This window comes from Telopea speciosissima, chromosome 3 (assembly GCF_018873765.1).
Source record: "Telopea speciosissima isolate NSW1024214 ecotype Mountain lineage chromosome 3, Tspe_v1, whole genome shotgun sequence".
NCBI classification, from domain to species: Eukaryota; Viridiplantae; Streptophyta; class Magnoliopsida; order Proteales; family Proteaceae; genus Telopea; species Telopea speciosissima.
This window is the reverse complement of record NC_057918.1, coordinates 37,888,187-37,960,275: the sequence shown is the minus strand read 5'-3', so window position 1 is coordinate 37,960,275 and position 72,089 is coordinate 37,888,187. Positions and strand designations below refer to the sequence as shown.

Sequence of the window (72,089 nt, the reverse complement as noted above, 5' to 3'; positions counted from 1 at the left end):
TGTATCAGTTACTGGTATGATTTGACGGGCGAAAGGTGGAGTCCTACGAATGTTTAATTGCACACAGTGTTAGGAAGCGTCAAAACTAGTATGGAGTCCTAGGATTACCTAGTGGTAAGGTCTAGGACGTGTTTACAAGGGAAACAACATCTCAGGTTGATGAGGCAGTCAACCAGGACATCAACCTGAGATGGTAGCAGCTAAAAACTGAAACAGTTATTCTCTGGTTGATGAACCAGTCAACTGGGACACCATCCTGAGATTATAACAGGTGTAAAAACTAAGGCAGTATTCTCTGGTTGATGGTCCAATCAACTGGGACATCGACCAGAGTTATCAATAGGTGTAAAACTGAAGTATCATTCTTTGGTTGATGACCCAGTCGACTAGGACATCGACCAGAGATGCACAGCAGACCAAAAATCGTAAAAAAATAGAATTTTAATTGGGTTTTGGGCTTGATTTTCGTCCAATTGATCAGGGGATATTGTTCACTTGATCATTACCATGAATTGAAACCATGATATGATCAATTTGCATGGAAAATTGGGGTTTTGAAGGTGGGTACAACTATAAATGGAATTTCATGAATTACCTTTGGATAAAATAGTTTTGTATGGCTGGAACATGGATCAATTACTTTAATTCAAACATCAGAGATGTGAATAGGTTAGTAATAAGGCTAACATAGGGTTGGGGTTTAGGATTTGAACATGTATGTGGGTTTTAGGTTCCAATTCTATAAATTAAAAACCCAATTTCATAAGAAGCATGAACTGAAATAGAGCGTGGTTTATTCCAAGATTTTGAAAATCAGCATGGGTTCAATAGGGTTTACTATGGGCAAAATCGATTAGGTTGAAGAGAAGATGAGGAGGTGAATTAAGATTCACACCTTAGGTTAGCAAACCAAATTAGTCCAGCCCCTTCTTCTCCTTCTTTTCTCTTTTCCTCTGTTTTAGTTCAAACGGTTGGAATAGTGTAGGTGAGTAAATTTGTTATTGGAATAGTGTAGAGTATTAGTTTGGATAGGTTTTATTTTTTTATTAATTCTAATCATGGGTCGGTTTGGGTTTAGATAAGATTTGTTTGTTATAATATTCTAATATCTCACATAAACCGACTTTATCACTAATTGCTAAAATTGTCATTTAGTGGAGGTTTTGTTTGTTTATATGTTAAGCCGACCCCTGCACACGTATTTGGACTTTATGGGTCCCATGGGTCCTAGAATGTTGGGGAAAACCTTCCAATCCATTATTTGGGACGCGGCGGCAAGATCCCCGACCCAAAACACTGGGCCCCACACCTCTAGGGACAAAATTCATGGTGGCAGAATTCTCTGGTCGATGCAGCAATCGACCAATACATCAACTTGAGATTTCTGTCTTCGTTATCTTCGTGTCAGAACACCCAATAGTCGATGCGTTTCGTATGCGAACCCACATGGACATTTTATAATACTAAAAACACCTAATATGTAGTTAGGATCTCTTACCATGATTTGTACATCTGTGTGTGGATCCCGCAACCGCACGGGGGAGGTATCTGTCATTTTGCCGATAAACGGTGGGTTACCACCGGGATTCCTTCTTTATCTTCTACCCGTTCAAACATCAAATCAATACTCCATATCGTACACGGTGCTATGACCTTGGGTTTCGGACCTACATTCAGATTCGAGTTAGGGTTCGGATCAAAATATGCCAAGCCGTAACATTCTCCCCACCTTACAAAATTTCATCCTCAAAATTTGACGTCTCCGGGGATCCGTTTAGGTGAGGATACCTTGACCTCCTTTTATCTTTTCGTCAACCAAACTTTCCTTGATTCGATGCGACTACATCATGGTATCTTTTGTCTCGTGTTGTTATGACTCTTTTTATTTTGATTGAACCACCAAGGTTCAATTCTCAAGTGACCTAAATCATGCCCGGGGGGTTTGGTTGAGCTAAAGCTCTACTTAATATAAGAGCCTAAAGGGAAATGAATCCCAAACGTATATTCCAAGAAATCAACTGATCAACCTATCCTCGCGTATTTCACCCACTAATTCATGTTTCTTACGGCTTGGGATTATATGGTAAAAGTCTATACTGTCTTGTCTACACGGCTTTTCTTATGAAGGCCTTTGCTTATGTTTCTTCAATACCTAACTCAACTTTAGAATGAATTGAAATATTGATGGAATCCCTACTGTTCACTCCCAATAACGGAGGGGACGTTCGAGGACCCATTACTCCACTCAGGCCTATTGTTGAGCAAGGTCTCATCAAAAGTACTTCGATTTTGGTCTCTTTCCGTTCTCGGTTGTTCTTGGCTATACTTGACACCCGTTATTTAATTTTTAGATTTTGTTATTTACCACCCACTACTTGGTACACTTTAAACTTACTTGAATTCAGCCTGAAATGTTCTATTTATTTGGTTCGCGATTATATAACCTTATCGAGACTTAATTACGTGTCTTGGTCTCTCACCGACCCTCTAGAGTCTAGATACGAGTTGACGATTTCCTAATAGTTAAGACTCATACACTTCGTTTAGATTCACAACATAACCAGTAAGAGTGTTAACCACTAATTTGTGTTTCAAGTTCTTTTAGGGCCCATTCATCTTATTGCAGAACAGTGAAAACAAAAAATGTGATGTACCGGAATTAATTAATACTCGATCAGGTGAGGATGATATGGATAAAGTACCTGTCATCACATTGGGGTTTTCCTCGGCTTCTTCATTGGTCAAGGCGTACACCCTCCCTTGAGTTCTATTGCCTTGGGGTTGGAAGTGCCAGGTAGTAGATTGAGATTGGGAAGGCGCTCCATATCCATGTCGAGTACAGTTCCTGGCTATGTGTCCAGGTAGATTGCATATGAAACACCAAACCGGTCCATTGGGTTGCCGAGGAGGAGTAGAATTAACTGGCAGGGAAGGGATTTGGCTTGTCTAATTTGCAATTGGTCGAGGAGGTTGGGCTGCTATTGTAGCTTGGCTTACGGTAAGGTGGTTGTATCGAGTGGATTGACTGGTTAAGGGCTGAGTAGATTGAGAAGCTTGATTCACTTCCGGCCTACGATACTGTGTCGGGTTAGAGTTGTAACCAGATCCCTTGAATGTCTTGTTGGGCCAATTGTAGTTTTGGAAGGTATTAGCCCTTTTTCCCGATCCCTGTGATATCAGAGTCTTCTCCTTCAGTCGATCTTCCGTAGTCTTGGCTTTCCCAACCATTTGTGCATATGATTGGATGTCATGAACAACCAATATTGCACCAATATCAGGCTTGAGTCCCTTCTCGAACTTCTTTGATTTGCATGCTTCAGTCCTTATGTGTTCTGGGGCAAAGTGGAACAAGTCCTCGAATTGTTGTTGATAATCAAGTACTAACTTTGACTCTTGGGTGAGGGCCACAAACTCTGCTTCCTTTCCATCTCTGAAACTTGTTGGGAAGAAATTCCCGAAGAAAACTTCTTTAAATTGATCCCAAGTCGGATTGGGATGAGTCATCATCAAATTGGGCTTGGTCGACTTCCACCAAGCTTCGGCTTCATTTTGGAGTTGATACCTGGCACAGATTAATTTTTGTGCATCCGAACATTCTAACACTTCGAAAGCTTTTTCCAATGCGCTAATCCATCTCTTGGGTTGTAGTGGATCTGTACCAATCCTTGAAAAAGAGGGAGGCTGGAGCTTCTTGAATCTTTCCATCATCCTCGCGGTAGAGTTATCATGTGCAATCGGAGGCATGGGAGGAGGAAAATTCGGAGGATAGTTAACTCGCGGTGCTCCCCTTTATGTACATTCTGGGGTTAGGGTTTTCTTAGTAGATCAACTTCTCTCAAGTGTGCACTAGTGCTTCGCATATGCACCACTTTTTTAGTAATGATATAATTTTTTTGTTTTTCAAGAAGTGTGGTCTCTATGGACCCTTGTTGGTCCCCTTTTTGGGCCTTTGTATTGGCCTTATAGTGGGTCGTCCTGTATAGCCTTCGGACTCTTGAACTTACACAAAAAAAAATCTAGATTAGTAAGTATTGACTATTGTTGGAGTAGGGCAGTTAATCTCGATAGTGGAAAGTGATCGCACATTGAGATATTGAACTTTATTTGACACCTTAATTGATATAAATATTTTTTTATATGTGTGGGCTTGATTTTTACATCTTTTAATTGGAAAGGAGATTTTGTTTCCTTTTACAGGGTTGGTCCCTACCGTCAATCTATATATTATCGACATTGGCCCATTAAATATACGATGAAGAAAGCCTAACACCTTGTTTGTTTGATCGAGAAAATTGGAAAAGGTAAAAAGGGGTGGGAAACTTGTACTTTTCCATAAACTACCACAAATATAAGGGCCCGTTTGTTTGTCAGAGAAAACTGATGTGGGAATAAAGGGCTGGAAAAAGAGTTTTATTTTCCCATAGAATCCAAAAAATTGGTCTGTTTGGTTATATGGGGTAGGACAATTGTCAAATCACCTCTGCCAATCCGGGATTCTTATCAGTGGATTATTTTTGCCCACCCCTTCATCTCAAGAGTCTTAACTCTTTTAGGGGGAACTATATGGGAAATAGAAGGAAAATTGTTCTGGTTGGTATCTTCTTTAACTAGAAGGTTGTCTTCGGTGAGAGTTAACTAGGCCATTTGTGTCCTTTGTTTTTTGTTTCCTTGTTCTTTCTCTTAATCACTGCACTCTATTTTCTCCTTCTCTCCTCCCTCTCTTCTTTCGATTTCCTTTTCCATTGTTATTTTTTTTTCTTTTTATTTGTTTGCTTTTGCAAAGGAGTTGTTTTTCCTTGGATCAAAATCGACCTTTGGTTTTTATGTTATTTTTTTTTCCGTTCATTCATGGGGTTAGGGTTTGGGTGTTGCCTTCTCTTTACGTTTTCTTCTTGCAATCTGAAAATTTTGTTCTGCTTTTTGTTTTATATAGTTATATTGAAGTTCTCTACCTCTTGTGAGCAACTTCTCTATTTCAAAGCAGTAGTCGAAGATCTGAGTATCTTCCAACTCGTTTTAGGTAGGCCTTTTGATCTTCTCAAGAAAATAGTTGAAAGCTAACTTTATTTTACACTAGTTTCATGGTATTTTTGAAAATAACTTTAGCTTTATCTCATTTGATACTTCTTCGGATGAACCCACGAGTGCTAATCTCTTTTGCAAATGTTTATTCAAATAAGAACAAATATAAAAAAATTGATGCAGTATGGCATATCACAACTGAAACTATCAATCAAGTACAACTAGGGCTAGGTGATACATGTTTCGAGAGAAAATCTAAGTGCATAGACTATTGAATAAGTAAATAGCAAAGGATGAGTTGCCAAAAGAGGGAATGACATACCCCCTTAAATAATCAGATTAACTCCTACTACAAGAACATTGCGTACAAGCTAATATTCCCCCCCCCTCTTTAGAAGAATATATTCTAATGCATTTTCTCAAAATAAAAAGAATACTTGTTTGCATGTACGCTTGACTTTAATTATGTGAGATGTTATTAATGCATCTTTTTTTGTTACGTGAGATATTATTAATGCATCTTTTTTTTTTTTTTTTTTTTGTAAATTTATAGTTCATCCATATATAATATTTGCAAATAACCTAAGAATTATTACTTATAAGAAGTCACAAAATGGTCAAAAGGAGAAATGAACATTTCTGATTCCCTTCTTTATCCAACTCTCAAATATCTCCAAACAGAAAAAAACATAAAGAGTCACGAGTGTTTATGCACTAACAATGAGTGTTCCATTTATTTTGTGAAGAGATCTAGACACTTTTATGTTCACCTTTGGAAGGTGTATGCATCAATGACTCATTGGGATTGGGGTTTGCTTCATCACTGATATTTGCTTGGTAAAACAAAAAAATTATGCATATTTCACTATGTGGAGCCAATCGATGTAACATTTTTTTTTTATCTAAATGGATGGTTGCACTCGACACCTTTCTTAATCTCTATTTAATGTAATTAAACACTAGTTACATGAGCTTGTAGTTTATCTCCCCCAAAATTTCACTAGCTTTGTAATAAGAATACAACTTGATCGAACTATTATAATTATACAGTTGAGGCAAACACTAGGGTTTTTGTTTTTTAATATCATCTCGGATAGTAAGAACTACTACAAAATTGTTGTTTGATAATGGGTTGTACTTTAACGGGATTTACCTCTCCTATTTATTATCGGGTTCTTAATGCTTACTTGATGTAACCAAGGAACTGTCTAACTAGTTTTAAAGGTTTTTTTTTTTAAACTAGAAATCAGCAAAAAGAGCTTTTCTCTCTTACATTTAATAATTTAAGAGTTTTTCTCTATATTTTTTATAGTCTTTTTTTGCTTCAATGCTTGTATCTCTTCTCTTTATTCTATTTCCATAACTTACAGATAGGTTCTCGTAATTGGAGAGGCTTTTATAATATCATTCACTTGGTAATATTCTATTTTTATTACTAATAGATAGTGGCCTAATCATTGTTCTTATAGACGGATCCCATATACAGCTCGTTACCCTCTACTGACGCCAATAGGAGAGGGAAACATCAAATATGAGTCTCTAACATGGACAAAATTTTATTTGAGTTTTTGGATAGCCAAGTTGCTGAAGGCAAGAAGTCCCAAAATGGCTTCAAAGATTTGACATATGTTCAAGAAACCTATGTTATTAATGCTCCTCACGGGTTAAATATCAATAAAAAGCATGTAAGGAATCAAGTAAAAAGTGTACAGAATGTCGCAGCCCACCCAACAAAGGTCCATGGGCCTAGCTTGCAAGCCCATGGACTTGGACATGGGGCTAAGACCAAGTCCATGACCTAGAACTCTCTACACTTGAAGAGAGTCTAGATATATTCTAGAACCTCTAGAAGCCAGGAAGATTAAGGAAAGTTCTAGATAAGCTTGTAGAGAATCCTTGTAATAGTTAAGAAAGAAGGAGACTTCTAGAGTTCTCCAAGTAGCTAGAATCCTCCACAAAGGAGGTGGGAAAGTTCTAGGTTTCATTGCTAGAAAGTTCTCCATCATTGGATGGAGGACACTTGTAAAGATCTTAGGCATGCTTTGGGTTTTTGGTTGCCTATAAATAGAGGTGGTCTCATTTGGCCAAGGCACCAAGCAAGTTAGCTACCAAGCATTGTACTCAAAGCTTTAGAGCAATACAAGTTCATTTTCTCAAACTCTCTCTTGTGTTCTCTAAGTTCTCTTCCCAAATCCCTCAAGGAGTGAAGTAAAGCTGACTTAGTGCTAGTGTGAGTGCTAAGTGCAGACGCGGTTGCTTAGAAAGATAACATACCAAGAAGATAGTATCTAGAACTCTTATGTATCAGTAAGTTCTGACCCTAAACGGTTTCTGTTGTATTGATATAATATTTATGCATAGTATGTATTAAGAAACAATTATGCTCTTTATGTTATAGGAGTATTCTGAAGCCAAACAATAAAATAACAAAAAATTGAGTTCTTCAAGATTTGGGAGAATCTTTTTGATGAGGACACTGCAATTGGTCAGTGGGCAAGAACTCAAAGGCATCTCAACCTAATTAATCAGAAGAGGTGGGGTACGTGGGGGATCAAATGATCTTTGATGACTTTTCTATGGGGTCAGAAGCGAGTGAGTAACAAGAGAATTTTTCTCCCTTCCAAGTTTTAGTGGCATCACCTTTTAGAGAAGGGACTAGTCATTAAAACCGATCTACTCCTGCCCCGAGGCAGAGGCAAACACATGGTGTTTACTCTCAACAAATGGCTACCATTGTTCAAAGCATGAATGTGTTGTCAAGTGTATTTTGAGAGCAACACCTTTATCAAATGGATTTGACACCTATGTTTACCACCATATGAGAGGTCCCTAGTCTTCCTGATGATGCGGTTGAAAAATTATTTAAATATTTAAGTGAAGAGCCAATGAAAAAAAATGTATTTATGACATATGATGTCTCACATAAGGCATCTTTTCTTCGAAGGCTATGGCAATCCTGAGACAACAGTGGGTTGAGGGCCATCACATTTATGGATATTTTATTTTTTGAGAGAAGCATATGAATATTTATAAACTTACTCAAGTTTATGGGTGATAATTAATATGCACAGATTTATATTTCAGTCATGCCTTGTGTATTTGGGTGATTTGCATTTGAATATGTTGTGTTCAAAATTTAGTATATATAAACTTGGTAAGTTCTAAGTTTGTCTTTTTTTTTTTGTGGAGGGGGGGGGGGGGGGTGGTTGGGATGATTTTGTGAAGATCTGGTATTTTATTTAAGAAATAGAGTTATTCTAAGACAATAGCACATGTTTCTCTCTGTTTTTTTTTTTTTTTATCACGATTTGAAGCAAATTCTGTAACATTCGGTGGGGGTGGCCACCATTGTGGATCAGGCCTAACTCACACGTGTTTGCAATTTGTATTTTTGAATACAATTTGGTGATTTAGCTTGTAAGTTGAATGATATCGAAATTTGATATGTAGTTTGCTTCAAATCAACATTGTAAAGGAAGTATAATAGAATATAAATGTTGAGGGTAATAGAAAATGATACTCAACTTACCAAAATTAAGAATCATGATTTGTGTATTGACTTAGATGCTTATATCTTTGTTGAATATGAGGTCACTTTCCTTTTTCAGAATTGAAAAAAGTTAACTCCAATAAATTTTTTGTCTTTTGATATTTCGCCTGTATCATATTTTGTGGGATATTTAGACTAATATTTGACTTATTCAAATTAAACAAGATTAGTAGATTCACAGTATTAGTATTAAAATTATGGACCCACATTGCTTACAATGGAGTTCAAGAAAGTCCCCTAAAAATAAATTTTCAGGGCCTATGGGTGTAATGGGATTCTTATAACTATATCATGGTTTTAGCAACTGTACCATCCCATTGCCAAGCAAACAAGCAATGGGGTGATAAAATGTAACTTTCTTATACCAACCAAACAAGCATAGGGTGGGAAAAATATAATTTTTTCACAACTTACTATCTTTTCCTTTTCTTGTCTCTCACCCCCACAAACATGTGGTTCACAATCCCCAACTTTTCACCCCTTTTTATCTAACAAACAAATGGTGTCACACCCCCATCCCTCAACTCAGGAAAATGTGACGGAAATACCCCTGTATTCCACACCAAACTACAGGATCGACGCTTTGCTGTGTCATGTACACTGCCCGGGTTCTTATTTAAAATATAAGAACAGAAATCAGAGTTGTAGCGGAATAAATATGTAATAGTCAATCCGAATATAATAGGAATTCTAAATGATAATTTCTTTATATAGATAATGGTTTCAGTTTTCTACTCATCAGTTTAATACCACATATAGCAAATAATAATATCCAACGAAGGAAACGAAAAAAAAAATCCCAAGATTATTGGTTACAGTAATCCAAAATGTTAACCAAACCAGAAAAAAATAAAGTTTCAAATCACAGGGCCCCTAGCCCGAGCTACGGTGCTTCATGAGCACACTTAACACACAAGTAGTCAGATACATGCTCCATCTCTGGCTGACCACCCCAAGCCTCATAATCCTCACCGCCAAGATAGGCCGGATCAATCTCCGCTGGATCCGTCGCCCCTGTATTCACATCTAAAAACAAGGGTTCCCGAGGGATGAGCTTCCAAAGCCCAACGAGCGATAAAATCATTCACAATATACAATAATAGATACACCATCAATGCATGCAAAAGTATGCACATCACATATGATGCATGAATGCTTTTGTTACATTTTCCAAACAACAAGATTCTAAGTTAGGTTAAGTACTACAATAACACAGGTGGCATCGTTGGCAAATGGTACCATAAGCGGATGGCAATAAACAGTATCATAAACGGATGAGAATAACGGTACCATAAACGGATGGTATTCTGACCATGTCAACCCCATGTTACCAAGGAAACCCGCAAGACTAGACCCACTCACCGAGTTGTCCGCGAGCCCCCAATACAAACCCTTCCTGGCGTCATCGAAATACCGCGATGACTTCACGATGGGCTACCCTGAAATATGGTCGGGACCCATGGGTTTGCCCGGCACCTACAACCCTATCAGAAGGGTCGTAGTACTGGGTACATCACTTCCTAGCCAGCAAACAATTATTGAATGCAATATTTATATTTACAATCCCACACTGTGCAAGTGTAGCCTAGAGATCGAGTCCATATTGCCTAATCCGGAGGTCACTATCCTCTCATCTCTCCAGCTTACACCTACACCAAATAACAATACAGCGGGTGTGATGCTGAAATAGCGGTCGACCGGTCACCACCCGAATCAATTCCATAAATCAATCAATATGAAAAATTATATATATAAAGCATCCTAAAATATACATATCTCCTTCTCAATATCATCAATATGCATAGCTGATCATGCTCCCTTACATGTAAAGTCCAATTCTATTAATTAAACATGTTAAATATGAAGCAATCATGCATATCATGCTCACAACCAATCAGCATGCACACCTAGCTTGATGCCTAATGAAAAATACACCGTAAAATAGTTCAAGTGTTCGATCCACTCACTATCGTTGAAGCGTAAGTAATCTTATCTTTCGTGTAGTGTATGGTCCCCCTGTAGGCGTACGCTAGCCTAGCATGTCATCATACAAGTATACAGTAGGTGAGAGAGTGTCAGTGTCTAAGGTCCGGAGTCAAGACTCCAATTCAGTACCAATTTGGCCTAGGCGGATCATGCACCTGTGCCATCACCCGCCAGTCTGGCAGACTATGCAGGCAGTGTGGCCTTTAAATAAAACAGGTGGGTTATGTTCAATTTTACCCTCGTCCGCCAGCTGTATTGTCCGTTAGAGCCCGAAAGTGCAGGAAATGGTTTGGATTGATTCCAAACCCTGGTTAACGGCTATGGGATTGGTTGGGACCTATGAGTTAATGTATTAGGCCTCCAAATGAGCCATTAAACATGTACATTGGATCCTAATTAGGTCCCAGGGCATGGATTGTGTGTTCAGTGCTCAAAACCTCAAAATGAAGGTCTATAAAAGGGGGTTTCATGGCATCTCAGCCAAAGGCAAGGCAATGGGGTGTTCAAGGGTTTTAATTGGTGCTCTAAGCATCCAATTAGGTGCATAAACTAATTAGAAATAGAAGCCCTATGGTTTGGTAGGAGATTGGATGGATTCCAACATCAAGAATCCTTAAATTGGAGGTTCTTCAAGATGGTTTCATGGCAATTAAGCCATGGGGCTGAGGATGGGTTATTCTAGGTCAATAGTTGATGTCTTTAACATCAAATAGAAGGAATAAAGTATTTAGAGCAAGAAGCCCCATACTCTGAACTAATATTGATCATTAACTCATCTAAACCTAAGAGAAAGCAATAAAAACAGAGAGGGAAAGGGTTGCTTACAATGGGGAATCAATGGAACAGTAGAGGGGAGGTGTTCTTGAGCTTGGAGTAGGGGTGTCAATGGGTCGGGTTGGGCCGGGCCTGCCCTAAACCCTAACCCAACCCCAAAGACCTTAACCTAAACCTTGACCCAACCCAACCCGACCCTACCAGGGCTAAGAAACCCTTAACCCAGTCCCGACCCTGCCAGGGTTTTTCCTGACCCAACCCGGCTCTGATTGACCCTGATAGGGTCGGGTAGGGTTGGGTTGGCCTTGGTTGACCCTGTCTTGACCCTGACCCTGACCCTAATTTTGTTTGTAATCCCATGTGCCTTTAGGGCTTTTTTTGTCTTTTGCTTTTTTTTTTTTTATTAGGCTATATATATAAATAAATATTAGAGCAAAAAAAATAATAATAAAAATAATATATATATATATATAAATAAATAAATAAATAAATAAGTCGGGCTAAGCCCGGGATCTAAACTGACCCGACCCGACCCTGCCAGGGCCAGACTATAACTAAACCCAAACCTGCCCTCAGGGTTGAAAAATCAAGGTCGGGTCCGGGTCGGGCTCAGGGCGGGTTCGGGCCAGCCGGGCTTTATTGACACCCCTAGCTTGGAGTGGCTCAATCTTTTTCTCCTCCACAAGCTCCAAGATTGGAATGGGTTCTAATAGTGTTGAAAAGAAGGTGGAGTTCACAAATGGTGCAAATATGGATTTGGGACAGCAAGGGAGTGATCTTCTTCCTTCATCCTCCTTCTCTCCTTCCTTCTTGCTTCCCACGTTCTCTCTCTTCTCTCAGGTGTTGGAGATGGGAGAAATGAGAGGGGACAATGGTTTCCACCTATTTTGATAAGGATTCAAAGGTGTGTTTGGTTGGGGGTTGATTTGGGGCTTGAAATGAGTTTTAAAACACAATAGAATTCAAATAGGTCTTAGGTCTATGGTCTTAGGGTTTAGTTAGGTCATATGGACAAAAAATAGTCTAAAATAACCAAGGGTTAAGCCTTGGGTCAAGGCAAGATGAAACTAAACCAAAATAACATCATTTTTGTACTTGACGAATGATGCAGTGCGGACTGTATGCATCGTCCGCCGGTTTCCCAGGTATGAGCCGTTCGGTCAAAATACAGCAGACCTCTGCCCACTGTTTTAACCATAACTCAGTCGATACATAACAAAATGATGCGATTCAAAATGCGTTGTAAACTAGGCTTAAAGGGCTACATTTTTCATGAAGAAACCATTGATCAAATCATAAGGAAAGGTCCTCGAAATTAGGTTCAAAGATGGTTGTACTGCATTGACAGCACACCAGAATTTGAATTGACTCTGATGATCTCGCCTACTTCAAGGGCATTTAGGTAGGGGTTAAGAGAGGTTTTAATAGGGGTTGTTTAAAATTATTAGAATCTTCCAAACATACTAAATTAGGCAAACATCACCGCTCAGATTTGGGCACGGGTGTAACATTCCCCACACCTTATAAAAATTTCGTCCTTGAAATTGATCTATCAAATGGGTTGAAGATTTGTGGGTATGTCGCCCGCAATTCGACCTCAAGCTCCCAAGATGCGTCCTTGTAGGAAAGACTATTCTAGAGCACCTTCACCTTAGTAAAGGGGTGGTTGCATAGGTGGGGTTTCTTTTGGTTCAAGATCTTGGCTGGTTGCTACACCTGAGTTAAGTCGGTAGTAAGTTCGGACTGTTCCTAAGTTATGACACGAGTCAGGTCTGGGAGGTACTTCCGCAACATCGATACATGAAAGATACCACAGACACTTGCCAATGATGGGGCAGTGTCAAACTACATGCCTCCTACTCGCTGTGCGCTAAAACCTCATATGACCAAAAGAATCTTGGGAGTACCTCACCACTCGTTTGGCACTAAAAACTTTCCTATCTTCCCAAACCTCACCACTTGTTAGGTGGGTGATACCCAAAGAAAATTTCGTCTCCAACAGTGAACTCTAAATCCCTATGCTAGACATCGGTGTAACTCTTCCGTCTCGACTGAGCCGCCTTGATACGTCCCCTTATCAAATCTACATTCACCACAGTGCCTTGGGTCATCTCAGGCCCCAATAAATGCCGATCACCAGTCTCATCCCAATTTACTTCTTTAAGAGGTTGGACGACTGGTTGGCCCATCTACGACACACCCGAGGAAGTTCCTCAAGTATCCCAGGGTATGATACTAAAGTACTCAATCAATTCCAATTGACCCAGGATTTCTCCAGTACACTTCACATGTATCCCAGGTGAAGTTACCTATCATCACTTACCCGAAAGGGCTTCGGGTACTCCCTATGGTCTTCTTCCCATCACCACACGTACATAAGGAGTTGTCATTATTTCTAATTGACCTCTTGACTATAACATCTCACAAATCACTCGTGTCAACAGTCACTGGGGCAACACCCGCTGTGAAAGTTCAAATTAGCCTCGGATTTTGGGTGCGGGTGTAACATTCCCCACACCTTATAAGAAATTTCGCCCCCAAAATTTGGCGTTTGCAAAGCTTCAAATAAGTGGGGATTCTTACACCCAAAAAAAAAAACCAGCTTGGCTACCTGGTTTGGGCAGGACAGTTTTGATCCCATTACACATGTGGCCCACATCAAATTCAAGCTTAATTCGGTTTGGTATGTTAGAAAATCTCATGATCAAGCTTAATTCGGTTTGGTATGATAGAAAATCTCATGATCCTTGAACTCCAAACTTGTACTTCTAAAATTTAAAGGTCCAAACCCAGCATACCTCTCCTAATACGATAAACCTTAGTCTAGGGCCGCACAACATAAATTCACATTACATTTAGTCTACGTAGCACTTCTATAATAACTTCCACATCCGGTTTCGCACTACTTAACTCAACCTTAGAATGGATTGGAATATTGATGGAATCTCTGTAGATCTCACTCCTCTCACCTTACAAGTAGTGGCGCCAAATCGTTAATGCAAAAACAACTGCTGCCAACTCAAGGTCGTGAGTGGGGTAGTTTTTTTTTTCTCGTAGTCTTTCAACTGTCTCGAGGCGTAAGCCATAACCTTTCCATTTTGCATCAACACGCATTCCAATCCCAGTCTTGAAGCATCATTGTAGACAGTCATCCCTCCTGTGCCATCAGGTAGTATCAAGACTGAAAACTCTTCTCACATTCCTCAGACCAAACAAATTTCACTCCTTTTCGAGTCAATTTGGTCATGGGGCTGATATGTGTGAGAAGTTCTCGATAAAGCATCGATAATAACCAGCCAATCCCAGAAAACTATACATCTCTCCCGTATTCTTTGGTGCTTCCCATTCCATTACAGCCTTTACCTTGCCTGGATCGACTTTGAATCCTTCAATTGAAACCACATGGCCTAGGAAGGTCACTTGTGAGAGCTAAAACTCACACTTGCTATTCTCTCTCAACCACTGTAATACCATCCTAAGATGTACCGCATGCCCCTCCTCAGATTTTGAGTAAATCAGGATGTCATCAATAAACACAATTACACACTTATCTAGCACATCTTGGAATACCCGGTTCATCAACTCCATGAACACAGCTGGGGCGTTAGTCAAACCAAAAGACATCACCAAAAACTCATAGTGATAGTAGCATGATTGGAATGCTGTCTTGCTAATGCCACTCTCTTTAATCTTCAATTGGTGATACCCAAACCTCAGGTCTATCTTGGAGAATACTCTAGCTCCTTAAAGCTGATCAAACAAATCTTCGATTCTAGGTAGTGGATACTTATTCTTGATTATGAGCTTGTTAAGCTCCCTATAATCGACACACATCCTCATGCTCTCACCCTTCTTCTTGACAAGAGGACCGGTGCTCCCCATGAAGACACACTAGGACGGATGAAACCCTTCTTCAACAAATCTTGCAACTATTCTTGCAACTCCTTAGGAAAGTCTTTCATGAAACTCAACTCTTCTAATGGCTTCACCTTAGCCTCTGTGTCAATTATCGATGCTAGGTAGCATTCACATCCTTGATCCATAAGTCTCTTGGGTTGAAGAGCCAAAATTACAAGCCTCTTGGATTTCTTCTTCCTATCACCTTTGAATACAAACTCTTCTCCATCGGTGGATTTGAAAACAATTTGTTGTTTCACACACGCTAGATTTACCTTATAGGCACCCAACCAATCAATACCCAAAATTGCATCGAAGTCCTTCATGTCAAACTCCAAAAGGTGTGCAATCATATCTCGACCACTAATTCGTATGGGACATGGTTCATAAACTGTGTCTAAGCCAACCATACCTCCTGTAAGTGTGCTAACTACTAATCCTTGCACTAGACTCTTCGGGCTAATACTCAACTTCTTTGCAAAAGAAGAGAATACAAAAGAATGCAACGTTCCCGAGTTAAAGAGAACGTACGCAGGGATAAAAGCAATAGAAATGGTACCTGTTACAATTATATTATACTACCATATATGCATGACATGACATGATGCAAAATGTTAACTCAAGTAGTTCAAAGTCAGGGTGTTACCTGTCAGCACTCCAGGTGTTGCCTCTACCTCGGCATCAGTCATAATGTATGCTTGGGCTGGGATTCTATTACCTTGTGTCAGCATAGGGGGTTTGCCAACTGATTTGGAATAAGAGGCCTGCAAGGCTGAAGGCTAAGCTGTAGTCCGTGACACCCAAGACTTAAACTGAGGGCATGCCCTGGAGATATGCCCATGCTTGTTACAATTGTAACACCGTACAGTACCACTAGTAGGTAGGGAAGAGGCTGCAGATTGAGCAAGCTTATACGGACTGAGTTGAATCCGCACGATCGTAATAGTTAGGAGCATAGCTCGAGTACTATGCTTGAGGAAACTTGTCTGATTCACGGCTAAATGATGTCGTGTCCGTCCTCTTGCCATGACTAGATCGAGCAAGGTAAGAGTTCCTCTATCTGTCCTTAATGGACTTAGCTACTTGAACCATCTTAGCATAGGTTTGGGGCCCATGAGACACTAAGATCGAGTTTATTCCCGGCCTTAAACCTTTCTCAAACCTCTTGCCCTTTTCGACATCGTCCTTCAAATGAATAGGAGCAAAATGGAGCAGCTCCTCAAACTTTTGCTGGTACTCAAGGACTGATTTGGATCCTTAAGAGACATCCATGAACCCCGCCGCTTTCCTTTCTTGGTAACTCTCCGAAAAGTAATTTTCGAAGGAGGCCTCGAACTGTTCCCATGTAAAGTTAGGATGGGTAACAATAAGGTTAGGCTCCGTAGATCTCCACCAGTCATCCGTTTCACCTTTCAACATATAAGCGGCACACTGAATCTTGCAATCTTTGGTACAATCAATCATTGTGAAGGTCTTCTCCATTTGCCGGACCCATACTGCCGGGTGTAATGGATCTTTGTTTAGCTCGGTAAATTCCATGGGTCCCATCTTTTGAAAACCCTCAGTAATCTTTGTAGCATCCACTTGTACTTTTTTCATGTTTATTCCATACGATGTTATTCAGGTTATGTCGGCCTTGGATGGCCTAACTATATAAAATTAATTTCTACCTAATGTAATTTTAATTTCAATCATCAACATGTCTCTACCTTAATTTCCTTATTTGTGTTTGTTAAAATTTTTATATTTTGAATCCTAATGCGGAATGGATTAAGATATATTAGATCTGGTAGTGTACAAGGCAGGGCAAAAGTGGCTCTGATACCATATTGTCACACCCCCATCCCTCAACTCAGGGAAATATGACGGGAATACCCCTGTAATCCACACCAAACTACAGGATCGACACTTTGTTGTGTCATGTACACTGCCCGGGTTCTTATTCAAAATATAAGAACAAAAATTAGAGTTGTAGCAGAATAAATATGTAATAGTCAATCAGAATATAATAGGAATTCTAAATGATATTTTCATTCTATAGATAACGGTTTCAGTTTCTTACTCATCAGTTTAATACCACATATAGTAGATAATAATATCCAAGGAAGGAAACAAAAAAAAAATCCCAAAATTATTGGTTATAGTAATCCAAAATGTTAACCAAACTAGAAAAAAATAAAGTTCCAAATCACAGGGCCCTTAGCCTGAGCTACGGTGCTTCATGAGCACACTCAACACACAAGTAGTCAGATACATGCTCCATCTCTGGCTGACCACCCCAAGCCTCATAATCCTCACTGCCAAGATAGGCCGGATCAATCTTCGCTGGATCCATCACCCCTGTATCCACATCTAAAAATAAGGGTTCCCGAGGGTTGAGCTTATAAAGCCCAGCGAGCGATAAAATCATTCACAATATATAATAACAGATACACCATCAATGCATGCAAAAGTATGCACATCACATATGATGCATGAATGCTTTTGTTAAATTTTCCACCTAACAACAAGATTCTAAGTCAGGTTAAGTACTACAATAACACAGGTAGCATCGTCGGCAAACGGTACCATAAGCGGATGGCAATAAACAGTGCCATAAACGGATGACAATAACGGTGCCATAAACGAATGGTATTCCGACCATGTCAACCCCATGTTACCAAGGAAACCCGTGAGACTGGACCCACTCACCGAGTTGTTCTCGAGCCCCAATACAAACCCCGTCCTGGCGTCATCGAAATATGACGATGACTTCGCGGTGGGCTACCCCGAAATAAGATCGGGACCCATGGGTTTGCCCGACACCTACACCCCTGTTGGAAGGGTCATAGTACTGGGTACAACGTTTCCTAGCCAGCAAACAACTATTGAATGTAATATTTATATTTACAATCCCACACTATGCAAGTGTAGCCTGGAGATCGAGTCCATAGTGCCTAATCCAGAGGTCACTATCCTCTCATCTCTCCAGCTTACACCCACACCAAATAACAATACGGCGGGTGTGATGCCGAAATAGTGGTCGATCGATCACCACCCGAATCAATTCCATAAATCAATCAATATGAAAAATTAAATATGTAAAGCATCCTATAATATACATATCTCCTTCTCAATATCATCAATATGCATAGCTGATCATGCTCCCTTACATATAAAGTCCAATTCTATTAATTAAACATGTTAAATATGAAGCAATCATGCATATCATACTCACAGCCAATCAGCATGCACACCTAGCTTGATGCCTAATGAAAAATACACCGTAAAATAGTTCAAGTGTTCGATCCACTCACTATCATTGAAGCGTAGGTAATCTTATCTTTCGTGTAGTGTATGGTCCCCCTGTACGCGTACGCTTGCCTAGCATGTCATTATACAAGTATACAGTAGGTGAGAGAGTGTCAGTGTCTAAGGTCCGGAGTCAAGACTCCAATTCAGTATCAATTTGGCCTAGGCGGATCATGCACCTGGTAGGTGATGGCATCATCTGCCAGTCTGGCGGACTATACAGGCAGTGTGGCCTTTAAATAAAACAGGCGGGCTATGTTCAATTTTACCCTGGCGGACGATGGCATCGTCCACCAGCTGTATTGTCCGCTAGGGCCCGAAAGTGCAGGAAATGGCTATGGGATCGGTTGGGACCTATGAGTAAATGTGTTAGGCCTCCAAATTAGCCATTAAACATGTACATTGGATCCTAATTAGGTCCCAAGGCATGGATTGTGTGTTTAGTGCTCAAAACCTCAAAATGAAGGTCTATAAAAGGGGGATTTATGGCATCTCAGCCAAAGGCAAGGGAATGGGGTGTTCAAGGGTTCCAAATGGTGCTCTAGGCATCCAATTAGGTGAATAAACTAATTAGAAATAGAAGCCCTATGGTTTGGTAGGAGATTGAATGGATTCCAACATCATGAATCCTCAAATTGGAGATTCTTCAAGATGATTTCATGGCAACTAAGCCATGGGGCTGAGGATGGGTGTTTCTAGGTCAATAGTTGATGTCTTTAACATCAAATAGAAGGAATAAAGCATTTAGAGCAAGAAGCACCATAATCTGAACTACTATTGATCATTAACTCATCTAAACCTAAGAGAAAGCAATAGAAGTAGAGAGGGAAAGGGTTGCGTACAATAGGGAATCAATGGAACAGTAGAGGGGAGGTGCTCTTGAGCTTGGAGTGGCTCAATCTTCTTCTCCTCCACGAGCTCCAAGATTAGAATGGGTTCCAATGGTGCTGAAAAGAAGGTGGAGTTCATAAATGGTGCAACTATGGATTTGGGACAGCAAGGGAGTGATCTTCTTCCTTCTTCTTTCTTCCTTCTCCTTCTCCTTCTTCCTTCCCTCCCTCCTTCTTGCTTCCCACGTTCTCTCTCTTCTCTCAGGTGTTGGAGATGGGAGAAATGAGAGGAGACTGTGGTTTTCACCTATTTTGATAAGGATTCAAAAGTGTGTTTGGTTGGGGGTTGATTTGAGGCTTGAAGTGGGTTTTAAAACACAATAGAATCCAAATAGGTCTTAGTTCTATGGTCTTAGGGTTTAGTTAGGTCATATGGACCACAAATAGTCTAAAATAACCAAGGGTTAAGCCCTGGGTCAAGGCAAGATGAAACTAGACCGAAATAACATCATTTTCGTACTTGGCGGATGCTGCAGTGGCGGACTGTGTGCATTGTCCGCCTGTTTCCTAGGTATGAGCCGCTGGGTCAAAATTCAGCAGACCTCTGCCCACTGTTTTGGCCATAACTTGGTTGATACATAGTGAAATGATGCGATTCAAAATTCTTTATAAACTAGACTTAAAGGGCTACATTTTTTATGAAGAAACCATTGATCAAATCGTAAGGGAAGATCCTCGTAATTGGGTTCAAAGATGGTTGTAGTGTATTGACAGCAGATCAGAATTTGAGTTAACTTTGATGATCTCGCCTACTTCAAGGGTATTTAGGTAGGAGTTGAGAGGGATTTTAATAGGGGTTGTTTAAAATTATTAGAATCTTCCAAATGTACTAAATTAGGCAAATATCACTGCTCGGATTTGGGCACGGGCGTAACTAATGGGGCCATGTGTTTGATTAGATAGGGTGGGAAACTTTCAGACAACTTCATTAAATGCATTTTTTCTTTTTTGGTGATGTGATACTCCACTATTCAACAAAAATGTGTTCTCTCTCTCTTTCATTGAATCCCACCCCATCTCCATTTCCTCTCTATCCCACCAAGTCCCACCCCACTACAAAGTACATATTCCATTATTTTCTTTCATTTCTTTGTCAATCCAACCCAAAACATGTAAGATCCATCTTCACAAGTTTTCTATTCCTTTTTATTCATCAAACAAATAAAACCTAAAATTTGAGAAATAAGAAGAGGGTAGACCAGACCAACAACTGGTACAAATAGGAGAGTACTCGTGTATATAGTATACTCCTACCATGGATTCAGGTATACTTAATACTCATCTCTGTATAAATTTGTATATCCATATGATCTCTATGTTGTTATATTGGATGTATGTTTTCTATCAATGGTATCAAAACCTATTATGGAGGTTTTATGGGTTGTACGAGTAAACTCTTTTTTTTTTTTAGATGACAAAAACACTCCTCCTTAATCACTTCTATTTTCTCTTAAAAGTCACAGTTCACACACTCCCCAACGTTATTTTCTCTAATTCTTCATATTTTATCTCAAGAGTTACGATTCACACACTTTCTAACATTAATTGTATTGCTTAAACATACACGTCCCTACCCCCTATTTTCTCTCAAAAGCTACCATTGCTCAAAGCATGAATGTGATGGCAAATGTATTTTGAGAGCAACACCTTTATCAAATGGATTTGACACCTATATTTGCCGCCTTATGAGAGGTTTCTGGTATTCCTGATGATGTGGTTGAAAAGTTATTTAAATATTTAAGTGAAGAGCCAATAAACAAGTATATTTATGACATATGATGCCTCACGTAGAACATTTTTTCTTTGAAGACTATGACAATCTTGAGACAACAGTAGGTAGAGGGCCATCACATTTATGAATATTTTATTTTTTGAGAGAAGCATTTGGATGTTTATAAACTTACTCAAGTTTATGGGTGATAATTATGTATGGATTTATATTTTAGCCATGCCTTGTGTATTTGGGTGATTTACATGTTAATATGTTGTGTTGGAAATTTAGTATAACTTGATAAACTCCAAGTCTGTTTTTTTTTTTTTTGGGGGGGGGGGGGAGGGGGTTGGGATGGTTTTGTGGAGATCTGACATTTTATTTAAGAAATAGAGCTGTTCTAAAACAATAGCACATGTTTCTCTCTCTTTTTTTTTTTTTTTAATTACGATTTGAAGCAAATTCTACAACATTCGGTAGGGGTGGTCACCACTGTAGGTCAAACCTAACTGACTAGTGTTTACAATGTGCATTTTTTAACACAATTTGGTGATTCAACTTGTTTGTTGAATGATATCGAAGTTTGATATGTAGTTTGCTTTGAATCAATATTGTAAAGGAAGTATGATAGAATATAAATGTTGTGGGTATTAGAAAATGATACTCGGTTTACTAAAATTAAGAAACATGATTTATATATTGACTTAAATATTTATATCTCTATTGGATATGGAGTCACTTTCCTTTTTAAGAATTGAAATAAGTTAATTCCAATAAATTTTTTGTCTTTTGATATTTCACTCATATCATATTTTGTGGGATATTTAGATTAATATTTGATTTATTCAAATTAAACTAATTAAATAATACTAGTGGGTCCACGGTATTAGTATTAAAATTATGGACCTACATTGTATACAATGGGGTTAAAAAAATTCCCCTAAAAATAAAATTTGGGCCTACGGGTGTAATTGTATTCTTGTAATTATATCATCATTTTAGCAACTTTACCATCCGCGGCCCATTGCGAAGCAAACAAGCAATGGGGTGATAAAATGTAACTTTCTCATGCCAACCAAACAAGCATAGGGTGGGAAAAGTGTAATTTTTTCACAATTTACTATCCTTTCCTTTTCTTGTCACTCACCCCCACAAACATGTAGTTCACAAACCCCAACTTTCCCACCCATTTTTCTCTGATAAATAAATGAGGCTAAGTGTTTGGTTAGATAGGGTGGGAAACTTTCAGACAACCTCATTAAATAAATTTTTTCTTGTGTGGTGAGGGTGGCGCTCCACTTGTTTCTATCCACACTCACTTTAAAGTTCTACCAATTTGGTAGGACTATGTCACTATTGATGGAAAAGTTGTTCTTTCTCTCCCATTGAATCCCATTGGTTAGAAAGGGTGAAAAACTTCCAAATAACCTCATAAATACATTTTTTTCTTGTGTGGTGATGTAACACTCCAATTTTTCTCACCCACACCCCCTTTTAAAGTTCTATCACTATTCATGAAAAAGTTATTCTCTCTCTCTCTCTCTCTCTCTCTCTCCCATTGAATCTCACACTATCTCCATTTCCTCTCTATCCCACCAAGTTCCACTCCACTACAAAGTACACTTTTCATTATTTTCTTCCATATCCTTGTCAACCCAACCCAAAACATATAGGACCCACCCTCACAAGTTTTCTACTCTTTTTTATCCATCAAACAAATAAGACCTAAAGTTTCAGAAACAAGAAGAGGGTGGACCTGACCAATAGCTGGCATAGATAGAGAGTATCAGTGCAAACAGTCTTCTCCTACCATGGATTCATGTATGCTTAATACTCATCTTTGTATAAATTTGTATGCCCATATGATCTCCATGTTGTTATATTAGATGTATGTTTTATATCAATGGTATCAGAGTATATCATGGAGGATCTATAGGTTGTAGCAAAATTATGTATCATACTACCATACTATTATATAAGTGCACGAATGCATGTTCCGTGACTACTTTTTCACTTAACCACTTTATCTTTTTTCTTATTTAAATATATTTTAACTTATTATATTCATGTCTGTTGCCCTTATCTTTCCCACATTCTGGTATCCTTTGTCTTCAATTTTATTTTTAAAATCTAAAAGACCTTTTTTATCAAACTCCATTGAATCATTTGGCTTACTCACGCCTCTCCCAAACTCTCTCTTTTTCTCCAGTACAACGATCTCTCTTCTCCCACCTCGATTTATGGTTCCATTCGATGTGTTGTTGTTGTTGCAGAGAAGGAACTCAAGGATGTCTCTCATTACGTTGCTTACTCAAGGCGTGCACTTGAAGCTACTCCAGCATGCCAACGATAGAAATGTCAGGGTCATCGGTGAGCACCGTTACACTCTCTTGTAGGTGCTCAAGATTGTCCCTGCACTCGCAACCAGCGATGATCCCTGGCGGAGTCTAGGCTTCTTATACTTGAAGGCCTCTGATTCTTTGCATTCTGATTTTGTTTCTATCTCAAATGAAGACCTCGATTTGATCTTCAGCGATAAGATCCATCTAAGGCAGTTACTTCATGTCTCTCGCCTCGACTCTGCTTACTTTGTTCCCTTGCTTCATGGTATCAAACCTATCCCCAAGAGGTAGCTTTGTGTTGGCAACCCTACCGACTTGGACTCCAGCGATTGATTGTTGGTTGGACCTAATGTTGATCTAATTGGTGGCGAGATAGGGTTCAGAGAATATAAAGAGCGCCGGGAAGAAAGATGGATTGAAGACGACCAATATTGAGGTTCAAAACCGACAAGGTTAGATCCAATCTGGTCTCGGGTCTGTTCTATATTATTTAGCTTCTTTACACCATTCCAAAAAAAAAAAAAAAATAGGAGATATCGAATAATAGGAAATTCTCATGATCTTAAAGACCTATTTGTTAGATTTGTACATTAGCCAATGTATTGTTAGCCGGCAAGTCATAGTACTGAATTACTTAAATTTTGCATAAAGCCCAGCATACATGCCATGGTTTCAATTTTCAAGGCTTCTAAATTACCTATCATGGGTTTCTTTGTTCTATTGTATAAAAATAGTTAAAAGGCACCAGATTTGATAGCTGGGATCATTTTTCATGAGGTTGTAATTTTCTCCATCGAAGTATGTGGTTTTCTTTTCCGTCGAAGTACGTGGTTTCCCTTGTTTCTCCGCTGATCCGGCAACTTCTACTTTCTCTTCTTCCTGACTTTTGAGGTATGGAAGATAATACTGATCAGGCGTCAGGCCAGACCCATCCACATGAATCTCTTTTGCCTCATCAGGAAGACGATGTTGGGGGGTGTTGAGAACAATAGCATGGTTGGGCAGATAGTATTTTGTAAACCTTACAGGTGCCAAGCTGTTTCTGAGGCTCTTGTTCACGCTTGGAATCCACGCTTTCCGATTATTATCACTCCCATGCAGGACAACGGTTATCACTTTCAGTTCCAACATGAACTTGATTTGTTGAATGTGATGGATGAGGGCCCTTGGGCGGTGGGTGGTAATCTCTTATTGCTGGAGCGTTGGAATGCTAACCAAACCTGGGAGTTTCAGAGTATAGACTTTTGGGTGCAGATACACGATGTTCCTTTGGAGCTATTTAACCTAGAGGTGGCCTCCCAGTTAGCAACAAAGGTGGGTATTCCCAAGCAGGTGATTCTGGTTCAAGGTACTCAATTTGGGGTAAGAGTTATGTATGTTAGAGCACGTATCCACATCAGTGTTGTTAAACCTTTGCGGCAGAATATTATAGTTAAACGAAGGTCGGGGAATAGAACTACGGTTGTGGTTAGATATGAAAGACTACCTAGCTTCTGTTATTACTGTGGCTTGTTCGACCATGAAGTCAAGAGATATGTTTCTCTTTCTGATGTCGAACATAAACACTGCATGGAGCATGGCTGCTCCAAGGCCTCGAGCTGCCCCGCCTTCCCTGCACTGCGATATGGTCCATCCTTGCAAGCCACTACTCCTGATCCTAGGTTCCTGGAAGGCATGCTATCCCAGCTTCTCAACCAGGCACAGGATGGATTCATGGCTGGTTCTAAGAGTCCGGCGACAAGCTCTACTGGAGGAGTTCAGATTGGGAATACAAATATGGCAGGTATGAAACTGCCGGAGATGTCCAAGGGTGCTATATTGCCTTCCAATTCTGGATTACCGAACCAGCCTCACAACATCCCTTCTTTACCTCCACAGATCCGCCAAATTTAAACCAAAACCATATCAATTACCCACCAACTGACCTAAACCAAATCCTAGCCAATAACCCAATTTTCAAGCATCCCGATGTGGCAACTCTCCTTTCTAATTTAATTCCACATCTATCCAATTTTTCCCTCAACCAGCCTTCCCATATTGGAAACCAAAACTTACCATCTCAGACTCCAACCATCTTCACCTCACCTACCCGAGAACATATGCCCACCCACCCTGATATTCCCTTATTACCCCCACCTCACCCGAACCATGTCACCCACTTTTCACCGATGGATACAGCTAAAACGCATGTGCACCAAGGACAGCTTGCGTTGGACCATTCTAAGCTAGATACTGCCTCAGGTTTGGGTCATGAAAAATAGAAGCGACCCAGTTTGGATTCAATAGGAGGGATGCAAGAACCGGATGAGGCTGCCCAGACAGAAACACTTGCAGTGGGCCATTTTTTATCGTTGGAACCTGCGGTTGCTGGGGAGGCTCAGCACCGAGGGAATCAATGAAAATTTTGAGCTGGAATTGTCGCGGACTGGGGAGGGCTGCGACAATTCGTTACCTAGTCCACCTCTCTCATGTGGAGAAACCAGAGATAATTTTTTTGATTGAAACAAAGACTAGGAATGATTCTATTATTCAGCTGTGCAGGAAATTAGGCATGCATTCCTGCTTTTCAGTGGATGCTAGAGGGGCATCGGGGGGCTTGGCACTGTTGTGGTCCCACAATTACTCTATAGATGTAATGTACTCTGATAGCCATGTGATTGATTCCAAGGTTTGCAACAATAATGGTTCATTTTTTTATATGACTTCAGTCTATGGGGCACCTGTTAAGAGCAAAAGGAAAGAAGTTTGGGACCACTTAACTCATATTGGGAGTGGTAGGCAGGGGGAGTGGCTTTGTTATGGGGATTTCAACTCTTTTTTGGCATGGCATGAGAAGGAGGGAGGTAACCAGACAGGGCAAAGGGATATTGAGGGGTTTAGGGATATGACCATGACTTGTGCGTTGGAGGACATTGGTTGTCATGGGCCATGCTTCACTTGGAGTAATAGAAGGAAAGGTGAGGCCAGCATTAGAATCAAACTGGATAGGGCATTGGCTAATGATGCGTGGAGGTCCTCGTACCCTGATGCTGCTATTTTTGTCAAGTCCACGCTCTCTTCTGATCATGCTCCTCTCCTTATTGATTCGGTGGGGGGTAGGTTCAAAGGGAAGCGCATCTTTCATTTTGAATCAGCTTGGTTTCGCTACCCTGATTGTGAAAGGATAGCTAATGCAGCCTGAGGTACGCCTGTGCCGTGTACACCCCTTCCCCCCTTATATCATAAAATGCATGGTATTCAACCAACTTTCAAACGGTGGAATAGGGAGGTCTTCGGTCATATTTAGTCTAAAATAAAGGATCTGCAGGTGGCTCTTACCAAGTTGCAAGAGGGTCCGATCAGTGATGATTACCATATTCAAGAGGAGAGACTCATTGGTCTTTTAAATGAAGAATTGGAGAGAGAGGAGGAGCTCTGGTGCCAGAAGTCTCGCATTGGTTGGTTGCAACAAGACGATTGAAATACCAGATTCTTCCATATGTCCACCATTCAACGGAGAAGCCACAATAGGATCTTGAAACTCAAGGATGAGAATGGGTGCTGGACTCATGATGAGAATAGAATCTATGATCTGATGAATAAGTACTACCATGATATCTACACGTCTGAAGGGTTGGACTCTGTGGCTCTTGATCATGTCCTTTCTACTATGCAGCCTCAGGTAGATGCGACCATAAACTCTTTTCTTTGTGCCCCTCCCTCTTAAGATGGGATTAAGGAAGCTTTATTTGCCATGTCCCCTTTAAAATCCCCTGGTCCAGATGGGCTTCCCCCGGCTTTCTTTCAGAAATTTTGGGGTTTTACTCATCCAGAGGTGCAATCCTTTGTCTGCGATTTTTTTAATAGTGGGGTGCTCCCTGCAAGAATGTAATGAAACACTGCTTTGCTTGTGCAGATCAGTTTAGACCTATTAGCCTGTGCCTTGTGGTTGTTAAGGTCATCACACAGATTATGGCTACTAGATTGAAAGGTGTCTGGACCAGATTGTGGCTCCTAACCAGTCTGCTTTTATCCCAAGCCGGTCTATCTCTGACAACATTCTCATGGCACATGAGCTTTTCAGCTACATAAATCGAAAAAAGAAGGGGAAGCAGAGATTTCTGGCGCTGAAGCTAGATATGAAGAAAGCTTATGACCAGGTAGAGTGGAATTTTCTGAAAGCAGTTCTCTTGAAACTTGGTTTCAGTACTCAATGGGTGAATATGGTTCTGGCCTACCTTAAAACAGTTTCTTATAGCCTTATTATCAATGGGGCGGTCAGGGGGAAGGTGGTCCCCTCTAGAGGAATCCGTCAAGGTGATCCTCTCTCCCCAGCTCTCTTTATTCTATGTTCGCAGGCTTTAAGTGCAGTGATAGCCCAGTCAGAGCGTCAAGGTCTGGTTAGAGGAATCAGGGTCAAGAATAGAACTGAGCCAATGACACACCTGCTCTTTGCGGATGACTGCTGTCTCTTCTCAGAAATGAAGATTGAGGAAGTGTGCAACTTGAAAGATTGTGTGGATCTCTATTACAAGGCCAGTGGTCAAGCTATAAACCTAAAAAAATCTTCAGTTTCCTTTAGTCCTAATGTGGCTATGCGGTTTAGAAGATGGTTTTCTCGCATCCTCAAGGTTTCTTACACTAAAGGCCCTTCTAGGTATCTTGGTTTGCCTACAGACTTTGAGGTGTCGAAGGCAGCACTCTTTCAAGAGCTTGCAGATAAGGTGGGGCGCCGTTTCTCAGGTTGGAAGAACTGTCTGTTATCGCATGCAGGGAAGGAGATCATGCTGAAGTCTGTGGTCCTCTCTATGGGGAACTATGCTAATTCACACTTTAAGCTACCGACTTCTCACCATTCTCAGATTCGTAAGGAGGCCACGAGTTTCTATTGGGGGGATGGTTCAGATAAACAGAAGATTAGGTGGATTGCTTGGCGTAGATTATGTAGATCTAAAGATCAGGGTGGTTTGGGGCTTAGAGATCCAGATCTTCAGAATAAAGCTCTTCTTTCGAGGATGGCTTCGAGATTATGGAGGGAACCAGATTCGATGTGGGGGAGGTTCTTGAAGGCAATTTATTTTTCCAAAGGAGATTTCCTTTCAGCTAGATTGGGGGCACAGCCGTCTTGGGCCTGGAGGAGTTTACTAGAGGGGCGCAAGGTCTTATTGGATGGTTTGATTTGGAAAATCGGTGGAGGTGAAAATATCCAAATCTGGTTGGATAATTGGGTACCTTCGCTTCCTAATTTTCGTCTCCAGTACCCCCCTATTGAGACAGATCCGCCTAAGCTGGTTGGGGAGCTGATTGATCACTCTTGTAGGAAGTGGAAAGAGGACATTCTCTCTAAATTCTTTCATCCTAGTGATAGAGAAGCTATTAAAAGAATTCAGTTGAGTCTTTTTCCTAGAAGTGATTGCTTGCAATGGGGAGCAGCGAAGAATGGGCAATTCTCAGTGAAGAGCGCTTATCACCTCCTCTCCAACCAAAGAGTGGAAAGAGACTCTTCCAAGCCCTCTTCTGCAAAAGTTCATTCTTGGGACTTGGTGCCAAAAATAGTTTGGAAGTTGATTTGGTCGAGTAATACCCTTCCCATGATTAAAGCCTTTCTCTGGAGGGCGTGTGCAGGGGGTTTGGCGTCAGCTGCGGCTCTCCACCACCATCAGATCCAGGTTGATACTTGTTTTCGAAGATGTGGTGCTCATGAGGAAACTGTTGACCATATCCTCCTCCACTGCACATTTGTGAGAGCAATCTGGTTCGGCTGTAACTTGCATCCTCTTTTGGCTCGTGGTGGTGATGATCTTTGTTTATTCCAATTCCTTCAAGGTTGGAGATCCCCTGCGGACCGTGGAAAGGCTACCTTCAAGGAGATAACTGTCCTCTATTGTTTTGTGCTTTGGTATCTGTGGAAATCTTGAAATGACCTTCTTTTTGGTGCAAAAGTATGTTCTGGGGAGGAGGTCATTTAGGCTGCTCATAGGGCGTGTGAGGAATTCTTGAAAGCCAATAATAGTTCCCAGCCCGCTCAAGTCTCTTCTTGGATTCCTGCGCAGGCGGTTTGGTCTCCTCCTCCTCCTGGTGCGTTTAAACTAAATTGTGATGCCTCATTTGGACTAGGTTCGAAGAGAAGTGGTATTGGTTTTGTGATCAGGGACCATCTAAGTAGGTGTTGCATTGCAGTTTCTCATCCCATTCCCTTCGATGATATTCTGATTGGAGAGGCGATGGTGATTAGAGAGGGGCTGTTGGAAGCTGTTTCTGAAGGAACCCTTACCATTAAGGTGGAGAGTGATAACCTTGGCGTTGTCTCTTCCGTTTTGGACCCTTCGAAACTTGCTGATTTTAGTATTTTGCCTATTGTGAAGGATATTAGACATATCTCCTCCTACTTTGATGAATGTATTTTCTCTTATATTCCAAGGGCTGCTAATTCCTTAGCAGACTGCCTTGCCAGGAGGGCCCTATCCGTTTCGGGAAGGATGGTTTGGCCTAATTCCGATCCTTCGTTGTCTGAAGATGTTGCTTTGGCTTCGAGGAGTGTTTCCCGTCCTTTGCAATAAAGATATTATTCACCAAAAATAAAAAAAATAAAAATAAAAATAAAAAATAAAAAATAAAAAATAAAAAATAAAAAATGTATTGTTTATCAAATTTTGGAAAGGGTTTTAGAAATTATTTTTTGAAGTGCCTAGTGTATAGTTGATCAATTTTTTCCCCCATTTGTTTAAAGGGGGATGTTGAATGATAGGAATTTCTTAAGATCTTACATATCAATTGTTGGAATTATAGCTTATCAGATGTACTATTATCAAATATTGTTTCAAGCCTAGGGCTTGTAGATTGATGAGAATGGAGTGGGATTTAAAATTGTCTTCTTATGGATTACAAGTTCTAGATGCCCCTCACTTCAAGATGATTTCTACCTGAACCTTGTAGATTGGTCCTCACAAAATACTCTTGCAGTTGGATTGGCACCTGTGTTTATGTATGGACTACATCAAGCGATAAGGTTAGTTGGACTCCACCAATTCTCTGACTCTGTTTTACTCTCGACTGGGGACCGTTGATTTTTTGAGAAAAAAATAATAACCCCATAATATGAACTTCCCCAACTAGCAAAATCTGCCTACTCTCTTCATTTAATGATGTTTTCTAGGTCAATAGTTAAACATCTTTTTTATGGGTATTTGATTAGCATTTTTCCTTTGCAAATGTCCCTAGGTGGCAAAATTATTTGTTCTGGGACCTAATGACAGCTTGTATTCAGTTCAATGGACCTGTAAGGGCTCTTATATATCAATAGGAACATATCTTGGTGAAGTACATGTAAGTTTTTGTTATTCAAGATTTAAGCATCCAAATGATACACAACTTTGACACGTATTCTTAAGTTTCAGTGAGCAATGACATTTGTGACAGGTTTGGGATGGAACTCAGTGCAAGAGGGTCTGTACCATGGGTGGACATCAAACTAGAATTGGAATTCTTTCGTGGAGTTCGTGTATACTGTCTTCTGAGAGCCGAACCTGATTTCAACATGATATTCGTGTCTCCAGTGACTTTGTTAGTAAGCTTTCCAGCCATAAAACTAATGTAATTTTTCTCTTCTAGTCTATGAATAACCTGAAGTTGTGGCATATTGATTGGGCTATAATCTTAGATAAAAAACACTATTTATTTACGGTTTGTATTTGAATATTTATGAAGGATTTGATACTATTATGTGATTTCTATGATTGCAGGCCTGGAAGGAGAAAAGCATGAATCAGTGATAGAATCAGTCCCTTTAGCCAATTTTGGATGTTTACCAGCTAGGTCAAGGGTTCGCATGTGTGCAAATTAGGGTTGCAACAGGGTCGGGTTGGGCCGGGCTTTGTAGTACCCTAGCCCAACCCTAAGTCCCCTTAGCTGGGCCCAGGCCCGACCCTACCCTGACTCAGGGCCAGAAAAATCCAACCCTGACCCGCCCTCAGGGTTGGGTCGGGCAGGGCCGACCCTGATTGGCCCTGGTCATGGGAAGGGGAAAAGAAATGCATGGACAGGAATGGGCTGGGAAGAGCATTATTAATTTTACATAAAATAATAATATAATAAATTATATTATAACACTTATTATCTTCATATATACTATATTATATAAAAAAATGTGGGTGAACTTTAAAGTTTATAATGTATAAATTATATCAACATATATTTTATAGTATAACTTAAATCAGGGTCGGGCCGGGCCGGGCCAAGCTTAGCTCGAGGCCTCAACCCTAACCCGACCCGACCCTAACTCAGGGCCAGAAATTTACAGTCCTGACCCACCCTCAGTGCCAAATATCTCAGCCCAGACCCTATTCGGGCTCAGGGCGGGCCAGGGCGGGTTCGGGCCGACAGGGCCAAACTTACATCCCTAGTGCAAATAGTCATCTCAAGGGCATTATCGTAATTTGATAAAGATAAAATTTCTCAAGAAAAATCGATATTGGACTCATTGCATCAGAAAAATTAAATGGTTAACATTTAATTCTTAGATCGAGTCAATTCGACTCAAAGAAGGAGGGATTATGGCCAAAAATGGATTATGGCAAAGTTGGAGAGTGTAAAGAAAAACAAAATAAAATAAAGAAAGAGAGAAATATTCTCTCACGTAAACCTCTCTCTCTCTTTCTAGTTTGTTAATTAAAAAACAAACTATTAAATATTTTTACCTCTCTCTCTCTCTTTCTATCTTTTTACCTTTTTTTCTAAATCATCCCATCTCACATGCCTCTCTCTCCCATCCCCATCTCACACGTTGTCTTTCCCTCTCTCTTACTCTCCTAGTGGAACGCAATTCCCTTGGATTATTTTCAGTTTTATTTTTAATTCAAAATATATCACCTCTCCACTAAAAGAAGGATACGGATGGAGTTCAAAAAGGGGGGGACGAGAATTGAATTGGGAGATTGAACGACCGAGAGCAAAAGGGGTTGATGGTTTTAGTAAGAAGAAAATTGGAAGAGGAAGAAGAAGAGGAGAGGAAGAGCATCTACCATCGCCATTGCTGCCATTGCTTCTACTCTTTTGTTCCCTCTAACTCTTTGGCTTGTATCCCTAACTTCTCTTTATTTCATTTATGTTAAATGAATAACTAAACTTGCTGCTGTTTTTGGGAAGATGATACTGTAAGGATGATTTAATTAGTCATTCTCTTTTCTTATTGATTGCTTGGAAAAGACTTAGGCATCTCATTGTGATTTTTGTGTAATCATGTTTACATCTAGTTAGGATAATTTGTTTCTGTGATTCAATTTAACCGACCAAGTAATAGTATTGAATTGATTCATGTGGTCGTATCGATGATACGGTATACCTGAGTGGATTGTGCGTACCTGAGTTCTTTGAACTTTCGATTCATTGTAGCGATCGGACGACAATTTCGCCAAGATACTTTATACCTTGAAGGGATCCTATTTTCTATGGTTGTCATGGGGCTTGTAGTCGCCATGAGCCGAATATGAGAGAGATTGAATGATGAATCTGAATTAAAGTTGATTCAACCTAAAAGCAGTATTTTCTCACCATCTTCTATTCGCTTTAATCAGTTGCTAGTGTTAGCTTTAAATTAATTAATTTGCGTTTTTAGTTTCATCTTAGACTTGATTTAATTTTATGCAACTTAGCCTCTGTTCCCCGTAGATTCGATACCTGTACTTTTCACTGTATTAGTGTTTAGTTAGATTTATTTTTGATTGGTTCAACGACTCAATCAAATGTGACCAATTGTTATTTAGCAGCACAATATTCTGAATTTATCCAGGAAAAGGTACAAGCTGCTCAGGGTTTTGCCAACCTGGGTAAAGACCCATTTTCCAATACCTATAACCTGGGATGGCAAAATCACCCCAATTTTTCTTGGAAAACCCCTCCTAATCCACCCTTTAGGCCACCATTCAATGCCCAACCTAATGCCTATAGGGGTGGACAACAACAACCTTACTCTCCACCTCAACATACCCCATCCTTTGAGAGTGAGGTAATGAAGGTGCTGAAAGGTATTGAGCAGAAAGTGGGAATCAAGGACCAATTATTGCACTCCCACACTCACTCTATTAGCAAGCTGGAGACCCAAATTGGCCAACTTGCCGAAGCCTTCAATAAGAGAGAGATTGGCCAACTACCAAGCCAACCTATTGGAAACCCCAATAGTGCTCAAATAGGGAGGGGTAAGGAACAAGTCCAGTCGGTTAGAGTGTTGAGGAATGGTAAGAGGGTGGAAATACATGACACACCACCTACCTATGAGGACTTCCCCTCTAATACCCCTCAACAGACCACACCAGTAGAGTCAACCCCAGCCCAGGCAGAAGTTGAATCAAAGGCATTAAGGCCTCTCATTGATGGGAATAGAACCATTACACTTTCTTTCGTCCATTCCCAGGAAAATACTGAGAGGGAGAATGAGTGACCATTTGGGGAGGGACCTCAACCGGATAAGTATACACCCTGAGTCCCTTTCCCTAATGTTGTCAAAACTCCATCCTCTCCCCCATTTGGGAAGCAAGGAGAGAAGATAAAGGAGATGTTGGATTTGTTTCAACAAGTCCACATCAACCTTCCATTATTGGATGCAATCAAGCAGGTTCCAGCTTATGCTAACTTTCTGAAAGACCTGTGCACTTAGAAGCGTAAGCTGAGGAACCAAACTCCCAAAACCATACACCTCACAGAACAGGTAAGTGCAGTTATCACTAACCTACCCCCCAAGCTGAAGGATCCTGGTGCACCACTCATCTCTTATGTCGTTGGAGACCTCTCCATTGACAAAGCATTGTTGGATCTGGGGGCTAGTGTGAATATCTTACCTGGTTCGGTTTTTGAGAAGTTTGGATTAGGAGAGTTGAAGTCCACTGAAGTCATAATTTAGTTAGCTGATCGTTCTTTGAAAAGACCTTGTGGACTTCTTGAGGATGTTCTTGTGAAGGTAGATGATTTATACTTCCCAGTGGAGTTCCTAGTCCTTGACATGGAATCTACCTTAGCCAAACTTCCCCCTATCATACTAGGGCGTCCATTCTTGGCGACCGCCAATGCTTGCATTAACTGTCGGTCAGGCGCCATGGACATATCGTTTGGGAACAAGAAGTTTTGGCTTAACATCTTCAATGCATCCTAAGACCCTACAGAGAAGACGAGTGCTTTGCTCTGGATATGATTGATGAATCTATATCTCAGTACACTTCCCAGATCCTTACTAATGATCCTCTGCAGCTTGTGATGTCCTATGGAGCAGAAGGCTTTGATGAAGAGGCCTATACTGAAGAGGTGAATGCCATGTTAGATCTTAAACTCTCTTCCGGGCAGCCTCCCTGGACCTATAGATATGAGCCTTTGCCACCCTTGGCTATATCCCCTAAGCCCTCTTCTCTAGAGTCCCCTCCACAACTGGAACTCAAGCCTCTGCCCCATACCTTAAGATATGCATTCTTGGGCAAGGAAGAGACTCTGCCGGTTATCATATCCTCTGATCTTGCTGAAAGGTAAGAGTCCCTCCTGTTGGAGTTTTTATCAGCTCACAAAGCCAAAATTGGCTGGTCTTTAGCTGATATGAAGGTTATTAACCCTTCTATTTGTATGCACCGTATCTATTGTGAAGACGGAGCCAAATCCGTGCGAGATCCACAGAGGCGCCTTAACCCTAATATGAGGGAAGTGGTGAAAAATGAAGTGGTAAAGTGGCTTGATGCGGGTATTATATACCCTATTTCGGATAGTCAGTGGGTCAGTCCAACTCAAGTTGTCCCCAAGAAATGCAGAATCACGATCGTCCCTAACGACCAAGGTGACCTTGTCCCAACTCGTACCACTACGGGTTGGCGTGTTTGAATCGACTATAGAAAGTTGAATAAGGTCACGCATAAAGACCACTTCCCGCTGCCCTTTATTGATTAGATTCTAGAAAAATTGGCTGGGCAGAGCTACTACTATTTTCTTGACGGTTATTCGGGATACAACCAAGTCCCCATCTTTCCCGGTGACCAAGAGAAAACCACCTTCACCTGCCCATTTGGTAAATTTGCCTTTAGGAGGATGCTGTTCGGGTTGTGTAATGCTCCGACCACCTTTCAAAGGTGCATGATGGCCATATTTTCTGACATGGTCGGCCATTCGCTTGAGGTTTTCATGGATGACTTCTCCATCTTTGGGTCATCTTTTGATCAATGTCTCCACCGTCTATCTCTTGTTCTTCAGCGATGTGTAGAGCATAACCTTGTTCTGAGTTGGGAGAAGAGCTACTTTATGATTTGTAAGGGTAATGTACTTGGTCATGTAGTGTCTTCTCAGGGCATTGAGGTAGACAAGGCCAAAGTGGATCTGATTGCCAAACTACCCCCTCCCACGACTGTTTAGCAGGTCCGTTCCTTTTTGGGCCATGCTGGGTTTTACAGGCATTTCATCAAGGACTTTAGTCTCATCTCCAGGCCCTTGTGTAATCTCCTTGCCAAGGATGCCCCATTTATCTTTGATAAAAAGTGCCTGACTACTTTTCACACCCTTCGGACTGCATTGTTTGAAGCACCTATTATCCGATCACCAGATTGGTCTCTACCATTTGAGATCATGTGTGACGCCTCTGACTATGCCATGGGTGTTGTACTTGATCAAAGGGTGGATGGGAAGCCATCTGTTATTTACTACGCTAGTAGATCCTTGTCTGATGCTCAGTTGAACTACACTACTACTGAGAAGGAGCTCCTAGCGGCAGTCTTTGCCCTGGATAAATTTCGCTCCTACCTTTTGGGCTCGAAGGAGATAATCTTCTTGGATCATGCAGCCCTTAGGCACCTTCTTTCAAATCATGACACCAAGCCAAGGTTGATCTGGTGGATTCTTCTCCTTCAAGAGTTCGACTTGGAGATTAGGGATAAGAAGGGGTCAGAAAACATTGTAGCAGACCATTTATCCTGGATTCTTCTAGATTCCTCTTCCACATCAGAGTTGGTTCGGGAAACTTTCCCTGATGAGCAGTTGTTTTCCATTTCATTGAAACCAACTCCATGGTACGCAACTATAGTGAACTATCTCATTGTTGGCCAATTACCTCCTGATTGGGATAAAGCAGCTCGAGATAAGTTTCTCTCTATTGTGCAATACTACTACTGGGAGGATCCAGAGCTGTTCCTGTACTGTTCGGACCAGGTCATTCGTCGTTGTGTCCCTGAGAGTGAATTTCAGAGTATATTATCATTTTGCCATACTCTCGCCTGTGGGGGACACTATAGTGGCAAGAAAACTACAGCCAAGGTACTACTGTCTAGTTTCTACCGGCCCACATTATTTTGGGATGCACACACCTTCTGCAAGGCGTGCGTGAGATGCCAACAAGTTGGCAATCTGTCCCGACGTAAGGAGATGCCCCTAAGTCCTATCATAGTGGTTGAGATTTTTTACGTTTGGGGTATCGATTTTATGGGCCCTTTTCCTGCCTCATTCGGTAATGAGTATATTCTTGTGGCAATTGACTATGTTTCGAAATGGGTAGAAGCCAAGGCTATGAAGACTAATGAACACAATGTGGTTATCTCTTTCATTCAGGAGTACATTTTTAGCCGTTTTGGATTTCCCAGGGCCATCATTAGTGATGGTGGCTCTCATTTTCGACATTGGAGGGTGGGGCTTTACTGAAGAAGTACTCTATTACCCACAAAGTGGCCACCCCTTATCATCCCCAGACATCTGGTCAGGTGGGGTATCAAACCGAGAGATAAAACGGATATTGGAGAAGACAGTTAGACCGAACCGTAAGGACTGGTCTACTCGGCTGACTGACGCTTTGCGGGCTTACCAAACTGCATATAAAACTCCTATAGGTATGTCTCCATGCCGATTAGTTTTCGGTAAGGCCTGTCATCTTTGGGTTGAGTTGGAACACCGAGCATATTGGGCCATAAAGATATTTAATTTTGATATGACTCAGGCTGGTTCCACTCATTGTCTCCAACTATTTGAATTGGAGGAGTTGCACAATGATGCCTATGAGAGCTCACGCATCTATAAGGACCGAACTAAGGCGTTTCATGATAAACACATAGTTCGGAAGTCCTTTGTGCCTAATCAGCGTGTTTGGCTCTTTAATTCTAAGTTATGTTTATTCCCAGGGAAATTGAGATCTCGTCGGGATGGGCCTTTTGTGATTGTATCTGTTGCCCCGCATGGTGCTATTGAGATCAGGAATCCGCCGAACGGAAAAACTTTTAAGGTTAACGGTCAAAGACTGAAACCCTATGTTGATGGCCTTGCTGATGGCCAATTAATTGAGTCTTTAGACCTAGTGGATGTGGATTATGATCATGCTTCTGATGGACAACCCTGAGCTTTACTATCGTCTAGCTGAAGACGTAAAACTTAGCGCTCTTGGGAGGCAGTCCACGTTTTCTTTATTTATAGCATTTGTTGTTTTCCTTTTTACATTGTTTGATGTTTTTTTTTTGATTTATTTTGTAGAGCCATCTCCCGTAGTAGAGTTAAATTCGTAATGTGCTGTTATTTCCAGTGATTTCACTCGTTGCCGTACACCCACACCCCAGGTGGTTTCGTTCCTCATCCTTTGTTTCTCATATTTTTCTTTCTCTGTTATTTCTAGTAGTCATTGGGGACAATGCCGTCTAAGTTGGGGAGGGAGGATTTTTGAAAATTTTCTGCATATGACTCTCTGATTCATCTACATTCTTGAAAAATTTTCATGCATTCATTTTTATAATGATACTTTTACTTTGCAGTGCATTTGACTCTAGGTTGTGAGAAAATTAATTCAACACAATGTTAAGTATTGAACCTTTATTTCTTCGACGGTCATTTGTGAGCTTGCTTAATGCTTCTAAACACATAGGTCTGCCCGGTTTGTGACATTTTGAATGTTTAGGCAGACCACTGCTTAATGGTGTTGCATCCTCTTTCTTAAAAAAAAAATTAAAAATTAAAAAATTATAAGAGTTTAGTTCTGGTGCTTCAACTTAGTAACCGGGGCATCTAGGCCACAAGCCCAGAGTCTCGCGTAAAACGGTTGGAGTGACCAGTTAGGTTATTATTACTAGTATTCTTGAATCCAGTTTGGGTTTGTAGCCTTTTTGGTTCGAGTGAGTAAGCCCGAGGCGTGTTTCACACTCAATCCCCTAAAGTCATCTGGCTTGGGAGTGGTTGGCTTAAAGCTCGTTACATGAGCCTTCTAGAAAGCTTAAAAGGCCAGAACATTGCATGGATCTGAGAATCACGTAATAAAAAAATAAAAAAATAAAAAAAAAGAAAGAAAAGAAAAATGTTTTGAGAGAAAAATAGGTGAGCTACATTGATTATGAGGTGTTACACGAGCTAGCATGTGCATTTGTAAAAGGTTTAGATGTCACAATTCATGGTGAACCAGTGGGTTGAAAAAGCAGAAAGTGAGGACTTGATGGCTTAGGAGAAGTCCTCGTTCATTGCTTAGCTCTTGTGTTTCCATGAGCCAAGCATCCTATGAATTGATGTGCAATCGTAAACTGTCATTATCTCTTTGAATGTATCATCTATAGATAGATTGTTTATGAACCAGAGAGTCGAGTCAGTTATTTTCTTTATTCTCTTTCACTCGAGGACAAGCAAAAGGCTAAGTTGGGGAGTGTGAGGGAGTGTGATTGGGTTGTAATCTTAGATGGAAATCACTATTTAGTTACAGTTTGTATTTGAATATTTATGAAGGATTTGATACTATTATGTGATTTCTATGATTGCAGGCCTAGAAGGAGAAAAACATGAATCAGTGATAGAATCAGTCCCTTTGGCCGATTTTGGATGTTTACCAGCTGGGTCAAGGGTTCGCATGTGTGTAAATAGTCATCTTAAGGGCATTATCGTAATTTGACAAAGAAGAAATTTCTCCAGAAAAATTGATATTTGACTCATTGCATCAGAAAAATTAAATGGTTAACATTTAATTCTTGGGTCGAGTCAATTCGATTCAAGAAAGGAGGGATTATGGCCAAAGATGGATTATGGCAAAGTTGGAGAGTGTAAAGAAAAACAAAATAAAAGAAAGAAAGAGAGAAATATTCTCTCACGTAAACCTCTCTCTCTCTCTCTTTCTGGTTTGTTAATTCAAAAACAAACTATTAAATATCTTTTTACCTCTCTCTCTCTCTCTTTATCTTTTTACCCTTTTTTCTAAGTCATCCCATCTCACATGCCTCTCTCTCTCATCCCAATCTCAACGTTGCCCTTCCCTCTCTCTTACTCTGCTAGTGGAACGCAATTCCCTTGGGTTATTTTCAGTTTTATTTTTAATTCAAAATATATCACCTCTCCCCTAAAAGAAGGATACGGATGCAGTTCACAAAGGGGGGAGGAGAATTGAATTGGGAGATTGAACGACCGAGAGCAAATGGGGGTTGACGGTTTTGGGAAGAAGAAGATTGGAAGAGGAAGAAGAAGAGGAGAGGAAGAGCATCTACCATCGCCATTGCTACCATTGCTTCTACTCTCTTGTTACCTCTAATTCTTTTGCTTGTATCCCTAACTTCTCTTTATTTCATTTATGTTAAATGAGTAACTAAACTTGCTGCTGTTTTTGGGAAGATGATACTGTAAGGATGATTTAATTAGTCATTCTCTTTTCTTATTGATTGCTTGGAAAAGACTTAAGCATTTCATTGTGATTTTTGTGTAATCATGTTTACATCTAGTTAGGGTAATTTGTTTCTGTAATTCAATTTAACCTACCAAGCAATAGTATTGAATTGATTCATGTGGTCGTATCGATGATACGGTATATCTGAGTGGATTGTGCGTACTCGAGTTCTTTGAACTTTCGATTCATTGTAGCGATCGGACGACAATTTCGCCAAGATACTTTATACCTAGAAGGGACCCTATTTTCTGTGGTTGTCATGGGGCTTACAGTCGCCATGAGCCGAATATGAGAGAGATTGAATGATGAATCTGAATTAAAGTTGATTCAACCTAAAAGCAGTATTTTCTCACCAACTTCTTATTCGCTTTAATCAGTTGGTAGTGTTAGCTTTAAATTAATTAATTTGTGTTTTTAGTTTTTAGTTTTTTTTTTTTTTTTGATGAATGATTTGCGTTTTTAGTTTCATCTTAGACTTGATTTAATTTCATGCAACTTAGTCTTTGTTCCCTGTAGATTCGATACCCGTACTTTTCACTGTATTAGTGTTTAGTTAGATTTATTTTTGATTGGTTCAACGACTCGATCAATTGTGACCGATTGTTATTTAGCCGCACAATATACTGAATTTATCCAGGAAAAGGTACAAGCTGCTCAGGGTTTTGCCAACCCGGATAACGACCCATTTTCCAACACCTATAACCCGGGATGACAAAATCACCCCAATTTTTCATGGAAAACCCCTCCTAATCCACCCTTTAGGCCACCGTTCAATGCCTAACCTAATGCCTATAGGGGTGGACAACAGCAACCTTACTCTCCACCTCAACATACCCCATCCTTTGAGAGTGAGGTAATGAAGGTACTGAAAGGTATTGAGAAGAAAGTGGGAATCAATGACCAATTATTGCACTCCCACACTCACTCTATCAGCAAGATGGAGACCCAGATTGGTCAACTTGCCGAAGGCTTCAATAAGAGAGAGACTGGCCAACTACCAAGCCAACCTATTGAAAACCCCAATAGTGCTCAAATAGGGAGGGGTAAGGAACAAGTCCAGTCAGTTAGAGTGTTGAGGAATGGTAAGAGGGTGGAAATACATGACCACACCAGTAGAGTCAACCCCAGCCTAGGCAGAAGTTGAATCAAAGGCATTAAGACCTCTCATTGATGGGAATAGAACCATTACACCTTCTTTGATCCATTCCCAGGAAAATACTGAGAAGGAGAATGAGCGACCAGTTGTGGAGGGACCTCAACCGGATAAGTATACACCCCAAGTCCCTTTCCCTGATGCTCTCAAAACTCCATCCTCTCCCCCATTTGGGAAGCAAGGAGAGAAGATGAAGGAGAGGTTGGATTTGTTTCAACAAGTCCACATCAACCTTCCATTATTAGATGCAATCAAGCAGGTTCCAGCTTACGCTAAGTTTTTGAAAGACCTATGCACTCAGAAGCGTAAGCTGAGGAATCAAACTCTCAAAACCATACACCTCACAGAACAGATAAGTGCCGTTATCACTGACCTACCCCCCAAGCTGAAGGATCCTGGTGCACCACTCATCTCTTATGTCATTGGAGACCTCTCCATTGACAAAACATTATTGGATCTGGGGGCTAGTGTGAATATCTTACCTGGTTCGATTTTTGAGAAGTTTGGATTAGGAGAGTTGAAGTCCACTAAAGTCATAATTTAGTTAGCTGATCGTTCTTTGAAAAGACCTCGTGGACTTCTTGAGGATGTTTTTGTGTAGATAGATGATTTATACTTCCCAGTAGAGTTCCTAGTCCTTGACATGGAATCTACCTCAACCAAGCTTTCCCCTATCATACTAGGGTGTCCATTCTTGGCGATCGCTAATGCTTGCATTAACTGTCGGTCAGGCGCCATGGACATATCGTTTGGAAACGAGAAGTTTTGGCTAAACATCTTCAATGCATCCCTAGGACCTACAGAGAAGATGAGTGCTTTGCTCTGGATATGATTGATGAAGTTGTATCTCAGTACACTTCCCAGTTCCTTACTAATGATCCTCTGTAGCTTGTGATGTCCCATGGAGCAGAAGGCTTTGATGAAGAGGCCTATACTGAAGAGGTGAATGCCATGTTAGATCTTAAACCCTTTTCCGTGCAACCTCCCCGGACCTATAGATATGAGCCTCTGCCACCCTTGGCTACATCCCCGAAGCCCTCTTCTCTGGAGTCCGCTCCACGAATGGAACTCAAGCCTTTGCCCCATTCCTTAAAATATGCATTCTTGGGCAAGGAAGAGACTCTGCCGGTTATCATATCCTTTGATCTTACTGAAGGGCAAGAGTCCCTCCTATTGGAGTTTTTATCAGCTCACAAAGCCGTAATTGGCTGGTCTTGAACTGATCTGAAGGGTATTAACCCTCTGTTTATATGCACCATATCTATTGTGAAGACGGAGCCAAATCCGTGCGAGATCCACAGAGGTGCCTTAACCCTAATATGAGGGAAGTAGAGAAAAATGAAGTAGTAAAGTAGCTTGACGCAGGTATTATATACCCTATTTCGGATAGTCAGTGGGTCAGTCCAACTCAAGTTGTCCCCAAGAAATCCAGAATCACAGTCGTCCCTAACGACCAAGGTGACCTTGTCCCAACTCATACCACTACGGGTTGGCGTGTTTGTATCAACTATAAAAAGTTGAATAAGATCACACGTAAAGACCACTTCCCGCTGCCCTTTATTGATCAGATTCTAGAAAAGTTGGTTGGGCAGAGCTACTACTGTTTTCTTGACGGTTATTTGGGATACAACCAGGTTCCCATCTTTCCCGGTGACCAAGAGAAAACCACCTTCACCTGTCCATTTGGTACATTTTCCTTTAGGAGGATGCCGTTCGGGTTGTGTAATGCTCCAGCCACCTTTCAAAGGTGCATGATGGCCATATTTTCTGACATGGTTGGCTATTCGCTTGAGGTTTTCATGGATGGCTTCTCCATCTTTGGGTCATTTTTTGATCAATGTCTCCACCGTCTATCTCTTGTTCTTTAGCGATGTGTGGAGCATAACCTTGTTCTGAGTTGGGAGAAGAGCCACTTTATGGTTCGTAAGGGTAATGTACTTGGTCACGTAGTGTCTTCTCAGGGCATTGAGGTAGACAAGGCCAAAGTGGATCTGATTGTCAAACTACCCCCTCCCACGACAGTGAAGCAGGTCCGTTCCTTTTTGGGCCATGTTGGGTTTTACAAGCATTTTATCAAGGACTTTAGTCTCATCTCCAGGCCCTTGTGCAATCTCCTCACCAAGGATGCTGAAGAGCACACTTATGTGTGAAATCTTAGGACATAAAGCATACATTTTACCACATTGGACAGAGTTACTCGGTGCTTTCTTGTGCTTTTCAGGTTTTAGGTGAATTCTTGTGAAAATGGAGGAGAAGATGCTAAGGAAATGTTTTTAAGCTGTTTAGAGGTGTTAATGGCTTGGATGCGTAGCCCATCGAGTTAGCTTCGTAACGGTTCAAACGGCACATGATTCCTAGTTGAAACGAAGAAGTTATGGCTGTTTCCGTAACGAAGCACGAAAATGGTCTGCAGGGGTTTATTTATAATTATTGATAGTCGGCCAAAGACAAAGTGAAGCAAAAGTTCGGATTCCAGGAGCCTTAACGCAATAACCAGAAGTTATATTTCCTGTACCAAAAAGATTCTATTTGGAGGGCTCTGGATAGTCCAACTTTAACTTGAGATATCTTTGGCTCCCAAACTCCAAATTGGACAAAATTTGGGCATATTTTGGGTGATTTTTAGCAAGGAACACAATGGTGAGGCCTATATAAGCACCCCATGCTCTACGTTTTCTGAAGGACAGAATGGGTATTTTATTTATTCTTGAAGGAATCCTAGTCATCACCCTTACTCTCTCTCTCTCTCTCCTCCAACTTCTCAAGGGCACTCCTGGAATTCTACTTGGGATAGATTTATTTTGAAAGATATTTTCTCACCTATGAAAAGTTGAAAAGTCAAAGATGCTTTGATTTTATTGCTTGGAGAAGATATCTACAAAGAAAAGGAAGCACTTGTTATAATTGGAAGTTTACTTTTCTAGAAATAGAAGTTCTATGTAAACAATTTTCTCTTCTTCTTCTTTCTATTTTTTTTTCTTTTTTTCTTAGGATTCAAGGCATTGTAAAAGAGGAAGGAGAAGAGAATATTCTCTTTTCTTAGGGAATATTTCTCCTACACTTCCCTCTTCTCTCTTCTCTTCTCTTCCCCCTATAAATACCCCTTGCCTTTTGTGTTGTAAGAATTTAGTTTTTTTAGTTCAGTTTTTAGTTAGTTTCTAGTTCAATTTTAATTCAGTTTTTTAGTGTAATTTTTATTTCATTCACTTAGTGAAATTTTCTCTTATTTTCCTATTTTTTGGCTTAAGTTCTTAGTTTTGATTTCAAGTTCTTAGTTTTGATTTCATAAGTCTAGTTTAATGGTTGTAATAGTTTTAGTTTAAAGCTTCCTAGTCTAAGTTCCTATGTTGATGACAAGACATGGAGGTTTAGAAGAGGAAGCCATTGTGAGTTTATTCAAGTATTCAAGCACATCAAGGTATCTCATTCTCTAAACCCTTAATCTCATTTTTCCTTTCCTCCATCTATCTTCTTCTTCTTCTCCCTCTATTTCTTTTATTTTTTTTATATGGTTGTGGTATGTGGATACACTTTTATTCCCTTGTTTCTTTTTATGTGATTATGAAGTGTGGTTGCGTTTTTGTTATTCCTTTCAATTCGCTTTAGTTTGATAGGTTAGATGCTCATGTGTTAGGATGCCAATTTAATCCCTTAATTTTGTTAGATGCTTATGAGTTAGGATGCATTAATTTTCATTAGTTTAATTAGTTTAATTTAATACTTTAATTTGGTTCACTTTGCATTACTTTTAAGTTAATTAAATAGAGTGGCGTATATCTCCTCGTGTTCGACCCATAGCTACGATTGACCCGTACGCTTGCGGTATTATTTTAACTTAAACAGATGCCCCATTTATCTTTGAGATAAGTTTCTCTCTACTGTGCGATACTACTACTGGGAGGATCCAGAGCTGTTCCAGTACTGTTCAGACTAGGTCGTTCGTCGTTGTGTCCCTGAGAGTGAGTTTCAGAGTATATTATCGTTTTGCCATACTCTCGCCTGTGGGGGACACTATAGTGGCAAGAAAACTACAGCCAAGGTACTGCAGTCTAGTTTCTACTGGCCCACATTATTTCGGGATGCACACACCTTCTGCAAGGTGTGTGTGAGATGCCAACAAGTTGGCAATTTGTCCCGACGTAATGAGATGCCCCTAAGTCCTATCATAGTGGTTGAGATTTTTGACGTTTGGGGTATCGATTTTATGGGCCCTTTTCCTACCTCATTCGGTAATGAGTATATTCTTGTGGCAGTTGACTATGTTTCGAAATAGGTAGAAGCCAAGGCTATGAAGACTAATGACCACAATATGGTTATCTCTTTCATTCAGGAGTACATTTTTAGCCATTTTGGATTTCCCAGGGCCATCATTAGTGATGGTGGCTCTCATTTTCGACATTGGAGGGTAGGGGCTTTACTGAAGAAGTACTCTATTAACCACAAAGTGGCCACCCCTTATCATCCCCAGACATCTGGTCAGGTGGGGTATCGAACCGAGAGATAAAACGGATATTGGAGAAGACAGTTAGACCGGACCGTAAGGACTGGTCTACTCGGCTGACTGATGCTTTGTGGGTTTACCAAACTGCATATAAAACTCCTATAGGTATGTCTATATACCGATTAGTTTTCGGTAAGGCCTGTCATCTTCCAATTGAGTTGGAACACCGAGCATATTGGGTCATAAAGACATTTAATTTTGATATGACTCAGACTGGTTCCACTCGTCATCTCCAACTATCTGAATTGGAGGAGTTGCCCAATGATACCTATGAGAGCTCACGCATCTATAAGAACCGAACTAAGGTGTTTCATGATAAACACATAGTTTGGAAGTCCTTTGTGCCTAATCAGCGTGTTTGGCTCTTTAATTCTAAGTTGCATTTATTCCTAGGGAAATTGAGATCTCGGTGGGATGGGCCTTTTGTGGTTGTATCTGTTGCCCCGCATGGTGCTATTGAGATTAGGAATCCGCAGAACGGGAAAGCTTTTAAGGTTAATGGTCAAAGACTGAAACCCTATGTTGATGGCCTTGCTGATGGCCAATTAATTGAGTCTTTAGGACCTAGTGGATGTGGATTATGATCATGCTTGTGATGGGCTACCCTGAGCTTTACTGTCGTCTGGCTGAAGACGTAAAACTTAGCGCTCTTGGGAGGCAGTCCACGTTTTCTTTATTTACAGCATTTGTTGTTTTCCTTTTTACATTGTTTGGTGTTTTTTTTTTTTTTTTTTGATTTATTTTGTAGAGCCATTTCCCGTAGTAGAGTTAAATTCTCAATGTGCTGTTATTTTCAGTGATTTCACTCGTTGCCGTACACCCACACCCCAGGTGGTTTCGTTCCTCATCCTTTGTTTCTCATATTTTTCTTTATCTGTTATTTTTAGTAGTCATTGGAGACACTGCCGTCTAAGTTGGGGAGGGAGGATTTTGGAAATTTTTCTGCATATGACTCTCTGATTCATCTACATTCTTGAAAATTTTCATGCATTCATTTTTATAATGATACTTTTACTTTGCAGTGCATTTGAGTCTAGGTTGTGAGAAAATTAATTCAACATAATGTTAAGTATTGAACCTTTATTTCTCCGACGGTCATTTGTGAGCTTGCTTAATGCTTCTAAACACATAGGTCTACCCGGTTTGTGACATTTTGAATGTTTAGGCAGACCACTGCTTAATGGTGTCGCATCTGCTTAATGGTGTTGCATCCTCTTTCTTAAAAAAAAATTAAAAAATTAAAAATTAAAAAATTATGAGAGTTTAGTTCTGTTGCTTCAACTTAGTAACCGGGGCATCTAGGCCACAAGCCCGGAGTCTCGCGTAAAACGGTTGGAGTGACCAGTTAGGTTATTATTATTAGTATTCTTGAATCCAGTTTGGGCTTGTAGCCTTTTTGGTTCGAGTGAGTAAGTCCGAGGAGTGTTTCACACTCAATCCCCTAAAGTCATCTGGCTTGGGAGTGGTTGGCTTAAAGCTCGTTACATGAGCCTTCTAGAAAGCTTAAAAGGCCAGAACATTGCATGGATCTGAGAATCACGTAATAAAAAAATAAAAAATAAAAAAAAGAAAGAACGAAAGAAAGAAAAGAAAAATGTTTTGAGAGAAAAATAAGTGAGCTACATTGATTATGAGGTGTTACACGAGCTAGCATGTGCATTTGTAAAAGGTTTAGATGTCACAATTCATGGTGAACCAGTGGGTTGAAAAAGCAGAAAGTGAGCACTTGATGGCTTAGGAGAAGTCCTCGTTCATTGCTTAGCTCTTGTGTTTCCATAAGCCAAGCATCCTATGAGTTGATGTGCAATCGTAAACTGTAATTATCTCTTTGAATGTATCATCTATAGATAAATTGTTTATGAATCAGAGAGTCGAGTCAGTTATTTTCTTTATTCTCTTTTACTCAAGGACGAGCAAAAGGCTAAGTTGGGGAGTGTGATTGGGCTGTAATCTTAGATAGAAATCACTATTTATTTATGGTTTGTGTTTGAATATTTATGAAGGATTTGATACTATTATGTGATTTCTATGATTGCAGGCCTGGAAGGAGAAAAGCATGAATCAGTGATAGAATCAGTCCCTTTAGCCAATTTTGGATGTTTACCAGCTGGGTCAAGGGTTCGCATGTGAGCAAATAGTCATCTCAAGGGCATTATCGTAATTTGACAAAGAGAAAATTTCTCAAGAAAAATCGATATTAGACTCATTGCATCAGAAAAATTAAATGGTTAACATTTAATTCTTGAGTCGAGTCAATTCGATTCAAGGAAAGAGGAATTATGGCCAAAGATGGATTATGGCAAAGTTGGAGAGTGTAAAGAAAAACAAAATAAAAGAAAGAAAGAGAGAAATATTCTCTAACGTAAACCTCTCTCTCCCTCTCTTTCTAGTTTGTTAATTCAAAAATAAACTATTAAATATCTTTTTACCTCTCTCTCTCTTTCTATCTTTTTACCCATTTTTCTAAGTCATCCCATCTCACATGCCTCTCTCTCCCATCCCCATCTCAACGTTGTCTTTCCCTCTCTCTTACTCTCCTAGTGGAACGCAATTCCCTTGGGTTATTTTCAGTTTTATTTTTAATTCAAAATATATCACCTCTCCCCTAAAAGAAGGATACGGATGGAGTTCACAAAGGGGGGAGGAGAATTGAATTTGGAGAGTGAACGACCGAGAGCAAAAGGGGGTTGACGGTTTTGGGAAGAAGAAGATTGGAAGAGGAAGAGCATCTACCATCGCCATTGCTACCATTGCTTCTACTCTCTTGTTCCCTTTAATTCTTTGGCTTGTATCCCTAACTTCTCTTTATTTCATTTATGTTAAATGAGTAACTAAACTTGCTGCTGTTTTTTGGGAAGATGATACTGTAAGGATGATTTAATTAGTCATTCTCTTTTCTTATTGATTGCTTGGAAAAGACTTAGGCATTTTGTTGTGATTTTTGTGTTATCGTGTTTACATCTAGTTGGGGTAATTTGTTTCTGTGATTCAATTTAACCTACCAAACAATAGTATTGAATTGATTCCTGTGGTCGTATCGATGATACGGTGGTATACCTGAGTGGATTGTGCGTACCCGAGTTCTTTGAACTTTCGATTCATTGTAGCGATCAGACGACAATTTTGCCAAGATACTTTATACCTAGAAGGGACCCTATTTTCTGTGGTTGTCATGGGACTTACAGTCGCCATGAGCCGAATATGAGAGAGATTGAATGATGAATCTGAATTAAAGTTGATTCAACCTAAAAGCAGTATTTTCTCACCATCCTCTATTCGCTTTAATCAGTTGGTAGTGTTAGCTTTAAATTAATTAATTTGCGTTTTTAGTTTCATCTTAGACTTGATTTAATTTCATGCAACTTAGACTTTGTTCCCCGTAGATTTGATACCCGTACTTTCCTCTGTATTAGTGTTTAGTTAGATTTATTTTTGATTGGTTCAACGACTCGATCAAATGTGACCGATTGTTATTTAGCAGCATAATATCCTGAATTTATCCAGGAAAAGGTACAAGCTGCTTAGGGTTTTGCCAACCCGGGTAACGACCCATTTTCCAACACCTATAACCCAGGATGGCAAAATCACCCCAATTTTTTTTGAAAAACCCCTCCTAATCCACCCTTTAGGCCACCGTTCAATGCCTAACCTAATGCCTATAGGGGTGGACAACAGCAACCTTACTCTCCACCTCAACATACCCCATCCTTTGAGAGTGAAATAATGAAGGTGCTGAAAGGCATTGAGAAGAAAGTGGGAATCAATGACCAATTATTGCACTCCCACACTCACTCTATCAGCAAGCTGGAGACCCAGATTGGTCAACTTGCCGAAGCCTTCAATAAGAGAGAGACTGGCCAACTACCAAGCCAACCTATTGGAAACCCCAATAATGCTCAAATAGGGAAGGGTAAGGAACAAGTCAAGTCGGTTAGAGTGTTGAGGAATGGTAAGACGGTGGAAATACATGACCACATTAGCAGAGTCAACCCCAGCCCAAGCAGAAGTTGAATCAAAGGCATTGAGGCCTCTCATTGATGGGAATAGAACCATTACACCTTCTTTGATCCATTCCTAGGAAAATACTGAGAAGGAGAATGAGCGACCAGTTGGGGAGGGACCTCAATCGGATAAGTATACACCCCAAGTCCCTTTCCCTGATGCTCTCAAAACTCCGTCCTCTCCCCCATTTGGGAAGCAAGGAGAGAAGATGAAGGAGATGTTGGATTTGTTTCAACAAGTCCACATCAACCTTCCATTATTGGATGCAATCAAGCAGGTTCCAGCTTACGCTAAGTTTCTGAAAGACCTATGCACTCAGAAGCGTAAGCTGAGGAATCAAACTCCCAAAACCATACACCTCACAGAACAGGTAAGTGCAGTTATCACTGACCTACCCCCCAAGCTGAAGGATCCTGGTGCACCACTCATCTCTTATGTCATTGGAGACCTCTCCATTGACAAAACATTGTTGGATCTGGGGGCTAGTGTGAATATCTTACCTGGTTCGATTTTTGAGAAGTTTGGATTAGGAGAATTGAAGTCCACTAAAGTCATAATTTAGTTAGCTGATCGATCTTTTAAAAGACCTCGTGGACTTCTTGAGGATGTTTTTGTGAAGATAGATGATTTATACTTCCCAGTGGAGTTCCTAGTCCTTGACATGGAATCTACCTCAGCCAAGCTTTCCCCTATCATACTAGGGCGTCCATTCTTGGCGACCGCTAATGCTTGCATTAACTGTCGGTCAGGCACCATGGACATATCGTTTGGGAACGAGAAGTTTCGGCTAAACATCTTCAATGCATCCCTAGGACCTACAGAGAAGACGAGTGCTTTGCTCTGGATATGATTGATGAAGCTGTATCTCAGTACACTTCCCAGATCCTTACTAATGATCCTCTGCAGCTTGTGATGTCCTATGGAGCAGAAGGCTTTGATGAAGAGGCCTATACTGAAGAGGTGAACGCCATGTTAAATCTTAAACCCTCTTCCGGGCAGCCTCCCTGGACCTATAGATATGAGCCTCTGCCACCCTTGGCTACATCGCCTAAGCCCTCTGCTTTGGAGTCCCCTCCACAACTGGAACTCAAGCCTCTGCCCCATTCCTTAAAATATGCATTCTTGGGCAAGGAAGAGACTCTGCCGGTTATCATGTCCTCTGATCTTACTGAAAGGCAAGAGTCCCTCCTGTTGGAGTTTTTATCAGCTCACAAAGCCGCAATTGGCTGGTCTTTAGCTGATCTGAAGGGTATTAACCCTTCTGTTTGTATGCACCGTATCTATTGTGAAGACGGAGCCAAATCCGTGCGAGATCCACAGAGGCGCCTTAACCCTAATATGAGGGAAGTGGTGAAAAATGAAGTAGTAAAGTGGCTTGACGCGGGTATTATATATCCTATTTCGGATAGTCAGTGGGTCAATCCAACTCAAGTTGTCCCCAAGAAATCTGGAATCACAGTCGTCCCTAACGACCAAGGTGACCTTGTCCCAACTCATACCACTACGGGTTGGCATGTTTGTATCGACTACAAAAAGTTGAATAAGGTCACGCGTAAAGATCACTTTCCGCTGCCCTTTATTGATCAGATTCTAGAAAAATAGGCTGGGCAGAGCTACTACTATTTTCTTGACGGTTATTTGGGATACAACCAAGTTCCCATCTTTCCCGGTGACCAAGAGAAAACCACCTTCGCTTGTCCATTTGGTACATTTTCCTTTAGGAGGATGCCGTTCGGGTTATGTAATGCTCCGACCACCTTTCAAAGGTGCATGATGGCCATATTTTCTGACATGGTTGGCCATTCGCTTGAGGTTTTCATGGATGACTTCTCCATCTTTGGGTCATCTTTTGATCAATGTCTCCACCATCTATCTCTTATTCTTCAGCGATGTGTGGAGCATAACCTTGTTTTGAGTTGGGAGAAGAGCCACTTTATGGTTCGTAAGGGTAATGTACTTGGTCACGTAGTGTCTTCTCAGGGCATTGAGGTAGACAAGGCCAAAGTGGATCTGATTGTCAAATTACCCCCTCCCACGACAGTTAAGCAGGTCCATTCCTTTTTGGGCCATGCCGGGTTTTACAGGCATTTCATCAAAGACTTTAGTCTCATCTCCAGGCCCTTGTGCAATCTCCTCACCAAGGATGCCCCATTTATCTTTGATGAAAAGTGCTTGACTGCTTTTCACACCCTTCGGACTGCATTGTCTGAAGCACCTATTATTCGGTCACCAGACTGGTCTCTACCATTTGAGATCATGTGTGACGCCTCTAACTATGCCATGGGTGCTATATTTGGTCAAAGGGTGGATGGGAAGCCATCTGTTATTTACTATGCTAGTAGATCCATGTCTAATGCTAAGTTGAACTACACCACTACTGAGAAGGAGCTCCTAGCGGTGGTCTTTGCCCTGGATAAATTTTGCTCCTATCTTTTGGGCTTGAAGGTGATAGTCTTCTTGGATCATGCAGCCCTTAGGCACCTTCTTTCAAATCATGACACCAAGCCAAGGTTGATCCGGTGGATTCTTCTCCTTCAGGAGTTCAACTTGGAGATTAGGGATAAGAAGGGGTCAGAAAATGTTGTAGCAGACCACTTATCCCGGATTCTTCTAGATTCCTCTTCCACATTGGAGTTGGTTCGGGAAACTTTCCCTGATGAGCAGTTGTTTTCCATTTTGTCGAAACTGACTCCATGGTACACAACTATAGTGAACTATCTTGCTGTTGGCCAATTACCTCCTAATTGGGATAAAGCAGCTTGAGATAAGTTTCTCTCTACTGTGCGATACTACTACTGGGAGGATCCAGAGTTGTTTCGATACTGTTCGGACCAGGTCGTTCATCGTTGTGTCCCTGAGAGTGCGTTTCAGAGTATATTATCATTTTGCCATACTCTCACCTGTGGGGGACACTATAGTGGCAAGAAAACTACAGCCAAGGTACTGCAGTCTAGTTTCTACTGGCCCACATTATTTCGGGATGCACACACCTTCTGCAAGGCGTGTGTGAGATGCCAACAAGTTGGCAATTTGTCCCGATGTAATGAGATGCCCCTAAGTCCTATCATAGTGGTTGAGATTTTCGACGTTTGGGGTATCGATTTTATGGGCCCTTTTCCTGCCTCATTCGGTAATGAGTATATTCTTGTGGTAGTTGACTATGTTTCGAAATGGGTAGAAGCCAAGGCTATGAAGACTAATGACCACAATGTGGTTATCTCTTTCATTCAGGAGTACATTTTTAGCCGTTTTGGATTTCCCAGGGCCATCATTAGTGATGGTGGCTCTCATTTTTGACATTGGAGTGTAGGGGCTTTACTGAAGAAGTACTCTATTAACCACAAAGTGGCCATCCCTTATCATCCCCAGACATCTGGTCAGGTGGGGTATCGAATCGAGAGATAAAACGGATATTGGAGAAGACAGTTAGACCGGACCGTAAGGACTGGTCTACTCGGGTGACTGATGCTTTGTGGGCTTACCAAACTGCATATAAAAGTCCTATAGGTATGTCTCTATACCGATTAGTTTTCGGTAAGGCCTGTCATCTTCCGATTGAGTTGGAACACCGAGCATATTGGGCCATAAAGATATTTAATTTTGATATGACTCAGGCTGGTTCCACTCGTCGTCTCCAACTATCTGAATTGGAGGAGTTGCACAATGATGCCTATAAAAGCTCACACATCTATAAGGACCGAACTAAGGCGTTTCATGATAAACACATAGTTCGGAAGTCCTTTGTGCCTAATCAGCGTGTTTGGCTCTTTAATTCTAAGTTGTGTTTATTCTCAAGGAAATTGAGATCTCGGTGGGATGGGCCTTTTGTGGTTGTATCTGTTGCCCTGCATGGTGCTATTAAGATCAGGAATCCGTAGAACGGGAAAACTTTTGAGGTTAACGGTCAAAGACTGAGACCCTATGTTGATGGCCAATTAATTGAGTCTTTAGATATAGTGGATGTGGATTATGATCATGCTTCTGATGGACTACCTTGAGCTTTACTGTCGTCTGGCTGAAGACGTAAAACTTAGCGCTCTTGGGAGGCAGTCCACGTTTTCTTTATTTACAGCATTTGTTGTTTTCCTTTTTACTTTGTTTGGTGTTTTTTATTTATTTATTTTGTAGAGCCATTTCCCATAGTAGAGTTAAATTCTCAATGTGCTGTTATTTCCAGTGATTTCACTCGTTGCCGTACACCCACACCCCAGGTGGTTTCGTTCCTCATCCTTTGTTTCTCATATTTTTCTTTATCTGTTATTTTTAGTAGTCATTGGGGACAATGCCGTCTAAGTTGGGGAGGGAGGATTTTGGAAAATTTTCTGCATATGACTCTCTGATTCATCTACATTCTTGAAAAATTTTCATGCATTCATTTTTATAATGATACTTTTACTTTGCAGTGCATTTGACTCTAGGTTGTGAGAAAATTAATTTAACACAATGTTAAGTATTGAACCTTTATTTCTCCGACGGTCATTTGTGAGCTTGCTTAATGCTTCTAAACACATAGGTCTACCCAGTTTGTGACATTTTGAATGTTTAGGCAGACCACTGCTTAATGGTGTTGCATCATCCTTCTTAAAAAAAAAAATTAAAAAATTATGAGAGTTTAGTTCTGTTGCTTCAACTTAGTAACCGGGGCATCTAGGCCACAAGCCCAGAGTCTCGCATAAAACGGTTGGAGTGACCAGTTAGGTTATTATTACTAGTATTCTTGAATCCAGTTTGGGCTTGTAGCCTTTTTGGTTCAAGTGAGTAAGCCCGAGGAGTGTTTCACACTCAATCCCCTAAAGTCATCTGGCTTGGGAGTGGTTGGCTTAAAGCTCGTTACATGAGCCTTCTAGAAAGCTTAAAAGGCCAGAACATTGCATGGATATGAGAATCACGTAATAAAAAATAAAAAAAAAGAAAAGAAAGAAAGAAAGAAAAGAAAAAATGTTTTGAGAGAAAAATAAGTGAATTACATTGATTATGAGGTGTTACACGAGCTAGTATGTGCATTTGTAAAAGGTTTAGATGTCACAATTCATGGTGAACCAGTGGGTTGAAAAAGCAGAAAGTGAGCACTTGATGGCTTAGGAGAAGTCCTCGTTCATTGCTTAGCTCTTGTGTTTCCATGAGCCAAGCATCCTATGAGTTGATGTGCAATCGTAAACTGTCATTATCTCTTTGAATGTATCATCTATAGATAGATTGTTTATGAACCAGAGAGTCGAGTCAGTTATTTTTTTTATTCTCTTTCACTCGAGGACGAGCAAAAGGCTAAGTTGGGGAGTGTGATTGGGCTGTAATTTTAGATAGAAATCACTATTTATTTACGGTTTATATTTAAATATTTATGAAGGATTTGATACTATTATGTGATTTCTATGATTGCAGGCCTGGAAGGAAAAAAATATGAATCAGTGATAGAATCAGTCCCTTCAGTCGATTTTGGATGTTTACCAGCTGGGTCAAGGGTTCGCATGTGTGCAAATAGTCATCTTAAGGGCATTATCGTAATTTGACAAAGAGGAAATTTTTCAAGAAAAATTGATATTGGACTCATTGCATCAGAAAAATTAAATGGTTAACATTTAATTCTTGGGTCGAGTCAATTCGATTCAAGGAAGGAAGGATTATGGCCAAATATGGACTATGGCAAAGTTGGAGAATGTAAAGAAAAACAAAATAAAAGAAAGAAAGAAAGAAATATTCTCTCATGTAAACCTCTCTCTCTCTCTCTCTCTCTCTCTTTCTGTTAATTCAAAAACAAACTATTAAATATATTTTTACCTCTCTCTCTCTCTTTTTATCCTTTTATCCGTTTTCTAAGTCATCCCATCTCACATGCCTCTCTCTCCCATCCCCATCTCACACGTTGTCTTTCCTTCTCTCTTACTCTCCTAGTGGAACGCAACTCCCTTGGGCTATGTTCAGTGTTATTTTTAATTCAAAATATATCACCTCTCCCTTAAAAGAAGGATACAGATGGAGTTCAAAAAGGGGGGAGGAGAATTGAATTAGGAGATTGAACGACCGAGAGCAAAAGGGGGTTGACGGATTTGGGAAGAAGAAGACTGGAAAAGGAAGAAGAAAATGAGAGGAAGAGCATCTACCATCGCCATTGCTGCCATTGCTCCTACTCTCTTGTTCCCTCTAATTTTTTGGCTTGTATCCCTAACCTCTCTTTATTTCATTTATGTTAAATGAGTAACTAAACTAGCTGCTGTTTTTGGGAAGATGATACTTTAAGGATGATTTAATTAGTCATTCTCTTTTCTTATTGATTGCTTGGAAAAGACTTAGGCATCTCTGTGATTTTTGTGTAATCATATTTACATCTAGTTGGGGTAATTTTTTTCTGTGATTCAATTTAACCTATCAAGCAATAGTATTGAATTGATTCATGTGGTCGTATCGATGATACGGTATACCTAAGTGGATTGTGCGTACCCGAGTTTTTTGAATTTTCGATTCATTGTAACGATAGGACGACAATTTCGCCAAGATACTTTATACCTGGAAGGAACCCTATTTTCTGTGGTTGTCATGGGACTTGTAGTCGCCATGAGCTGAATATGAGAGAGATTGAATGATGAATTTGAATTAAAGTTGATTCAACCTAAAAGCAGTATTTTCTCACCATCTTCTATTCGCTTTAATCAGTTGCTAGTGTTAGCTTTAAATTAATTAATTTACGTTTTTAGTTTCATCTTAGACTTGATTTAATTTCATGCAACTTAGCCTCTGTTCCCTGTAGATTCGATACCCGTACTTTCCACTGTATTAGTGTTTAGTTAGGTTTATTTTTGATTGATTCAACGACTCGATCACATATCTCTTTTATGTGTAACAAAAATATGAAGTAGGATTTTTTACCATGTACCAACAGTGAAATCACTGGTTCTGTATGTTAGTCTCAAAACATTGCAGGAGCAAAATGCAACTGTGTGGAATGCATAATAACATTTTACCTATTGTCTGCATGACCGATCATGTTTAAAACTTTTTTTTTTTTAGTGTAAGCAAGATTACAAATATTTGTTTGTGTGGCATCGTTATCTAGTGTTAAGACTGTTTAGCTTTCATGCTTGTGTCAAATAAAGTCAATCTGATAAATAAATAGCTATAAGGATTAGATATATATATATATATATATATATTTGTTCAATTAGGTATATTTTTATTTTGTTTCGAAGTTTGGATACAATGCAAAGAGGATGGGACCTTAGCCCATGATTGAAGAATGCGAACAACGTACGTTCTTCCAGTTTCTTAGATACTGTTTCTGTGAGTTCTATATATTTCATGGATTTCTTACTTTGATCTTTTTCTCCTTCCTCTGTTTTCTGTTGCTTGAATGATGAATCCAAGCAGTGTTTGCATTAGCACACCTTTAAAGAGAGAGGTTCAATACCGAACCACAATCCCACTCACCTTGGTGGGATATGACTACCTATTTTTCTGGATCACAACCAACCCAATTGTTTCCTAGGATTACAACCAAACTTATTTGTTTTCAGGTTCACACCTAACCTTTCAACTCACGAAGGAGTTCTTTTGAGTTTTGGAAAATTCAAGACTACAAGCCTTTTAAATAGGTAGATATACAAATTAAGGTACAGACAAAATGCCGTTTGATTTGCAGATTTGCAATAAATAAATCAATTCTCCTATGGCAACACACACATGCAATTTTATGTTCCTTTTTTTTTTAATATAAATCCGTTTTTGACCAATTTCCATTCTAGCTAATGCATTCACAGGTTCTATTTTCTTGCTTGATGATAAAAAAAGTTGGTAGGTTTTAATTTCTTTTACTTCAATTTGTTGCTTATTTTCTTTTACTTGGTTTGGATTTCTAGTTGTTGTGAGCTTTACTGATGAATTATGAGATATTGCTTAATAGTTTTAAGGGATTATATATTTATTGTTTTCTATCTATCTTCAATTTGTACTTTTTAATTTCATGCTTCTTTTAAAGATCTTAACATCAGATCTTCTGTTTTTTTTTTTTTAATTATTCCACCCCAACTAGAAAGAAGGCTGGTGGGGATACTGGCACGAAGCTCCTATAGAAACTGGACAACACACACACACACTCTCTCTCTCTCTCTCTCTCTTTCTCTCTGTTTGGTACAACAACTTTCTCTTTCTACAATGTTAAATCATTTAATTTCAGATTTAAATTGTAATAGATTGAGATAATGACTTATGAAATACTAACCTTTCTTAAACTTGAATGATTACACTGTTTGAAATATTTGTTTTTCAAAATTTTGATTTATAATGAACTATTGAATTTCAATTGTTTGCAACAATTGCCAAGCTTTCCTAATATATATTTATATATATTTTCAATCTAAGAGAGGAACTTTTCAATTTTATCTTTGATATTCTTCTTCTTAGATGAATTGTTCTTGAATATTAAAATTCGAATTGCTAATTTTTCTTTTTAGTTCTATCTTGTTTTTTTTTTTATTATTAAATCTCAAGTCAGTTTTTTGTGGTTTTACTACTTGGAAACCAAGTTGATTCAAAACACTGTTAACTGCTTATCTGTGGACTTCTATGAGTAAGAGTCTTAAATATTCATTTAAATCTGTGGCATTTTAACAATAAAGAGTGCTCAAAATGCCTCATTATTCTATTTAAATTTTCAACTAGTATCTCTCAATGTCCAATTTATTCTAATTTGTAAATTTGACATTCCTAAACTCTCTAATGCTTCAACTCCAACAATGCTAGTACAACCCAAGTCACCTCTTGTTTTCATAATTTGTCTAATTCATGTTCTACATATGTAGGTCTTTGAGACTGGTGGAACATATCTATAATTGATAGCAGCTGGGTACATATGGACACTGATGATGCTTCTTTATCTTCGCTGATTTCTGTTACTAACTATGTCAAGAGGTTAACTCTGAACTTAGACCATTAATGCAGTTCTTAACCTACTTGCTTTTACTATGTACCATATCTTACCGGCCCGGCAGAACTGACCGAGCCCACCTGGTTAAAGCCCGGCCTGTTTACTAAACACGTGGTCCGGTGTGGGGTTCTAGCCCGTCGAGCGCCCAACTGGACTGACAGATTCCAGGCTTGACCTAACCTGCCCGATTACAGCCCGACCTAGCCCGACCCTTTAACTTTAAAATTCCCCTCCTAAATTTTGGGCAAGGCCTGGAATTGAGTCGGCATTATATCACTTTACTAGCAGTTGTTGCTTCCAACAGTGTAACCTACTTAATTCGTCTGTCTTCTGGTTACTTGCTTCCATACTATGGCTTTGACTGAAATTGAAAGGGAAATAACTAAAACTTGGTACTTAATTAAATTAAGATACGCATCATTTCCTAGCCCATAAAACTAATTTTAAAATAAAAAAAAAAAAATGGAAATTAAGAGTTCAAATCCCTTTGCCGATCGAAGTAGAATTGCAGCCAAGGAATACCATCTAACCATCTATGACAAAGGAGTCCCAACCGATTGGTAAATGGACTAATGGTGGTGTGGTGGGCCTCCATACTCCAATACAAAATTTTGAAATGCATTGCTCCACTTGGACTTGCCCGTTCAACCTGCAAGTTGAACTTCTACTACTCTATAGTCTACATATTGTATCTTATTTTACTAACCCTATTATAATCAAAATTGACTTGACCAAGATGAAATGGGTCGAAATGGACACCTTTGGTGCTTCTCATTTTTGGATTTTTTTCTTCAGCCTTTTGTGGCTGCACCGTTTAGAATCTGATTAAGGCCTTTTTAGAGTTAAACATGCCCACAGCCCGGTTATGGCCCGATTATAGCCCGAACCCTAACTGAGCCCGACCAAGTCCGATCCCAAAACTTAAACGAGCGATCATAGTGCAGGCTTGTAACACCATGAGGCTTGGCTATGCCCGATCGAGCCCAACCAGTTGGAACCCCCGGGTGAGGCTCTCTTCACCCGTATAGAAGTTACAATCTGGTCTATCTTCTCAACAACTACCAAATACCAATTTAAATTTATGGAAGCTGTTTTTAGTTACAAAAAGCATAATTGAAGCATTTTATTAATTAAGTAGACATTTATTTCCCTTGTAGCATTTTAGATGACCTTTTCATTCACAATAATTATTAAAGAGGGTTGCCAAGGCTAACCGTTACATAAACCCATTGTCGTGTGGTTATAACCCCGCTTACACAATTGCTATTGGATAACTACTCCACAACATCTCCACTCTACATAACTACTAATAACTGATCAACACTATCCCATCTTACGTAACCCACCTATACCCGATAACAACCACCTAAACTCGATAATAATAACCTATACTTGATGCATGTGACATATTCTCTCTATGTGTGTACCAGATTAAACCTGATTATTCAGGAAAGAACAAGTAAAGAAGCAGAAACCTTGGAGGAATTGCATACAACAAATAATGCTTTCTAGAAAGTAAAACGCCAATCGTCTGGTCACAGTTTCTACTGAAGGTTCATTTGGACGGCTCATCTCAACTACCAAAACAAGGAATATAGATTGTTTTGTAAAAATTTGTATAGAGACAATGATTTTGTGACTTATGGGGCAGGAACTCCAATCCTATTGAACAATGCAGAAACTATTGTTTAACTATGTTCCTTATCTCTCGGTAATCCAGATATTCACAAGCAATATGACCTTGGCAGGTTTCTAATAAATCTTCAGTCTTTTACAGTCAGGATTTTTGCCTCTGTTTTGTTATAGTTGACAATAAATCAGTCCATCCTTTATTTCAACTACAACTAGAAGTGAAGGAATTTGAATCATTCAGAGTGTGATGAAATGGTGGTTCCTTTGAGTAATGCGGTTTTCATTAAAAAAAACTCCTTGGCAACACAGTGATTTTCCTATTCATCTTTCTCATGACCTCTAATTTCAGCTCTCAAATGTTGTAGGTTTTTTTTTTGACTTATGATCCAATCTCTCTCTCTCTCTCTCTCTCTCTTACAGACACACATATTCCCCTACCTTGATCCTTGTTCACTCTTCGACTTTCCGACTCTCCCTCATGTTCCTTTTCTCTCAAAATCTCTCGTTATCTCTATGCTACCCTCATTGTTTCTCTATTACCCCAATATATGGCTACACGTGCACGTTTACTAGTGTATATAAATAAGGATAAATTACACATCATCCCTTGGTTTTCAATCGAAACTCAAATCATCCCCTGATTTTTGAAAATACGCAAATCACCCCATCTACAACAACGGTGTTTGTCTGCTGTTAGTTATTGGTGTGAAACAAATTTACAATACTATCCTTCCTTCATCTTCAACCTAAAATACTCCACCCCTTTCCTGCAACTCCTCTGGATCTAGCTAACCCTTTCCAAGATCTTATTCCAATTAAGAGAAAGAAACAACCCTAAAATTTATTAAATTCAGATCTTAGAAAAAATCTGATCTAATTAAACCTAGGAGTCTCTGTTCACAGAATTTTCCAGATCCGACCAAAACCTTCACCAGATCATACTTCCCTTAATGGCTGTCTGGCTCATTCTTCTTCTCTCTCTTGGTCTCGCTGCAACCCTAAAATACTTAATCAATCAATTCTCTCACAATAAAACCAAGAAATCCAAGCTGACCAATCTCCCCACTCTCCCACCAGGCCCTCCTACAGGCCCAATATTCGGCCAAGCTCTTTTGCTAAACAAATACTTGTCATCAGGTATTGGTTCCTTCTTCCATGACCTCCGCCACAATTATGGCGGCATTATTACTCTCCATATTTTCTCTACCCTTTCCATCTTCATTTCAAACCACTCTATAGCTCATCAAGTCCTTATCCAAAATGGTGCAGCCCTTGCTCACCGCCCTGGTCCTGTCACCCCTTGTCGTGTCCTCAACAACAACCACAAAGACCTTGGCTCCTCTTCCGACGCTCGCTGGCGGCTCTTTCGTAGAATCTCACATCGGAGATCCTCACCTCTTCTCGTTATAAATCCTTCGGTGCTGCCCGTAAATGGCCATTGGAGATATTAAACGAAGGGATCAACCACCAAATTAGGTCAGGCGAGTTCGTGCCTGTGATGGAACAAATTCGATATGCCATGTTCTGCTTACTTCTTTTCATGTGTTTCGGTGAGAAACTTGATGAGAAGACGATCAGAGATATTGAAGATGTAGAGAGAGCTGTAATTTCCAATTTCGTCAAATTCAATGTCTTCAACTTGTTCCCTAAAGTTGGAAAGTTCGTTTTTAGAAAAACTTGGATTCAACTACTTGACATCCGTTGCAAGCAAGAATCTGTTTTACTTCCTCCGATAAAATCTCGTAGAGACCAAAGGGAGAAGATAAAACAAGAGAACCCTAGGTTAAGATAGGGTATCTTGGATAGGGTTTTCGTGTGTATCTTGACAAGCAGCTCCTTGTAATTTCTTTTCTTTAGTCTCTTTCTTCTCTCCGGTGAAGTTCTGCTTGAGATTGAGTTGCAGGTGTGAGGAATAGAGTGCTGTGAAGAAGACGATAGATACAATTTGGGGTTTTTAGTTACAAAGGTAAAATCGTAAATCAACACTGCTAAATTGTAATTTAGGGATTTAAATTTATTTAACTGGAACGACATCATCACTTTACAACATAAAACTAACATTAAGGACTAATTTGTCATATTGGGGTTTAAACGAGAGGGTGATTTGAGTTTTTTCAAAAACCAAAGGGATCTAAGTTTTGATTGAAAACCAGGGGTGACATGTAATTTACCCTATAAATAAATAAATAAATATATATATATATATATATATATATATATATATATATATATATATACACACACACGCACGCACACACTATAAAAGTACGTACTCCACAGTTTTGTCCAATTTTTTAAAATGACAAAAATATCCTTAACCCATATCAAAAGTTGCTCTCGCGCTCACGAAACGTCCCTGATGGATGCTGATTGTTTTTCTCAAATGACACCTAAGAGAGCACTATTTGTTGCCTAAGTACATCTTCACCATGGGGAGACCTCTAATACGTCTCGGCCTCAAAAGCCAATCCTGTCCTCTCTCTCTAGAACTTGAGAGAGAGATACCCAAGGAAAAAAAGGAAGGGCAAAGCCACTGGTAGTGGTGGTGATGGTAATAATAAGAATTTGCAGGAGATATTGGAGGACTTCATGAGGCAACAAATACAAATGGAGGTGCAATGGAGAGAAGCATTAGAAGCCAGGGAGGAGGAAGGAAGGTTAAAAGAGATGGAATAGAGACAAACCATGGAAGCTTTGGAGAAAGAAAGGTTGATGATGGATAGGAGATGGAGGGAAAGAGAGGAACAAAGGCAGATGAGAGAGAGAGATACCCAAGACCCACAACACTATTTCCAGTGATCGTTCTTCGTCTTCGAGTTGGGCACATGTTTGGATTGCTGGGGGACTGGATCTCACTCTCTCAAGTTCTAGAGAGAGAGAGGACCGGATTGGCTTTGGAGGCCGAGACGTATTAGAGGTTGTAGATTGACTATGGGAGAAACAATAGAAACATCCCAAGAGGAAGAGGTGTGTCTCCCCATGGTGAAGATGTACTAGGCAACAAATAGTGCTCTCTTAGGTGTCGTTTGAAAAAAACAACCAGCATGCATCAGGGACGTTTAGTGAGCGCGAGAGCAAATTTTGAGATGGGTTAAGGATATATTTGTCATTTTAAAAAATTGAACGAAAAATGTGGAGTACGTACTATTATAAGATACATAGATATATTTAATAATCATAATCATAATTTTACTTTTAAAAATGCTTGCAAACTCCTTTTTTCTTTTCATATATTTTTTAGATGGCAAAAATACCCCTCCTTAATCACTCTTATTTTCGCTAATCCCTCCCATTTTCTATCAAGAGTCACGATTCACATATTCCCCAACGTTATTTTATCTAATTCCTCCTAGTTTTTCTCAAGAGTCACGATTCACACACTCCCCAATGTTAACTGTACTGTACCCAAACGGAAACGTCCCTACCCCATATTTCCTCTCAAGAGCCAATAGTTGAATTGGAGGGTTCCACCTTAAACACTCCTATTTTCTCTCAAGAGTCATGATTCACACACTCTCCAACGTTATCTGTGCTCTGCCCAAACAGACACGCCTCTACACCCTATTTTCTCTCAAGAGCCAATAATTTAACCAGATTCTCCATAAACACTCATGCCTCCTCGCTATTTCCTCACCATACTCTCATACTCTTCAACGTTATCCTCACTCAGCTCAAACAGACACGACCCTCCCTCCTATTTCCTCTTAACAAATAATAGTTAAACCATAATGCCTCTCTGCAATTTCCTCTTAAGGATCACACTCTTCAATATTAAACAACTCCTGAATATGCGAAAAAATCTACAAAACACAAAAACCACTACCGCGGCTGTGTCCTCTCTCTCTCTCTCTCCTTTAACTGTGCAACACCAACGATCTCTAAAGAATACAAACCCCACCACCGTGGCCTGACTATTCTCTCTCTCTCTCTCCACCATACCTGTCTCAAAGCAGTTTCAATAACCATTCACCTGTATCTTCTAATAAGTTTTGTGGTGAGTAGTAATTTAGTCTTGATGTTTATTATTTAATGTTTAAGTTTATTCTATTTTCAAATTTATATTACCTCCCATTCCCAAGTCTGCCACTAACTTATTTTCTTAGAGTTATGCATCAACGAGTGAAATTACAAATTCTGTATTTCTCCGGCCAATTATGCACCAATGTATTTTCTTTTATTCTCTCCATCCTCATTATTCTTCCGATCAATGGGAATTCAGACTTCCACTTTGAAAGTAATACGCGGAAGGTTTTAAGTGCCAAGCTTATCAATTAGTAAGTTTGTTTTTGTATTTATAGAGTTGATACAAGAGAGATCTCCGTAGAGTTTGTTACAATTAGTAATTTGAATTGGGTTGTTACATCAGCGGGATGAGAATCATATCTTATCTCCAATGATGAGAGTTTGTAGGAGATCTTCTTGATTGAGGATTCATATCTTCAACCGTGAGAGAGATTATAGGAGATGCAACGTCTATCTTCTGTTGACTTGGTCTTTCATCCCCCTACAAACTGTTGGACGGTAGCCACAGTAGTTTGGATGCATGTTGCTTAAAAAGTGGCGTTGGTAATCCCTTTGTGAATATATCGACCAGTTGTTCTATAGATCGAACAAAACGAACCCATACTTGGTTGTTGATGACAAGATCTCTCACAAAGTGATAGTCAACCTCAGTATGCTTCATACTTGCATGTAGAACTGGGTTCGCTGACATTTGTGTAGGAGATATGTTGTCACAACACACAATAAGAGGCAGATCAATATCTAAGTGTAAGTCTTTGAATAGATAAGATAGCCATAGTAACTAGGAAACGGTAACCGTTAGTGCTTTGTACTCAGCTTTAGCACTTGAGCGGGAGACAGTGGGTTGCTTTTTCGAACCCCATGACAGAAGATTATTCCCTAAAAAGGTGCAAAAACCGGTTGTTGATCATCTTGTGTCCGGGCAGCCTGCCCAATTTGCATCAGTGTATGCTCCAAGTAAAGTTAGAGAACTTGGTTTGATAGTAGTTCCAGCTCCAATTGTTGCTTTTATGTACCTCAATATACATTTCATAGTAGCTAGGTAATCGACTGTTGGCTTGTGCATGTATTGACAGACTTGGACCACATAGGTGATATCCGGATGAGTCAATGTTAAATACTGAAGAGCCCCAACTATTTGCCTATATTCATGTGCATCAGGTAGTGGGTCACCATGATGCATGGTAGTGGGTCACCATAATGCATGGACGTACAACTTATGTCCACTAGGCACTGGAGTGTTGATAGGCTTGCATTGGGTCATACCTGTAAGTTCCAATAATTGTAGGGCATACTTAGTCTGTGTGAGAGTAATACCTTGAGAATTTCTTTTGGCCTCAATACCTAAGAAGTAATGAAGTTCTCCAAGATCTGTCATAGCAAAATTTTGACTCAAACGGGTTAACACCGTTTTCATAAGGGCAACATTATCACCTGTGAGAATGATGTCGTCCACATATAGAAGTAAGATGAACATGCCACTAGCTTGCACCTTTGTAGATGAACATGGATGAATCATCTAAGCTTTGCCGAAAGCCTTCTTGAATCAGATAGGTGCTAAACTTGTGAAACCATGCTCGTGGTGCTTGACGAAGTCCATAAATAGCTTTATTGAGACGACATACATAGTCTGGAGCTGTGGGATTGACATAGCATTGAGGCTGATGCATATAAACTGCTTCATTCAGGTTGCCATGTAAGAAGGCGTTCTTTACGTCAAGTTATTTAATATGCCAGGCACGAGAGACTGCAACAGAGAGCACTGTGCGAATGGTGGCTGGTTTAACAACAAGACTGAAAGTTTTAGTGAAGTCAATCCCGGGTTGTTGGTGAAACCCTTTTGCAACTAAACGGGCTTTGTACCATTCAATGGACCCATCACTCTTGGTTTTGATTCTATAAACCCACTTGCATCCCACTATATTCATTCCTTCTATTGGTGGTACTAAAGTCCATGTCTGATTTTGCATCAAGGCCTTATATTCAGCATCCATTGCCTCGATCGAGGATGTGTTCTTTAAAGCCACTTTATAGGACGTTGACTTAGGGGGGTATTGGTAAGTTGAGCAGTGAGGGCTGTTGGTATTGGATGGAGGATGGTTAATAAGCTCATTTGAACTTTGGGACATCTAGAGCCAGTTTGGCTTCGGGTAACCATGGGATGGTGTATTATGGTGGCTGGTTGTGGTGGTGGAGGTGGTGCTGGTAAAGGGGAAGGTTGCTGGATAGGTAATGGTTGATTCGGTTGCAGTGCAGAAGGTGTGGAATCGGATGCAAAGGTAGGTGGTGGCGAATCTGGTGAGGAAGATGTTGTAGGTGAAACTGATGGTATTGGGTGTGGTGGTTCAGTCAATGTAGTTGGAATTGTTAAGGTAACAATGGGTGAGGCGTGGCTGGAGGTATCTAAGTTATTGGTCTTATTGGATTCAAATGGAAAAATGGCTTCATTGAGCTTGACATGTTGTGAAAGACAGACACGGTCAGTAGTGGGATCTAGGCATTTATAGCCTTTATGGTAGAGACTGTACCCGAGGAATACACAAGGTTTAGATTTGGGACAGAGTCATTTATCATCTCTGTATGGACATAGGTTTGGAAAACACTGACATCCAAATACCCGTAGTGCCTGATAATTGGGTTTACTGCCAAATAATACCTCATATGGAGATTGGCCTTGTAGCATCGGTGTGGGTAACCGGTTAATAAGATATATTTCTGTTGTGAAGGTTTCAAGCCAGTATTGCTTTGGTATATGGGCTTGATACAATAGTGAGAGACCCATTTCTATAATGTGCTTATGTTTCTTTTCAGAAACACCACTTTGCCCAGGTGTGTGTGGGCAAGAAATCCTTGGAAGAATTCCACATTCATCAAGATATGCTTGAAAGCACCCTCGAGTGAGCTCTAGAGCTCCATCACTTTAAAAGTATTTGATTGTGGTATGTGTATATTTTCTACCATTTTCTTGAAATGTTGAAAGCACTGTAGCACTTTAGATTTATATCGCAACGGATAAAACCATGTAAACCTATGAAATCATCAATAAAAATGACAAGAATTAAAACCACTAATACATAAATGTCTAGTGGATCCCTATAAGTCACAATGAACCAGTTCCCAAGGTTGAGATGAAAGTCTTTCAGACAAAGAGAATGGCAACTTGCAATTTTTGCCCATTTGACAAGAGGCACACACAATATTATTCTTGACTTTGGGAATAGCTAGAGATGGTTCCGAAGCCCTTATTTGATGAAGGGTCTTTGATGATGAGTAGCCTAGATGGCGATGCCAAGTTGTTGCTGATACGTTGGAGCTATAGAATGCCATATCTGCTGCAATAGAGTTCGGCCAGGTGTAGAGATTACCCTTAATTGGTCCCTTCAATAGAGTTGTACCTGACTGCAGATCCTTAGCACAAAATCCCCATGGAAAGAATTCAACGAAGCAGTTATTATCCTTGGTTAACTGAAAAATTGAAAGTAAATTCTTCGCAATTTGTGGAACAACCAAAACATTGCGTAGTTTCAAAGGTTTCAATTCTGTTGGTAAATCGGCAGTACCAGTATGAGAGATTGAGATATGCTTACCATTACCAACCAAAACTTGGTCGTTACCATCATAGGGATTTGTTTCTTGAAGGAGAGCTGGGTCAAATGTCATATGAGATGTAGCACCTGAGTCTGGAATCCATTGTGCATCAGGACTATATTGAGTGCTAGGTGTTGGTGCCTTTGACGAAGGTGCAGTATGGAGACCAACAAAGGGGTTGGTTTGCTGTGCAAACGCACTATTTTGGCTGGCTGAGTATCTAAAGAAACACTTGCTTGTCGTATGGCCAAATTTCGCACATAACTGACATTTTACTTGTGCTGTGGCAGTGGATGGAGATGGTGAACGTTGGTACTGTTGTGAAGGTTGATATGATGGTGGATGGAATGGCATTGATGGTGTCATGGTCTGATTTGGTTGTGAGGATGGATTGGTGGAGGTGTTGGCTTGTTGTTGCTTAGGATAACCATTACCACGAGGTTTGAACTTGCGAGCCAATGGGTGAGTGAGAATGATTACCATATCCTTTGCGAAGGCGTTGCTCGAGGGTGAGTAACTTATGCTTGCAGTTCAGTGAACGATACTGGAGTATTCATGTTCTCAATAGTGATGATAAATGTAGTGTAGTCAGGTCCAAGGCCGTTGAGTGTGTAGCCCATAAGATCAGAATCTTTGACTCGAGCGTCGATGGCAACAAGAGAGTCAGAAAGAGAATTCACCTTGTGAAGGTATTCGGTGATGGTGGAAGGACCTTTGTTGAGGGTTTGAAGCTCACTACACAAATATGATTTGCATGTAGTTGATTGTTGCTGAAATAGCTCTGCAAGAGCATCCCACACTTTCTGGTAGAGGTAAGACCAAGAATGTGAGAGAGTGACTGATCAAGTGTAGCATTGATGCACGCGCATACAAAATGATCAGTTTTTCGCCATGAATGATATGCAGGATTAGTTGTTTGGGTGGTGGATGCTGGGTTTGTTGGTGGAAGTTGCACACTTGGTGCTACCATAGAGCCATCGGCATGGCCCATCACATCAGATAAGATGAAGATAGACTCAAGTTGTTCCTTCCAGAGAAGGTAATTCGTCCCATCTAGTTTAACAGAGACTAGGTTTGAAAGATTAGTGATTGGAAAAGGGACGGAGTTATTTTGGTTGGCCATTTGGGTTTTTGAAAGAAAAAAAAAGGGTCGATCTTAAGAGAAGGTGACTGATACCCTGAAAGTAATACGCGGAAGGTTTTATGTGTCAAGCTTACTAATTAGTAAGTTTGTTTTTGTATTTATAGAGTTGATACAAGAGAGATCTCCGTAGAGTTTGTTACAATTTGTAATTTGAATTGGGTTGTTACATCAACGGGAAGGAGAATCATAGCTTATCTCCAATGATGAGAATTTGTAGGGGATCTTCTTGATTGAGGATTCTTATCTTCAACCGTGTGAGAGATTATAGGAGATGCAACATCTATCTTCTATTGACTTGGTCTTCACACTTTAAGTCATGGACTTTGATTTGTAATGAAGCAGAGGCATTTTCCATGGAAATGTAGAGGGGGGAGACCATGAAAGTTTAAATTAGATTTTTCATTTTATTTTCCGTTTTCATTTCCCTTTTATATTTAAATATATGGAGGAATTGGATTTGATTGGACCTTGAAAGCACCCACCAAGTATCCTATACAACAGTAGCCAAAACAACTTACAAAATTTGAATATTCCAAAAATATAAGATAGAAACATTAATCAATCATCCCTGGGTATATATCCATAACTTTGTAGACCTATTATTTTTAAAATAAAATGATTCATCTGAACCACCTATAAGCTGTAATGCATCTAGGCTGGGGGGAACTTTAGTCAAATTTTCAATCTTAGAAAAAATTAAAAAGAAAAAGAAAAATATAAGTAACAAGAAGAAGATGTGCCTTAAATTGCACTTAATTCCATTAGCTCCCCTCCACCCAGATTTTATGGCTCCTTGTAGTGATGATGGAGACAATGGTCTTAGGAAAAGTTTTCTAAGCACCATAATATTTGGCCTCTAACAAACTTTGGTTTTAAGTTTTTTTTTTTTTTTTTTTTTTTTTTTTAATTTTTATCAATTTAGAAAATTTTTGAACTGCTATTACCATCCCTCATCCATGTCTCCCTCTAACGTATTCCCTTAATTTTTCTAGCTTCACAAAACAGGATCGACACACAGATATTATAGAAGTCTTCTTCAATCTCAGCTGGGCCTCAATCTTTTTTCGCCACTTACTCAGTGAGTTTAAAAATCCAAAATTGCCATGGCAGAATAAAAAAAAAAATTGTCATGGCTGCAACCAAAACTGCACGCCTGATCTGCATCTTCTTGCAATCAGATAAGCCAATATAGTTTTAGTGGAATGAGTTGACTTGTAGCAGAATGAGGACCATGGTTACAGTCTAACTTGTAATATTGTGGTTACTATAAGTCATCAGTGAGTGATCCAGCGGAAGCAATAACAAGATCAAAGATATCGATGGGAGATGTCATTCAAAATAGAACATTAGAGGGACCGATCGTTACTTAGAGCCTCACAGATGCAAGACCTCCAGCCGATGATAGCCTTTTCACGATCGTTCCACACACCACGCAAAGCTTTGCGTTCCCCACACGATCAAGCCAACTCCTCCACACTTCCAAGGATCACAAAGCCTTGGACTTTCTCCAAGATCAAACACCAAGAGAGGGAGAGGAAGAGAGAACGGTTCTAGGAGGGGGAAGAGTGCTCCACGATTTGGGTTGCTTGGGTATCTTTTGTGAGTTTTTGGCAATCTCATGTATAATATATGATTTGTCCCTCTCTCACTCCCAAATTGGTAGCACATATGGGCAAGAGATGTTAAGTTTCCTATTGGGACTCAATTACCAACCAATCCAATCTTTCCCAACAAGGAAAGATCCTTATTGCTAGAGGAATCCAATATTGGGTCCAATATCCAATATTGACCCAATATCTTTTCTTTTCTAATAAGCTCCTCCATCCTACTGTAAGATCCAATCTTACAAGAGGATCATGAAAAGAAAATCATGATCAACAGTACTGCGTAAATGAATGGAACCGAAAGGAAAGGGGTAGGATCGTAATGGGATTATACTCAGCTTCTAAAGTGTCCAACACCGAAGATGCCAAGCAGATGTAACAATCAACACCCAAGGTAAGTAGTTAAAACACACATTAGTCTCCCGCAAAACATTGTTGCATGGTTCAATATAAGGCATGTGTACGAGACTGTCAAACCTCAATAAACCAATACGCCGATCGAGAGATTCAATTACCTTGATTGGACCGAGGAAAAACATTTCAAACAAAATGTTCAAGAAAATAGATAATGTTTTGTAAGTATATATATCTAAAAATATTTCAAAACATTTTGAAAAATGCTACCAGAACCTGATTTGTGTCCAATCCTGTATAGAATACTCTCCTCAACATACTCCCAATGTATGGGCTGTGGGTTCCATGTTGGGCATCTCTTTCGAATACAGTTAGACACTGTGAGTCCAGTGCACCAATATATAGTCAGAGAGAGACATCAACCGTTGTTACACCAAAACTCTCAACATATGAATGCAACGATAAGGACCCCTCAGGTCAAGGGACCAATCGTGGACTACTTAAGAGAATCTCATTTTCTTTATAAACTGACAGTACACCACATGTGAAATTCTCAAGTGATCCAGTCCAGTGTACACACCGAATGTACACTCACATTTGTGTTTTGGAAAATTAACCTTCCTAAGCACACACGATGTGTTACACCCGCACCCGAAATATATCCTAATACCCCGGGTCAAATTAAACTTTTACCAACGGGTAATGCCACAATGGCAGTGGTCAGCACCTGTGGCCTTGAACTTAAAATTTTATTAAAAGTGTCCCCTTGAAGCCTTGAAAGTACGGGCCACAGCCCTGCAACTTTCCTTGAGGTTTGGGCCCTGACAGCAGCAATGGAATCACGAACGAACTCACTCGACTGGTTCCGTTCGAGGATCCGTCCGTACAGTTTCTTACCCTTTTGAAGTATTTTCGTGTGGGACCCACGTCCCCATATCCCGAACACCATAATTATATCTTCGAACAAGATGGACCCCCACCCTTACTTTCAATTGGTCAGTTGGCTCATGAAAGTGGGCTCACAAGACTTAACTTAAATAAAAAATGAGTTCTTCTATTTTAGCTTAAACCAAACAAACCTTAAAGACTAATATACCTTTAT

General features: G+C 40.1%; 1 protein-coding gene and 1 pseudogene across 1 annotated transcript; one reads left to right on the top strand and one right to left on the bottom strand.

Moving 5' to 3' along the window:
• Nucleotides 1–2,946: 2,946 nt before the first annotated feature.
• Nucleotides 2,947–3,708, bottom strand: LOC122655150. The gene has a single exon (XM_043849375.1). It carries the CDS (start codon nt 3,706–3,708, stop codon nt 2,947–2,949), a length of 762 nt encoding a protein of 253 aa, XP_043705310.1.
• Nucleotides 3,709–34,620: 30,912 nt separating this feature from the next.
• LOC122655149 lies at nt 34,621–52,488 on the top strand (annotated as a pseudogene).
• Nucleotides 52,489–72,089: the final 19,601 nt, after the last annotated feature.

What these genes read in the sequence shown, in the direction of transcription:
- LOC122655150 (XM_043849375.1), bottom strand. Translation starts at nt 3,708, where the DNA reads ATGATGGAAAGATTCAAGAAGCTCCAGCCTCCCTCTTTTTCAAGGATT.